Source organism: Coregonus lavaretus (genome assembly GCF_964263955.1).
Source record: "Coregonus lavaretus genome assembly, contig: HAP1_SCAFFOLD_47, whole genome shotgun sequence".
Classification (NCBI taxonomy): Eukaryota; Metazoa; Chordata; class Actinopteri; order Salmoniformes; family Salmonidae; genus Coregonus; species Coregonus lavaretus.
Window position 1 is genome coordinate 608,100 of NW_028161510.1, and position 72,089 is coordinate 680,188.

Genomic DNA, 72,089 nt, shown 5'->3' on the forward strand with positions numbered 1-72,089 from the left:
CCTTATTTACATAAGTATTCAGACCCTTTGCTATGAGACTCGAAATTTCAGCGGCATTGACATGATTGGTTGACGGTAGGTGGGGGCAGTACATCCTGTATAAACACAAACCCACATCCTCCACAACAGCTCCGGATGCCCTGACTTCTGCAGAGGCCGTTTCACCGTAAATGATGCATGGTAAATGCAGACGTCGGATTGTCCATGCAGCGTCCAGATAGATACACAACGCCCTTCTCTCTCCAGAATGCACTCTCTCCCGCCAATTTGTGCACATTCATTGTTTCATAACTTCATTGTGTGAATTGTTTGCGTTTGATTGCTAGTGTCTATCAATTCCCCAAAGTATGAATGGATGCCTTCTGCAGAGGCCGTATCATCGGATGCCCTGACTATTTTTACATAGTTGGCAATGGAAGTTACTTTTTAGGTTTGTATCATTTTCCATTAGATTTGGATAGAATTTTGATCAACCACATGACAACGATTTAGAGATATGAAACTGGCACGCAGATCGGTAGAAATGGTAAGATAAATATGCATTCCACATGAGAAAGGTTGCAGACTCCTCGTTTAGCCTATTACCGGGCAACTTCAGGAGAGCAACGGCATAATCTGTGAAAGCCAGCAGGACAGGGAGGAGAATGGTTGGGTCAGGTTAAAACATCTTCTGGGTAGGACCCTTCATCTCAATTTCCGCCTAAAATGACCCAAATCTAACTGCCTGTAACTCAGGACCTAAAGCAAGGATATGCATATTCTTGATACTATTTTAAAGGAAACACTTTTAAAGTTTGTGGAGATGTGAAATTCATGTAGGAGAATATAACACATCTGGTAAAAGAAAAAAAACAACAAAAAAACATGCATTTTCTATTTTTATTGCGTAATCTTTCAAATGCAAAAGAAAGGCCATACATTGAGACAGGAAGCTGGGGGTCATTTAGATGTTGTCCACAACAGGGCAACTGTGTGTGCAAAGATTCAGACAGATTCATTCATGAATGAGAGAGCTACATGATATTTAGCATGGAGAGCTACATGATATTTAGCATGGAGAGCTACATGATATTTAGCATGGAGAGCTACATGATATTTAGCATGGAGAGCTACATGATATTTAGCATGGAGAGCTACATGATATTTAGCAAATGTACCCAAGTGGCCGAATTGGTCAATTTTCAAGTACATAACTATAGAGAACATAACAAAAATGCTATGGTAATAAAACATTTAAAAAGTTCACACACTCCCAGGAATGTCATACATGATGCATCATTAGCTTCCCTACGTAAAAGGAACTAACAGGAGACGAGAACCCCTGATCCAAAGCCTCCCAACACAGAAGGGAACTATTTAAGATAAGGACCAGGTAGCAGCACAACACTGAACACAACACAAACCACACACACAGTGGAGAGAAAGAAAAAAAAACTATTTACACACTATTTACAATTTAGAGTACGAAGAACTACCCACAGTCCTCTACACAAGACTGAGCTCCTGATGCCAAGTCCCATAGCAGTCTCTTTCCGCTGTGAAGCAGAGGGTAACGGCACAAGTTGTGCAGGTGATGGGAGATTTCCTGTGGCACAGAATACAACGACGCCTCCCCGCTGTGCTCTTTTGGCCCTGAGGCACATTCAGGTCTGCACTTCTGTATTTCGGCAGGTGAACACCACCGGTGGCAGGAGCAGAGGGGACAGAAGGTGCCGCCGCGGTGGACTTTGTGCCGTAGTCAGCAAGCTCCTGGACGAGCAGCTCTCTGAAGGCCAGCTGTGTTATGGGGGTCTGTCCGCAGCTCTTAGCCATTTCCTTCTGGAGGATGAATGCATTCACCACAGCAATGTCGATGAAGTGATAGAACAATGTCTTGTACCATTTCATTTTCTTGTGTAGAACGTTGTTGTAGCCTATCAGCGTGTCTGACAGGTCCACACCTCCCATGCTCTTGTTGTAATCCTTTACAGCAGCTGGAACGGGGACATTTTTCTTGATCCATGCCCCATTAGCGTCCTTCACGCGCCTGCTGACGTGATCGCCACTGTACGATTTGTGGATACTGGAGCACATGACCACCTCTCTGGTATCCATCCACTTTACAAAGAGCAGGTCATCTTTACGAATCCATCGCATGGCACCCCTACCAGCCCTCTTAGGCATGTCGTTTACTTTTGTTTTGGGAAAACCCACTCTGTTGGGACCAATGGCGCCACAAGACCATACATTCAGTTTCCTCAGGTCTGTAAACAGGGTAGGGCTTGTGTAAAAGTTGTCCACAAACAGTTTGTAGCCTGTCCCCAGCAGTGGAAAATCCAATAATTCCATAACGGAATCATAACTAAGTCCCTTACCGGTGGCCGAGACGGATTTCCCCTCGTAAACAAAACAATTCCAAGTGTAGGCACACACAGAATCGGCCAAAACAAACAGTTTGTAAGCACATTTTGTTGGCTTGTTTCGCATATGTTGTTTGAGGTTAATTATATCCTTTGAGGCTACCATCCTCTCATCTATGGACAGGTTCTGGGCGGGGTGAAAATGGGTCTTGCAGGCCTCAACAATGCTGGAGTACAGAGGTTTGATTTTGCAGAGCCTGTCAAAGCTCGCTGTGCCCCTCTTCTTCTCATTGTCGTCGTCAGCTTGTGGGTCACTGATATGAAGCGCCCGCCAGATAGTCAGAAACCTGGTACAAGACATGACAGAGGTGGGGAAAGGCAGTTGGTGGAGTCTTGAGCTTCTCCAGTAGTCCTTCACGTTTTTCAACTTCACAAGCCCCATGTAAATGACCAGTGAGATGTAACAGTAGAGGTCTTGGATGGAAATGGGCTTCCATGCCTCTTTCTTCCCTGCTTGCTTCTTAGCCCCATACGTGTTGGTGTTAGACACCAGCGAATCAAGAACGGACAAGGAGAAAAACATCTGGAAAAGATGAAGGGGGCTGTACTTCCCAGTCATGTCCAGCTGAGGTCCTGGCTGCCTTTTAGGTCGAAATGTTGGTGGAAGTGGCTCCACATCATCCTCTAGCACAGTGTGCCAACGTTCCTCTCCCTCTGTGGTAGTTGCAGCTGGTGCACTGGCCCTCATCCGCTTCTGGGCTGGCCTTTTCACACCTGTAGATGGCCGGGCGGTGGTGGGTGTGGAGCCAGAGACAGCAGCAGGGGTCAGACTGGAGGATTCAGTTCCTACGTTTGAATGAGTGGGGGATGGAGGACTTGAAAGTGGTCTCTTTGGAGTTGGCTCCCAGAGGTCATCTGAGTCAGAGTCTCTCCAACTATTGAGGATTAAAAAAAAATTCAGTTAGATTTCAAGTTTACAATTACTTATTTTATTTAACCTTTATTTTAGTAGGGGGTGAGCTCTGTATTAATACTTTTACGGATGAGCCCTGCATCAATACATCAAATACACAACATATCTATAAACATATATATCATATAGAAGATGGGTAACACAATCAATTTAACAAAATATGTGGACCAATAGGCAATAAGACGCTCAAAAACCACAGAATGTCATAGCCAACAGAAGATACACATAGGCTATGCTAATACATTGTATGCCTCAGGTCTATATACACATATATATATATACACACACACACACACACACACATATATACACAGTTGAAGTCGGAAGTTTACATACACCTTAGCCAAATACATTTAAACTCAGTTTTTCACAATTCCTGACATTTAATCCTAGTAAAAATGCCCTGTCTTAGGTCAGTTAGGATCACCACTTATTTTAAGAATGTGAAATGTCCGAAAAGTAGTAGAGAGAATTATTTATTTCAGCTTTTATTTCTTTCATCACATTCCCAGTGGGTCAGAAGTTTACATACACTCAATTAGTATTTGGTAGCATTGCCTTTAAATTGTTTAACTTGGGTCAAACGTTTCAGGTAGCCTTCCACAAGCTTCCCACAATAAATTGGGTGAATTTTGGCCCATTCCTCCTGACAGAGCTGGAGTAACTGAGTCAGGTTTGTAGGCCTCCTTGCTCGCACACGCCTTTTCAGTTCTGCCCACATATTTTCTATAGGATTGAGGTCAGGGCTTTGTGATGGCCAATCCAATACCTTGACTTTGTTGTCCTTAAGCCATAACTTTGGAAGTATGCTTGGGGTCATTGTCCATTTGGAAGATCAATTTGCGACCAAGCTTTAACTTCCTGACTGATGTCTTGAGATGTTGCTTCAATATATCCACACAATTTTCCTTCCTCATGGTGCCATCTATTTTGTGAAGTGCACCAGTCCCTCCTGCAGCAAAGCACCCCCACAGCATGATGCTGCCACCCCCGTGCTTCACGGTTGGGATGGTGTTCTTCGGTTTGCAAGCTATCCCCTTTTTCCTCCAAACATAACAATGGTCATTATGGCCAAACAGTTCTATTTTTGTTTCATCAGACCAGAGGACATTTCTCCAAAAAGTACGACCTTTGTCCCCATGTGCAGTTGCAAACCGTAGTCTGGCATTTTTATGGCGGTTTTGGAGCAGTGGCTTCTTCCTTGCTGAGCGGCCTTTCAGGTTATGTCGATATAGGACTTGTTTTACTGTGGATATAGATACTTTTGTACTTGTTTCCTCCAGCATCTTCACAAGGTCCTTTGCTGTTGTTCTGGGATTGAGTTGCACTTTTCGCATCAATGTACGTTCGTCTCTAGGAGACAGAACGCGTCTCCTTCCTGAGCAGTATGACGGCTGCGTGATCCCATGGTGTTTATATTTGCGTACTATTGTTTGTGCAGATGAACGTGGTACCTTCAGGCATTTGGAAATTGCTCCCAAGGATGAACCAGACTTGTGGAGGTCTACCATTTTTTTTCTGATGTCTTGGCTGATTTCTTTTGATTTCCCATGATGTCAAGCAAAGAGGCACTGAGTTTGAAGGTAGGCCTTGAAATATATCCACAGGTACACCTCCAATTGGCTCAAATGATGTCAATTAGCCTATCAGAAGCTTCTAAAGCCATGACATCGTTTTCTGTAATTTTCCAAGCTGTTTAAAGGCACAGTTAACTTAGTGTATGTAAACTTCTGACCCACTGGAATTGTGACACAGTGAATTATAAGTGAAATAATCTGTTTGTAAACAATTGTTGGAAAAATTACTTGTGTCAGGCACAAAGTAGATGTCCTAACCGACTTGCCAAAACTATAGTTTGTTAATAAGAAATTTGTGGAGTGGTTGAAAAATGATTTAATGACTCCAACCTAAGTGTATGTAAACTTCCGACTTCAACTGTGTGTGTGTGTGTGTGTAATATATATATATATATATATATATATATATATATATATATATATATATATATATATATATATATATATATATATATATATATATATATATATATATATATATATATATATATATATATATACATATACACACACATATATATATACATATACACACACACATACACATACATAAATATATACACATAAATATATACATATATAAACATACATACGTATACACATACATACGTATCCGTATACATATGTATACACATACATACATATGTATACATACATACATACACACACATACATACATACATACATACATACACATACTTATACATATATCTAAATCTAATACATGATAGTTTGCAAGCCCTGCCACATCCGATGAGCATCAGAGCTGGCGTAGTAGGATTCGATCTTAGTACTGTATTAAATGTATGCACTCACTAAATGTAAGTCGCTCTGGATAAGAGCGTCTGCTAAATGACTAAAATCTAAATAAATATATATATATATATATATATATATATATATATATATATATATATATATATATATATATATATATATATATATATACACATATACACACACATATACACACACACACACACACATATATACACATACATATATACACACACACAATACCAGTCAAAAGTTTGGACACCTACTCATTCAAGGCTTTTTCTTCATTTTTACATTTTAGAATAATAGCGAAGACATCAAAACTATGAAATAACACATGGAATCATGTAGTGACCCAAAAACTTTTAAACAGATTCTTCAAATAGCCACCATTTGCATTGATGACAGCTTTGCACACTCTTGGCATTCTCTCAACCAGCTTCGTAAGGTAGTCACCTGGAATGCATTTCAATTAACAGGTGTGCCTTGTTAAAAGTTAATTTGTGGAATTTCTTTCCTTCTTAATGCGTTTGAGCCAATCAGTTGTGTGGTGACAAGGTAGGGGGGTATACAGAAGATAGCCCTATTTGGTAAAAGACCAAGTCCATATTATGGCAAGAACAGCTCAAATAAGCAAAGAGAAACGACAGTCCATTATTACTTTAAAGACATGAAGGTCAGTCAATCGCAAAAAACATCAAGAGCTATGATGAAGCTGGCTCTAATGAGGCCCACCACAGGAAATAAATAGTTACCTCTGCTGCAGAGGATAATTTCATTAGAGTCACCAGCCTCAGAAATTGCAGCCCAAATAAATGCTTCACAGAGTTCAAGTAACACACACATCTCAACATCAACTGTTCAGAGGAGGCTGTGTGAATCAGGCCTTCATGGTCGAATTGCTGCAAAGAAACCACTACTAAAGGACACCAATAAGCAGAAGAGACCCCCACCCACCCCATCTTTTTACGCTGCTGCTACTCTGTTAATTATTTATGCAGTCACTTTAACTCTGCCCACATGTACATATTACTTCAACTAGCCGGTGCCCCCGCACATTGACTCTGCACCGGTACCCCCCTGTATATATAGCCTCCCTACTGTTATTTTATTTTACTTCTGTTCTTTTTTTCTCAACACTTTTTTTGTTGTTGTTTTACTTTACTTTTTTTATTAAAAATAAATGCACTGTTGGTTAAGGGCTGTAAGTAAGCATTTCACTGTAATGTCTGCACCTGTTGTATTCGGCGCATGTGGCCAATAAAATTTGATTTGATTTGGACTTGCTTGGGCCAAGAAACACGAGCAATGGACATTAGACCGGTGGAAATCTGTCCTTTGGTCTGATGAGTCCAAATGTGAGATTTTTAGTTCCAACCGCTGTGTCTTTGTGAAACAGAGTAGGAGAACGGATGATCGCTGCATGGGTGGTTCCCACCTTGAAGCATGGAGGAGGTGGTGTGAATGTGCTTTGCTGGTGAAACTGTCTGTGATTTATTTAGAATTCAAGGCACACTTAACAAGCATGGCTACCATCGCATTCTGCAGCGATACGCCATCTCATTTGGTTTGGAATTAGTGGGACAAAAATTTGTTTTTCAACAGGACAATGACCCAACACACCTCCAGTCTGTGTGGGCTATTTGACCAATAAGGAAAGTGATGGAGTGCTGCATCAGTCACGCCATCACTTTCCACAATCACTCCACCTCAACCCAATTGAGATGGTTTGGGATAATTTGACCACAGAGTGAAGGAAAAGCAGCCAACAAGTGCTCAGCATATGTGGGAACTCCTTCAAGACTGTTGGAAAAGCATTCCAGGTGAAGCTGGTTGAGAGAATGCCAAGAGTGTGCAAAGCTGTCATCAAGGCAAAGGGTGGCTAAAATATATTTTGATTTGTTTAACACTTTTTTGGTTATTACATGATTCCATGTGTTATTTCATAGTTTTGATGTCTTCACTATTATTATACAATGTAGAAAATAGTAAAAATAAAGAAAAACCCTTGAATGAGTTGGTGTGTCCAAATTTTTGACTGGTACTGCATATACAGTGAGGGAAAAAAGTATTTGATCCCCTGCTGATTTTGTATGTTTGCCCACTGACAAAGACATGATCAGTGTATAATTTTAATGGTAGGTTTATTTGAACAGTGAGAGACAGAATAACAACAACAAAAATCCAGAAAAACGCATGTCAAAAATGTTATAAATTTATTTGCATTTTAATGAGGGAAAAAAGTATTTGACCCCTCTGCAAAACATGACTTAGTACTTGGTGGCAAAACCCTTGTTGGCAATCGCAGAGGTCAGACGTTTCTTGTAGTTGGCCACCAGGTTTGCACACATCTCAGGAGGGATTTTGTCCCACTCCTCTTTGCAGATCTTCTCCAAGTCATTAAGGTTTCGAGGCTGACATTTGGCAACTCGAACCTTCAGCTCCCTCCACAGATTTTCTATGGGATTAAGGTCTGGAGACTGGCTAGGCCACTCCAGGACCTTAATGTGCTTCTTCTTGAGCCACTCCTTTGTTGCCTTGGCCGTGTGTTTTGGGTCATTGTCATGCTGGAATACCCATCCACGACCCATTTTAAATGCCCTGGCTGAGGGAAGGAAGTTCTCACCCAAGATTTGACGGTACATGGCCCTGTCCATTGTCCCTTTGATGCAGTGAAGTTGTCCTGTCCCCTTAGCAGAAAAACACCCCCAAAGCATAATGTTTCCACCTCCATGTTTGACGGTGGGGATGGTGTTCTTGGGGTCATAGGCAGCATTCCTCCTCCTCCAAACACGGCGAGTTGAGTTGATGCCAAAGAGCTCGATTTTGGTCTCATCTGACCACAACACTTTCACCCAGTTCTCTTCTGAATCATTCAGATGTTCATTGGCAAACTTCAGACGGGCCTGTATATGTGCTTTCTTGAGCAGGAGGACCTTGCGGGCGCTGCAGGATTTCAGTCCTTCACGGCGTAGTGTGTTAACAATTGTTTTCTTGGTGACTATGGTCCCAGCTGCCTTGAGATCATTGACAAGATCCTCCCGTGTAGTTCTGGGCTGATTCCTCACCGTTCTCATGATCATTGCAACTCCACGAGGTGAGATCTTGCATGGAGCCCCAGGCCGAGGGAGATTGACAGTTATTTTGTGTTTCTTCCATTTGCGAATAATCGCACCAACTTGTGTAGGTCTACAATCTCCCTTTAAGAGTGTGCTCCTAATCTCAGCTCGTTACCTGTATAAAAGACACCTGGGAGCCAGAAATCTTTCTGATTGAGAGGGGGTCAAATACTTATTTCCCTCATTAAAATGCAAATCAATTTATAACATTTTTGACATGCGCTTTTCTGTATTTTTTTGTTGTTATTCTGTCTCTCACTGTTCAAATAAACTTACCATTAAAATTATAGACTGATCATGTCTTGGTCAGTGGGCAAACGTACAAAATCAGCAGGGGATCAAATACTTTTCCCCCCCCACTGTGTGTGTGTATATATATATATATATGTAAAAATCTAATAAAAATATCTCAAATGAATATGCAACCATTTAAACAACTGCATTAGCATGAGAAGCAAAAACGTATTTTACTTACTGATCTAAACGTGGATCTTTTCCTTCCAAAAACGTTTCTTCTGCGCTGGAATCAAAACTGTGCTCACTTACAGAGTCCTCATATATTTGTTCTGTGTCACTCTCCCAGTCAAAACTGTGCTCACTCAACGAGTCCTCATCCATTCGTTCTGTGTCACTCTCCCGCTGGAATCTAAACTGTGCTCCCTCAGAGTCCTCATCCATTCGTTCTGTGTCACTCTCCCAGTCAATTTCTGCAAACAAAATTTGTCAACATTTGTATACTTGGACTTCGATTTAGCTTTTCCACTCTTAGTAGCCATGTTTTACTTTTTCAGTTTTGAGAAAAGTTTGAAGAATAGAACGAACCGCTGCGTAACGTAAACTACCGTGCTTCCTGTTTCCTTTCACCAGATAATGAACCGCTGCATAACGTAAACTAGTGCTTCCTGTTTCCTTTCACCAGAGAATGAACACTGCTGCGCACAGCTCTAGATTGATGGCTGTTTGTCGTGCAAAGGGTGTTCACATACTGCTGGAAAGCCCAGCTCATTGGCTATCTGGCTAGGTTTCAAAACGATAGGAGGTCATTGGACCAAGACACTGTCAATCAAGTGAACACTGCTCGTCTCATTGGTGAGTAATGATGGCTGACCTTCATAGGCTAATTGACATGTTGTGTAGCAAATACGTAATGTAGAATGCTGAAACAAGTTTGGTTGCCTTCTAGAGTGTCTGAGGATTGCACAGAAACCGAACTTGACCGGGTTAAACAACGTTTTGCCAATTAGATTTAATAAAATTGTTTTGTTGCAAGTTGAAAGAGTTGGAATTCATGCAAAACGCTGTATACAACATGGATCGTATTAGGATATAAAATTGGATTTTATCAAACAAAACTATGCTACATTTTATCTCTGGGACCTCAGGATGACAAATCAGAGCAAGATTACTGAATGTCTGCAGCACTTACTTTGATTAGTAAAATCTGCTCCTTTCTTCTCTTCTCCTCCTCTCACAGTTCCACTCAGCCCCGTTGTTTTCCTGCAGTCCACCAGCCGCACAGACAACCCCTTCAGACCCAGCAGTAAGGTGCTACTGGGAGAGGTACGACACGGGGACTCTGGGAGGGAGGAAGGGCTAGCGTTGTCCTGGTAACCATATAGAGGGGACACAGACACATATCATTATGGATGCTGATGTCACTGTTGTCATATGGTACTTTACAGAAACCCAGCCCAGACCCCGACAGAGCAAGACGTATGCTAGACCAGACCAAGCTGTACCATCTGGTGTTCTGATCTGGAGAGACTCTTCTCTGCCTCGTCAGTATCAGGATGTTGTTGAGGCTCGCCAGAGGATCCATGATAGTCATGTCTCTCTCCTGTGTGAACGAGAACATCAAACAGATGGTAAACTTATGATCTATTACAATCATAGAGTCTTAAAATAGGCATTAATATATCTAAGCAGGGCCTAAAATGGCCACGTTCAACATGATTTTATAAAATATTGTTTGTGATGCAAATGTAAAAGGGTCGTTCTCTAAATGGGTGCCCTTTGATATTTTAAGTAGAAATTAAGCACCAATATTGAATTTTAATAGCCAGTTACATTAGATGAGGTGCACTTTAATGTAGACCACATGGAGAATTCAATTTAAAAGTCCCAAAAATAGATGTACCAACGGCAGATTGCCCCTTAAACAATTCCTACAGTACTGAACAACATATTGAAGTATATAACTTCAGTAGAATGCCCCTTTAAAACCACACATTAGTTCAAGAACTGCATAGTTTGTGCCCCTGTTTTTAAGACAATACTCACTGGTGTTAATCTGATCTGCTGTCTCCTCCTCTTCTTCTTCTACTTTCACGACAATGTTCAGCCCCGGAGCTTCTTTCTCCGTCCAACAGACCTCCTCTTCTTTAGCAGGGGAGGAGTAGTTTAGTGAGCTCATGGTCAGGGATGTTAGCTAGTTAGTTAGCATTAGCGACTAGCCTAGTGCTAGGCTCAGTATCAACTTTAACAAGTTTGCAAATTGAACAAGCAAAGTAAGTTAAAGTTAACCAGTAGATACGTCAACAGAAAGGTGTTTAAAACACTGAGATTAGCTAATGTACATAAATATGGTCTAAATATAAATATATGGCGTCAATATTTCGGTTTTATGTTGGCTACCGAGGTGGTTGCTGAAGAAGAGTCCCGCCCAGTCCATTATACGTCACGCAAGAATCATCACCTGAGAGACGCACATCGCCATCTGCTGACTGGAGTGGGTAACGCAGTTTGGAAACAATATTTACTACATCGTTCGTATTGGCAAAGAATGTCGTAATAATTGAACAATAAGCTGATATATTTTCTCTTACGTCTTACAAAGAATACTTTCCTGTACACAGACGTAGAAGCTTAATATGAATATGTAGATTAATAAATACTTCTATGAATAGGCAGTGTGTTAATACACATTCTCTGTTCATTTTTCACATTCGTTTTTATCTAGATGTGACCATACTATTCCCTTAAAGCCACGCTCTATAAAATACAAATCATCCTGTAAACAATAGAGCAAATGCATCACATGCAAATAGCACTTGATTATCTGTAGCGTTTTCCTTGATGGCCCAAAAGCTCAATTTTAGTCTCATCTGACCAGAGTACCTTCTTCCATATGTTTGGGGAGTCTCCCACATGCCTTTTGGCGAATACCAAACGTGTTTGCTTATTTATTTTTTAAAGCAATGGCTTTTTGCTGGCCACTCTTCCGTAAAGCCCAGCTCTGTGGAGTGTATGGCTTAAAGTGGTCCTATGGACAGATACTCCAATCTCCGCTGTTGAGCTTTGCAGCTCCTTCAGGGTTATCTTTGGTCTCTTTGTTGCCTTTCTGATTAATGCCCTCATTGCCTGGTCCGTGAGTTTTGTTGGGCGGCCCTCTCATGTCAGGTTTGTTGTGGTGCCATATTTTTAAAAATTTTAAATAATGGATTTAATGGTGCTCCGTGGGATGTTAAAAGTTTTTGATATTTTTTTATAACCCAACCCTGATCTGTACTTCTCCACAACTTTGTCCCTGACCTGTTTGGAGAGCTCCTTCGTCTTCATGGTGCCGCTTGCTTGGTGGTGCCCCTTGCTTGTTGGTGTTACAGACTCTGGGGCCTTTCAGAAAAGGTGTATATACACTGAGATCATGTGACACTTAGATTGCACACAGGTGGACTTTATTTATCTAATTATGTGACTTCTGAAGGTAATTGGTTGCACCAGATCTTATTTAGGGGCTTCATAGCAAAGGGGGTGAATACATATGCACGCACCACTTTTCCGTTATTTACAGTGGGGTAAATACAAATCCCTTAGGCAGATTTAACGTCGACTTGCAGTGGGTTGAGAACAAATCTGACCAAAAAATGATGTAAATTGTACCACCCAAAACGGCACTTTAGAGACTGGAAGGGCAAAGGGGCATGCGGTCTACACAGGTAGAGCCCTGTCTGTCCACGTTGCCTTTGGCAAAGGGGGCACTGCTTCATGTGGCGGCTCAGTTAAAAGGGTGAGAAACGTTTTATTGTTTTTGGGCAGGATTATGTGAGGTGTTATTTTTTATTTTTTTGCGATGCGTCTTGGTCGATTTAGCTCGGAATATGCCACCATCTGCAATCTGTCGCCTAATCCTGCGTAATGGGCAGGTCAGCCCTGGAGGAAAGTGTTGTCTGTAAGAAGAGAGAACATACATTTTACATTTTAGTCATTTAGCAGACGTTCTTATCCAGAGCGACTTACAGTTAGTGATTGCATACATTTTCATACTGGCCCCCCGTGGGAAACGAACCGACAACCCTAGCGTTGCAAGCACCATGCTCTACCAACTGAGCTACAGGGGTGTACCTTTCAGAGGATATTCCTCCTATTCGTCTCTCAGCCTATGCATAGCATCTGATTGTTTTTAAATGACTTCTTATGACATTGTTTGCCAGAATAAACGATGAAATAAAGATTTTTCCAATCTGTGTTACCTACTCCACTCAGCAGATGGCGATGTGAGTCTTTCAGGTGATGCTTCTTACGTGACGTATAATCTAGTGGACGGGAGTCTTCTTCAACAGCGACAAAATACTACTGATTCAACCACCTCGGTAGCTTGCTAGCGAACATAAAACCTTTAGACCAATCTTGTGTATATTAATGTCAGTGATTTTAAACATAATTCTGTTTACGTATTTACTAGTTAACAAAACTTAATTTGCTTGTCAATTGAAGTTGGCTAATTTGTTAAATTGATAACGTTACTGTACTAGGCTAATTGCTAATGCTAACTAACTAGCTAGCTAACATCCACGACCATGAGCTCACTAAGCTATACGGAGAAAGAAGTTATGGGGCTGAACATCATCGTAAAAGAAGAAGAAGAAGAGGAGGATATTACATTTAAAGGAGAGGAAGAATATTTTGGAGTAAAAGAGGAAGAGGAGGCTATTACAATAAAAGAGAAGGAGGAAGACGTTTTGGGAGTGAAAGAGGAAGAGGAAGGAATGGAGGAGGAGAATGAAGGTCCTGTTAACACCAGTGATTATTGTCTTAAAAGCATTTGCACAAACTATGCAGTTGTTGAGCTAGGCTAATGTGTGGTTTTAAAGGGGCATTCTACTTTAGTTCTACACTTTAATATGTTCTTCAGTACTGTATAAGTTGTTTAAGGGGCAATCCACCATTGGTTCATGCATTTTTGGGACTTTTAAATGTATGGATTTAATGAATTCTCCATGTGGTCTATATTAAAGTGCACCTCATCTAATATAACAGGCTTTTAAAATTCAATATTGGTGCATAATTTCTACTTAAAATATCAAAGGGACGCAAAAGGCACCCATTTAGTGGAACGACCCTTTTACATTTGCATCACAAACAATATTTGATAAAATCATGTTGAATGTGGCCGTTTTAGGCCCTGCTTAGATATATTAATGCCTCTTGTAAGACCCTATGATTGCAATAGAAGATCATAAGTTTACAATCTGTTTGATGTTCTCGTTCACACAGGAGAGAGACATGACTATCATGGATCCTCTGGGGAGCCTCAACAACATCCTGATGCTGACGAGGCAGAGAAGAGTCTCTCCAGATCAGAACACCAGATGGTACAGCTTGGTCTGGTCTAGCATACAGCTTGGTCTGTCGGGGTCTGGGCTGGGTTTCTGTAAAGCACTTTATGACAACAGTGACATCAGCATCCATAATGATATGTGTCTGTGTCCCCTCTATATGGTTACCAGGACAACGCTAGCCCTTCCGCCCTCCCAGAGTCCCCGTGTCGTACCTCTCCCAGTAGCACCTTACTGCTGGATCTGAAGAGGTTGTCTGTGCGGCTGGTGGACTGCAGGAAAACAACAGGGCTGAGTGGCACTGTGAGAGGAGGAGAAGAGATAGCATGAGATTTTAGAGGGAAAGTGGGGAAATGTCATTTCCACCACAGTCATTTCCACCACGGTGTTCATTGTGGTGGTAAAGACAGGTTGTGGTGGAAATGACATTGTTCGTGCTAAACAGCAAATTATTTGGGCTATAATACTGATACTAAATTCAAAAACAGTTTTAACAATATTACAATATTGTTGGTAAATAAGAGAACAATAGATAAGTAGGTTTGACATGATGTCTTGGCTCTTTCTTTAAGATGGCAAGCAATACCACAGCACAGAGGTCAAGATCATACAGAGAAAGAATAAAATCAGATCCACTTAAATATGCAGAGTCCCTCAAGAAGGACAGAGAAAGATACCTGAAGAAAAAGCAACAAGGTGTTGTTAAATCTGTGACAGAAATGCCGAAAAGAGAACAACGAAAAATGAGAAGACAGTGGCGAATTTCTCAACGAAACAGACGTAGGAAATGGAAAATGGTCTCAGCAGTGAATAGTTTCATGGCACATACAACACCACCACCATCACCAGACAACATGAGTGTTAATGCAGAAGACATCCCTGAAACACCTCAGCTGTGTGAGCCTACACCAGAGAGAACTCCACAGAGGAAAAGAGGGAGAAAAAAGGTGTACAGAGATCTTAATGACATTAAACAAAAGCTTGAGGATGCCCTCAGAAAAGTTGAAAAATACAAAAAAAGAAGTAATCGACTGAAGAAGAACCTGGGGATCCTAGAGTCACCTAAAATGAAAACAAAGCAACAGATGCAGCAAGAAAGCAAGCAATTAAAGAAGACACTCCTATTCCATAACACCATTATGTCAGAAATAAGAAAAAAGTATCAGAATGTTGACAATCGTAAAGCTCGGCAACTGATCTCCAAACTTGTGGCTGGCAAGATCTTAAAAAAATACCGCCTGGTCACCATGGCCAAGAAGGAGTTTGGATTCTCTACAAAACTAATCAGGACAAACATGACAAGGGCCGACAAACTCAAATACACCCGCAAAACACAACGAAACAGAGTCAGCCAAGAAGTGAAGGAAAAGATAACAAAGTTTTTAGAACGCGACGATAACAGTAGGGCCACTACTGGAAAGAAAGAGACAATTACAAAGATGAAAAATAAAATGCAAAAGCGCTTCCTGGTGGATTCTATGCAGACACTGCACCTGAAGTTTAGACACGAGAATCCCGAAGTCAGACTCTCCTATGCAGAGTTTTGCAAAAAGCGACCCTTTTGGATTGTTAAACCAACGATCAAAGACAGAGACACATGTCTGTGTAAGCTACACTCAAACATACAGTTCATGGCAAACAAACTGTTCTTTCACAAAGTCATTAAAACGTCCAAAGTCACCGATCTCATGTATTCAGTTACATGCAAAAATGTGACAAAAGAATGCATGTACAGGGAGTGTCTGGATTGTAAAGACCATGAACTCCAAACCTCTGCCTTCGATGCTGGGGAGCAAACCTGGTGGTTTGAATGGAGAAGCTCTGTGGAGGACAGAGAAAAAAAGAAAAAAGACGGCTCCAAAGAAATGATTAAAGTTCACCACACAACGAAGGAAAAAGTATATGGGACTTTGAAGACACTTTTGGATGACTTTTCTGACCAACTGAAAAAAAAGATGGGAAAGCACATTCACAACATAAAACACCAATATCTGTCTTTGAGAGCACTAAAAGAAAAGATTGACGAAGACAGTATTGTTCTACAAATTGACTTCGCAGAAAATTACATGTGCAAATTTTCCAATGAAATCCAAGCGGTCCATTTTGGCGATTCCCACCAGCAGGTAAGCCTCCATACTGGTGTGGCTCACACGAAGAATGGTGTTGTGTCTGTTTGCACCATTAGTTCCTCAATGCGCCATGACCCATCTGCAATCTGGGCTCACCTCAAAAAAGTGCTTCCCTACCTCAAACAACAAAACACAGCTGCAACCACCCTGCATGTCATAAGTGATGGCCCAACCACTCAGTATAGGTCAAAAAAGAACTTTTTTTTCCTGAGCAAAGTACCATATGAGCTAGGATTCAAAAAGGTGACCTGGAATTTTCTGGAGTCCGGACATGGGAAGGGCCCAGCTGATGGAATTGGTGCGGCTGTTAAGCACCAAGCAGACTCGCTTGTGGCCAAGGGCATTGACCTTCCAACTGGAAAAGTATTGTATGAACAACTGCTTAACCAGCCATCAACTGTCAAGTTAATGTACATCACTGAGGGGGAAATTGAAGAGATGGATAGTCTCCTTCCTGATGACCTGCTGACCATCAAAGGAACCATGCAGATACATCAGGTATGTCACTTTTAACATTTTTCAATTTATATCTCCACAGTATTCAAATGCACTTTGTTCTTTTAGATTGTCTCTACAAGACCGGAGGAGATTTCTTGGCGAGTTCTCAGCTGCTTTTGTGCAGATCCCCATCCTTGCCAGTGTTTTGGTCTCAAAAAAGTCAACATACTGGGAGCACAGAACATGGAGACTGCATTGGGATCACCAAGTTCAAGCACACTTACAGCACATCTCAACCCATCATAGACCTGCATGAGGGACTGATTGGAAGTTGGTGTGTGGTACGGTATGATGGGGATCCTTACCCTGGCATTATACAGGATGTGGACCCTGAGGGTTGTGCTCTGGTGAGAACCATGAGTCATATTGGCAAAAACAAGTTCTTCTGGCCTATGAGAGACGATGTTATTTGGTACCGGCCAGAAGATGTGATCAGGCTGGTCCCAGAGCCTCAACCAGTAACAAAGAGGCATGTGATGGTGGAGCCAACCGTTTGGAAAGAAATATGCTCTGTTCTTGACCATGAAACATAACTGAACCTCTGGCCCATATGCAAGTTTGACAGATACAGTATTTAGCAAATACAATGTCTATTTAGTCAGATTCAACTTGTTATTCCACATGATTACGTTTGACAGTACATGGATTTACGATATAACACACATGACAGTAATGTTTAAGTACAGAGTGTTTGCTCTGGTTCAGCATAGGCATATAAGTTTTCAATTTCAAAATATATTGCCTATTTTATCTGTTATTCAACTGGTTATATTAAGGTTATGTTAAGGTAATGATGACATAAAGGGTTTGCTCTAGTTTGTACTAGTTTGCTCTAGTTCAGCATGTAGAAAACAGTGAAGAAATGATTTGCTGATTTTTAACACAAATTCATGTTTTTTCATTTTTTGGATTGTTTTTAATTTAAAAATATTGGTGATATGTTTTTGTTCACAAATGCTGTTGCTTATTGATTTGCTCTGGTTCACCACATAGAGCAGTAGAAAAATTGTTTTTAATTGGAAGTTGCCTATCTGTCATTTCCGCCACACACTGTCTCTTCCGCCACGCCATGTCATTTCCACCACAACACATATTTTAAAGTAAAACATATAAAAAAAACATACAATCAAACCAACTATATTCAGTGGTGTTGATAATTGTGCAGTTAGGGCTAAGATTTGTGTATACACTTTGAGGAATATATGATTTTGAGCTATGATAAGAAAATGAAATGTTCCATTGACCTAGTTTTAGGTGTTTTTTAGTGTAAACATTGTAAAATCTTTACAGTTACATTTCTGAAAAAAATAATAAATTACAAATTTGAACAGATATGTGTGTGCTATTTAATCAAATATATTTATAACAGAAGATATTTCATTATTTTCTCTTAAAAATACATGTTTTGTTATGTGATGGAAATGACCGTTTTCTTGGACTGTCAGATAAAAATGGCAAAAAATATATATTAGTAAATACAAATCATCACAGCCAACTTCAGGGAAGGTTTCCAGACAGATTGAGAAACCAACTGATACTAAAAAATTGTTTGTAGAAATGTTTTTATTTTCTGAAACTGTCTAGCTCAAAGAGTACCATAGTTGAAGAATTACCCACATACACAATCCACGTCTCATTTGTCACAAGGCTTAAACATCCTTTTTGAACCGGTCTCCTCCCCTTCATCTACACTGATTGAAGTGGATTTAACAGTGACATCAATAAGGGATCATAGCTTTCAACTGGATTCACCTAGTCAGTCTATGTCATGGAAAGAGAAGGTATTCTTAATGTTTTGTATACTCAGTGTATATCACTACAGATTTTCAAGTGCTATTTGCATGTGATGCATTTGCTCTATTGTTTACAGGATGATTTGTATCTTATAGAGTGTGGCTTTAAGGGAATAGTATGGTCAATTTTAGCACACACCACCACTTCCCCCACTGCTTCACACTCCTTTGTCTCATGTCCTTCTGAACACTTACATTTTAGTCATTTAGCAGACGCTCTTATCCAGAGCGACTTACAGTTAGTGCATATATTATTATTTATTTTTTCATACCCCCCGTGGGAATCGAACCCACTACCCTGGCGTTGCAAACGCCATGCTCTACCAACTGAGCTACATCCCTGCCGGCCATTCCCTCCCCTACCCCGGACGACGCTGGGCCAATTGTGCACCGCCCCATGGATCTCCCAGTCGCGGCCGGCTACGACAGAGCCTGGATTCGAACCAGGATCACTAGTGGCACAGCTAGCACTGCGATGCAGTGCCTTAGACCACTGTACCACACCTTGGAATCTCCCTCCTACACACTGCTGCCACATGCCCATAAGTTTGACACCTGTAACATCTTAAGGTATTCGGCACATATGCTCTCACTGGATAACTTATATATCCTAACCTCACTTTCTCAGGCAAAGACTCAACTTCAAAACTCAAAAGAACAGACAATGACTTTTCTGTTTCCCCACTCTCGCCACCCTGTTTACGTTGCACCAAACGACGAGCATCACACACACCGGGAATCATCTCCTTCAATTGGTCAACTTTTACATTCACTACTACTCCAGTAATCACTCCTCTCAATGGCACACTTTTCTTAAGAGCGAAACAATTCACAATTCTTTCCCCCATTTGTTTAACTCTGAGCGCCTTCTCCCTCTGCCCAACAGAAACTCAAACAATTATCACTAGACCACTTCTGGTTACCCTCACCGATTCTACTATACCCAACGCTCTTTTCACCCATCTTGAAACCACAATTGGATCAGCCAAAAGGCAAGGATCCATTTTCCCCACAAACTTCACTCCTACTGTCACAGACACATCTTTATTCTGACCCGCTGTGTAATCCTCGGGCTCCGAGTACTTCATCACACCTTCCACCTCCGATACATCACCCTCATTCTCTTCCATTTCTCCTCCTGTCTTCAGCTCACTTTGCTTACATTTCCTACCACTCTTCTTTAACAAACCTTCTCCCTTTTTCCTGCCATTTTCAACTGACTCAAACTCAGTCTTCCTCCATCTCTCTCTCTCTTAGACCTCCTCTGCCTCTCTTTTTCCCTCCATTCCTCCTCATTCATCCAAGTATACGTCTCCTTATGATAATAATGCATTTCTCCAAACCTATATCTGTTTCTTGCCTTCTCTAAGGACTCCATTTTCCTCCTCCTTTCCCTTCCGGCGTCTATTCTATTTTATCCTCGGCCTTGACCTCTTCATTGCTCTCCTCTTCTGATCCGCTGTCCTCCTCTCCTGAATTACCATCGTCTTCCGATCCCTCATCGGAGCTGTTATCCTCACTATCATCTGGACTTTTTTTTGAAAAAAAATGTTTATTTCACCTTTATTTAACCAGGTAAGCCAGTTGAGAACAAGTTCTCATTTACAACTGCGACCTGGCCAAGATAAAGCAAAGCAGTGCGATAAAAACAACAACACAGAGTTACATATGGGGTAAAAAAAACAAAGTAAAAAAATACAACAGAAAATATATATACAGTGTGTGCAAATGTAGCAAGTTATGGAGGTAAGGCAATAAATAGGCTATAGTGCAAAATAATTACAATTAGTATTAACACTGGAATGCTAGATGTGCAAGAGATTATGTGCAAATAGAGATACTGGGGTGCAAAAGAGCAAAATAAATAACAATATAGGGATGAGGTAGTTGGGTGGGCTAATTTCAGATGGGCTGTGTACAGGTGCACTGATCGGTAAGGTGCTCTGACAACTGATGCTTACAGGTGCTCTGACAACTTACTCCCTTTCCAATTGCTCGTCTTTTCGCTTAAGACGCCATGCTCCCCAACTCAAACTGGCTAGCTACCAAACCAGAGATACACCAAGCTGTCTGAACAATCGTTGTAAGGCCACCCACCTCGACATTATTTGCCAATACCAAGAATGTAGTAAATATTGTTTCCAAACTGCGTTACCCACTCCAGTCAGCAGATGGCGATGTGCGTCTTTCAGGTGATGATTATTGCGTGACGTATAATGGACTGGACGGGACTCTTCTTCAACAACAACCACACGGCTACTCTTTCAACCACCTCGGTAGCTTGCTAGCCAACATAAAACCGAAAGATTGAGGCTTTAGACCATGTTTATGTACATTAGCTAATCTCAGTGTTTTAAACACATTTCTGTTGACGTAACATTATCTACTGGGTAACTTTAACCTAATTTGCAAACTTGTTAAAGTTGATACTGAGCCTAGCACTAGGCTAGTCGCTAATGCTAACTAGCTAGCTAACTAGCTAACATCCCCGACCATGAGCTCACTAAACTACTCCTCCCCTGCTAAAGAAGAGGAGGTCTGTTGGACGGAGAAAGAAGCTCCGGGGCTGAAAGAAGAAGTCGTGAAAGAAGAAGATGAGAATATTACAGTTAAAGGAGAGGAAGAAGCTTTCAAAACGATAAAGGAGGAAGAGGAATATATTACATTGAAAGAAGAGAAGGAGGATGTTACAGTGAAAGAAGAGAAAGATCCGTTTGGAGTGAAAGAGGAAGAGGGGATAGAGGCTGTCACAGTGGAAGAGGAGGAGGTAGAAGCTTTCAGAATGAAAAAGGAGGAAGAGGATATCACATTGAAAGAAGAAGAGGATGCTATCTCAATGAAGGTGAAGGAGGAAGACGTTTTAGGGGTGAAAGAAGAGGAGACAGAATATCAGATTAACACCAGTGAGTATTGTCTTAAAAACAGGGGCACAAACTATGCAGTTCTTGAACTAATGTGTGTTTTTAAAGGGGCATTCTACTGAAGTTATATACTTCAATATGTTGGTCTGTACTGTATAAGTCGTCTGCCATTGGTACAGATACTTTTTCGACTTTTAAATTAGATTTTTTGAATTATTTAATGTTCTACATTAAAGTGCACTTAATCTAATATAACAGGCTTTTGAAATTCAATATTGGTGCTTAATTTCTGCTTAAAATATCAAAGGGACGCAAAAGGCACCCAATTCCTGGAACTACCTTTTGACATTTGCATCACAAACAATATTTTATAAAGTCATGATGAACGTGGCCATTTTAGGAACTGCTTAGATATATTAATGCCTCTTGTAAGACCCTATGATCGTAATAGACGGTCATAAGTTTACCATCTGTTTGATGTTCTCGTTCACACAGGAGAGAGACATGACTATCATGGATCCTCTGGGGAGCCTCAACAACATCCTGATGCTGACGAGGCAGAGAAGATTCTCTCCAGATCAGAACACCAGATGGTACAGCTTGGTCTGGTCTAGCATACAGCTTGCTCTATCGGGGGCTGGGTTTCTGTAAAGCACTTTATGACAACAGTGACATCAGCATCCATAATGATATGTGTCTGTGTCCCCTCTATATGGTTACCAGGACAACGCTAGCCCTTCCTCCCTCCCAGAGTCCCTGTGTCGTACCTCTCCCAGTAGCACCTTACTGCTGGGTCTGAAGAGGTTGTCTGTGCGGCTGGTGGACTGCAGGAAAACAACGGGGCTGAGTGGAACTGTGAGAGGAGGAGAAGAGAAGAAAGGAGCAGATTTGACTCATCAAAGTAAGCGCTGTAGTTTAGTTTTAACAAATAAAATTGATCTGCCCACTGGTAACTGTTACCAGGACAACCAGCAGAGTTATGTTAGTTGACATGAAGATAGACTGGTATCTGTTACCAGGACAACCAGCAGAGTTATGTTAGTTGACATGAAGATACACTGGTATCTGTTACCAGGACAACCAGCAGAGTTCTGTTAGTTGACATGAAGATAGACTGGTATATTTCCACCACAGTAGACAGTTCTGTTAGTTGACAGGAAGATAGACTGGTGGATATGGATGTTATGAATATTATAACACTGAAAAAGGATTCTGCCAATGAAAAGAGAGAAACCAATAGACTATATAAAACCTTGATGAAAGTTAGATTTAGTATGATCTGATGTATGGTGCATGTTTTACAAAAACTTTTCCTAAAAACATTATGGATGTTACATTGCCTGTCCCAGTCAACCCCCTATCTTTACAATACTCTAGAACAAATCAAAATGTATTTGTCACGTGCGCCGAATACAACAGGTGTAGACCTTACAGTGAAATGCTTACTTACAAGCCCTTAACCAACAATTCAGTGTTAAGAAAGAAAAAAGAAATATAGCAAATAATTAAGGAGCAACAATTCAATAACAGTAGCGAGGCAGTATACAGGAGGTTCCTGTACAGAGTCAATGTGCGGGGGCACCGGTTAGTCGAGGTAATGGAGGTAATATGTAGAGGTAAAGTGACTATGCATGGATAATAAACAGAGTAGCAGCAGCGTAAAAATGGGGGAGCCATTTGATTAACTGTTCAAGAGTCTTATGGCTTGGGGGTAGAAGCTGTTAAGAAGCCTTTTTGACCTAGACTTGGCGCTCCGGTACCGCTTGCCGTGCGGTAGCAGAGAGAACAGTCTGACTAGGGTTGCTGGAGTCCCTGGCAATGTTTTGGGCCTTCCTCTGACACCTCCTGGTATAGAAGTCCTGGATGGCAGGAAGCTTGGCCTCTGTCAGACCCTTGCTGTTAGAGGACACAAGTACATCCTGGTTGTTGTAGATTACGCTACCAAGTTCCTGAAGGCCGTACCCCTTCGCAACGTGTCGTCAAAGGGAATCGCCAAGGAATTGTTCATGCTGTTTTCCCGGGTGGGCCTTCCGAAGACGATACTGATCGACCATAATACCATTTCGAGGGATCCTCGACTTAGCCAAGGAGACCTGGGAGGCCCAATACTTCCCGTTCCGGTCGACGACAGAACATGTCACCCTGATGCGGGACCGACTGTCGGCAATCTGGCCCATAGTAAAGGAGCATATGGAGAAGACGCAACAGACTCAAGTCCGAGCGTACGATGACACCCAGGGAGTTCGCCATCGGAGAGAAAGGGATGGTACTCGTGCCCACAGCCGAACACCGCTTGCTGGCGTAGTGGAGGGGGGGCCCTACGAGGGAACGGAGAGGGTCTTACCGGTCAATTACCGCATCAAGCAACCCGACAGGAGGAAGAAGGACCAACTCTATCATGTCAACCTGCTGAAGAAGTACCATGAAAGAGAGTAGAGTGTGGCTTTGATGGCAGTGGAGCAGTCGAGACAGCTAGACAAGCTGATTATGCAAGTCGGCAGGTTATTCTCCTCCTCCCCTGGACAAATAGAGGTCCTGTTTCAGCATATCCACACTGAGCCAGGCAAAAAGGTGCATATCCGGCCATACCGGATACCCGAGGTCCGCCGAGCCATCGCTAAGAACGAGGTAAGTGAGATGCTGAGGGTGATCGAGCCGTCTACGAGCGAGTGGTCTAGTCCCACAGTCCTGGTCCCCAAACCCGACGGTAGTGTGAGGCTCTGCACCGACTTTAGGGGCTTAAACGCCATCTCTAGGTTCGTCGCGTATCCGCGTGGATGAACTCTTGGAGCGCTTGGGAAAGGCCAAGTTCATCACCACCCTGGATCTGACGAAGGGATATTGGCAAGTGCCGGTGGTTCCAGACGAAGAGGGATGTCCGCGCCTTCTTGGGAATAACGGGATATTATCGTAGTTTCATCCCTAGATATGCCACCATTGCCAACCCCCTCACAAATCTCATCAAGAAAAACCTGCCAAACCGTGTAGCGTGGAAGGAGGAGACGGAAAACGCCTTCCAGTTGCTAAAAGATAGCCTGTGCTCTGATCCCGTCCTGCAGAGAGCCTGTGCTCTGATCCCGTCCTGCAGGCTCCCATCTTCTCTCAAGAGTTCATTGTACAGGTAGACGCCTCGGATACGGGGCTCAGGGCCGTCCTGGCTCAGGGTGAAGGCGAAGCAGAGAGGCCTATTATCTTCAGTAGGAATAGGCCTCTCTGTAGCAAGCTCAGTAGGAAGCAGGAAGCTCAGTGACCGGGATCAGAGATATGCTACCGTAGAGAAAGAGGCCCTAGCCATTAAGTGGGCCCTCGATTATCTCCGGTACTACCTACTCGGGCGTAGGTTGGCCCTCGTTACCACGCTCCCTTCACTTGGATGGCCAGTAAGAGAAACAATAACAACAGAATAGCCAGGTGGTTTCTTGCATTACCACCATTCTCTTTCCGTGTCATCCACAGGGCCGGATCGAGGAACGGGAATGCGGACGTGCTGTCCCGATGCGACCAAGACAGTGCGTCTGGCGCCCGGCCCTCCAGTCCGGTCCTGAGGTGGGAGGTATGTGCCCACTGCTAGTAGTAGCCTATTCGTGGGTCTGTTAACATGACTGTGCAGGGGCACAGCCATTGGTGGGCCTGGGAGGGCATAAACCCACCCACTTGGGAGCCAGGCCCATCCACTGGAAAGCCCATCCAATCAGAATTAGTTTTTCCCCACAAAAGGGCTTTATTACAGAGAGAAATACTCCTCAGTTTCATCAGCAGTCCGGATGGCTGGTCTCAGACGATGTGGAGATCCTGGGCTGGTGTTGTTATACGTGGTCTGCGGTTGTGAGACCGGTTGGATGTACTGCCAAATTTTCTAAAATGATGTTGGAGGCGGCTTATGGTAGAGAAGTTAACATTCAATTCTCTGGTAACGGCTCCAGTGGATATTCCTGCAGTCAGTATGCCAATTGCACCCTCCCTCAAAACTTGAGACTTCCATGTTGCGTTTTTTAAAATGTTTAGGAAAAAAATATTTCACATTCTTTTTTACTTTACCCAAAAATATCATGACATTAGTGATAGTCAAAATGTAAAAAATGTGTGAATGTCTAAATCAGAAAAATTGCCATTTAATCAGCAGTGTTGGACCCTTTTGACAACGGTGAGATGTTACTGATGTACTTTGTGTCTGTCTCCAATGTAAAGAAAAAAGTTTGGGACTTCCACACAAAATTACTTCTTTACTTATTTTAGGTTGAAGGAAATGTGTAGGTCTCATTCTGTATCATACAGCTATTAAGGTTATACATTTACAACCACCTGCACGATAGGAATCCAGAGATGTCTGTGTCTTGAGTGTCCTAGAACTGTCTAGTTTTTTGTGTTCTGACTTATAAAACAGAATGTTTTAAAACTGTCCTCAGGTCATTGAGGCTTATAAAACAGAATGAAATGTTTGAAAACTGTCCTCAGGTCATTGAGGGATCTGATAAAATGTCATAGCAAGGCGGTTTTATCAAGTGGAGGTTTCATTCAGGTCTCTCTTTGAATCAACACTTTCTTTGGCAGGAGAAAAACCAAAGTCGGAGGAACCAGAGACGTCCAAACCAGCAAAACGACACCTCTGCTCCCAGATTGGAAAGAGTTTTACCAAGTTAGGAAGACTGAAAAGACATGAGAGGGGACACACGGGAGAGAAGCCATACCATTGCTCCCAGTGTGGAAAGAGTTTTAACCGGTTAGGAAACATGAAATCTCATGTGCGAGTACACACAGGGGAGAAGCCTTACCACTGCTCATTGTGTGGAACTAGGTTTGCCAAGTTAGGAGCCCTGAAATCTCATCAGCAAATACACACAGGGGAGAAGCCTTACCACTGCTCCCATTGTGGAAAGCGTCTTAACAGGTTAGACACCCTGAAAAGACATGAGAAGGCACACACAGGAGCGAAGCCACACCATTGCGCCCAGTGTGGAAAGAGTTTTAACCGGTTAGGAAACATGAAATCTCATGTGCGAGTACACACAGGGGAGAAGCCTTACCACTGCTCATTGTGTGGAACTAGGTTTGCCAAGTTAGGAGCCCTGAAATCTCATGAGCGAATACACACAGGGGAGAAGCCTTTCCATTGCTCCCACTGTGGAAAGAATTTTAAACGGTTAGACACCCTGAAAAGTCATGAGATAATCCACACAGGGGAGAAGCCTTACCACTGCTCCCAGTGTGGAAAGAGTTTTAGCCATTTAGGAAACCTGACAGCTCATGTGCGAATCCACACGGGGGAGAAGCCTTACCACTGCTCCCAGTGTGGAAAGCATTTTAGCCAGTTAAGAAAGCTGAAACAACACATGAGACTGCACACAGGGGAGAAGCCTCACAAACTCTCAGTCTGAGGGAAGACATATTACTCATCACAGTCACTTAAAAGTAATGCGAGAATCCACATAGGAGAGAATAATTACTTCTAGTGTGTAAATTGATATTTCACATCACAAAGTTCATGAGAACATACACAGTGCTCCCATTGTGTTATATTGTTGACATGAGAATGTATTTACTTGTTTATTCCATATGACATTTAATTATACTAAGTATACTTAAAAATATATTTGTATGATTTTATTAGAAAACATGAATTGAATATGGAGTGTGTCAGTTTGAATACACAGTAGATCAGATTCCATGTGTTTAAATGGTCCTTTTTTAAACTCTGACTGTGTGTTTATCTGGGTGTGTCATTCCTCCAGCATTACAGATAATCAAGTGATATTTGGATGTGATGCATTTGCTCCATGGCATTGTTGGCCCACTGATGATTTAATGAAATAAATGTTCCCTGACTCTGTAATGGAACATTTTAATTGTATGTGTCCACATATCTGAGTTACATATGGAGTATATCTTGCTACATTTGCACAAACTGTATATATATTTTCTGTTGTATTTTTGACTTTATGTTTTGTTTTACCCCATATGTAACTCTGTGTTGTTGTTTTTATCGCACTGCTTTGCTTTATCTTGGCCAGGTCGCAGTTGTAAATGAGAACTTGTTCTCAACTGGCTTACCTGGTTAAATAAAGGTAAAATAAAAATGTTTGACTAACCTTGTGAAACTGTCCTATTATAATATCCTGTTCTTGGGAGTATCATCCTGTGTTGCAAACCAGCATGCCCCCAAGTCCTTGTATAAATAAAGTCCGGCCCAGGAACAGGAAACTTTAAAGAAATGTGCTCATCACCCAATGCTTTGGAATTCATACTGTCTACACTGCACTGTGTAACTCAGTTATTCTCTCTGAGCTCAGAAATAAAGAATCTTGGTTTGACTTAGACTCCAGCAGATCCTTATTTTATAATATCCACCACAACTCACCCACGGATTGCTGTTTCATAATTGTCTCAATGAAGAGTTCCTCGTTGGACTTTGCCACTGGTTGAATAATTATTGTTTCCATGTCATTTCAACAAAACAAATCCATGTGATGATGTTAGATCAATGTGGAAAATGGATTGGATTTGTAAAAAGCCATCAACATAAGGTATTTTTATTTATTTTTCACTGACCTAAATCCAATGACAGTTGACATTTTGTGTTGATTTCATGTTGAATTCACTTTAGTTGACTCAATTAAATGTAAATAGAAACTAGATGTTGAACTGACGTCTGTGCCCAGTGGGCTGGTTTGAATAAGCGGCAGGTGTTGGATCAATATCCACGCAATTTGCCACAGATTTTCATGTGAATATTCTAAAATCTGCATAAAACAACAAACACATTTTCCCAACAGAAATGTTTCCATCAAACAGACTTATTGCGGATAAAAGGCTTTGCGTGACGTAATGCACAAAAAAATTACTTTTGCTGTTAAATTGTCATGTACCGTTGTGTATGGGTGGTCCTCTGTAGCTCAGCTGGTAGAGCACGGCGCTTGTAACGCCAAGGTAGTGGGTTCGATCCCCGGGACCACCCATACACAAAAATGTATGCACGCATGACTGTAAGTCGCTTTGGATAAAAGCGTCTGCTAAATGGCATATTATTATTATTATTATTACCGAATGAAAAATACAAGTTAAATGGGTTAAATAAGTCCAATAAGGACCACACAACATATCATCGCGTGACTCCAAGTTAACTTCGATTTGATGGTTATTATATCAATATTTGCGAATAAAGGAGTTTCCACCGCCATTTCTCGCTTATACATTTTTACAGACACATAAAGACCCCACCATGTAAAACGACCGAACAAATTGTCTGTCGGCATTTATACAATTGTACCCGCATATCCTGTTTCCATCAGCCCCGTCATTACTTTTGAAATGGTTGGATCAACATCCACCTTCATGATATGGATGAAGCCTGATTTGGAATGTCTCAGTAGTTCTATCTGGCTTCGTAGTATACCCCTCTGATAATCAAGTGATATTTACATGTGATGCATTTGCTCCATTGTTTACATTTAAGTTGGTGGACCCACTCTGATGATTTATATCTTACAGAGCTAGGCTTTAAAGGAATAGTATGGTGACATCTTAGTGTGGCTTGAAATAAATAGGATTATTAATCAAAAACTTCTATAGCAACAATACACTGCGGCTTTGACATCAAGAAGAGAACTGGCTGATGGGTGGTGGTGCTACTCTATAGGTAAGGCTGTCCAGTCCAATATGAATGTTCAATACACACAATAGGTTGATCGGTAGCCAGTTAACTAGCTGTACAGGCCAATATGAATGTTCAATACACACAATAGGTTGACTGTGGAGGTGATTTCCCACAGTCAAATTCCTGCAATGAGAGCTAAGACTAATATTTGTGTAAACTATACATCTGTGGTTGTCACTGAGTTGGTTGATATCCCATTTCATGGGGTCACACTCTATAGTTAAGGCTGTCCCTATAGAAAGTCTACACCCCTTTGAACTTTTTTTTCACATTTCGCTGCCTTACAATTAAATCTAAAAGGGATTAAATTAGATTTTATAGAACAATTATAATTGGATAAGTCCGTCCCCCACCCGAGTTAATACTAAGTGGACGCCATTACAGTTGTGAATAATTTTCATTAAGATTCTACCAACTTTGCGCAAAATACTTCCAGTTGATGTCAAAATTGCTCATTGGATGGACAGCGATATTTAAACCTGAGTTTCTCTGATCTTTTCAGCAGATTTAAGTCAGGACTGAGAACAGACCACTTAGGAACACTCAACAAGTCTTTGAAAGCCATTCTGGTGTGTCTTTTGCATAAACATTTGTGTAATTGCAAGAAAAATAAAACCCTATCCCAGGGTTTTCAGAAGACTGAGGTGGGTTTTCTTCTGCCGGTGACAAGCATACCCATAACATGATGCTTCCACCACAATACTTATTGTGTGGTTAATGTGTGGTCTATCTCAGGTCATCAGACTGTTGAATAGTCACCACTAGCCGTCCTCTGCCCTGAACTTTAGTCACTGTTACTAGCTGTCTACCACCCAGTACTCAACCCTGTATTCTAGTCAAGGCTCATCCTATATAAAAACTGCTGTACACACCTTTTTCTATTCATATACGGTCCATAATGTCTATGCACACCATCATATACATTGTAAACAAACTGTATATATTTATATACCAGACTCTGACATTGCTCATTCTATTATTTCTATATTTCTTCATCCTTAAAATAAATTGTGGGGATTTGCGTGTATTGTTAGATATTCCTGCACTGTTTCAGTACACCTGAACATCTGAAATATGCGTATGGCTGTGGGAATGAAGATCAGACAGTGAAGAGACTCCAGGGATGGTGATGAAGGCTGTGGGAATGAAGATCAGACAGTGAAGAGACTCCAGGGATGGTGATGAAGGCTGTAGGAATGAAGATCAGACAATGAAGATACTCCAGGGACGGAGATAAAGGCTGTGGGAATGAAAATCAGACAGTGAAGAGACTCCAGGGACGGAGATCAGACAGCAGTGCTGGTCATGTGGGGGAGTGGTCGAGCCATCCAATGATTGGGAGGAAGCATGTGAGGAACAGGCTCCTTTCTACTGCCAATCTGGTGTCTGGATACATGCCAACAAAGACTACAACTGCTTCACACAATGGGAGTGGCTACCATTGACCGCTACACTTCCTTTCATCACCAGGAAGCCCATGTTGAGCCAGCAGTGTTCTCACTATGGAAGAGGGAGCAGGCAGCCGTCATCCAGTCTCTCAGAAGCCCATGTCGAGCCAGCAGTGTTCTCACTATGGAAGAGGGAGTAGGCAGCCGTCATCCAGTCTCTCAGAAGCCCATGTCGAGCCAGCAGTGTTCTCACTATGGAAGAGGGAGCAGGCAGCCGTCATCCAGTCTCTCAGAAGCCCATGTCGAGCCAGCAGTGTTCTCACTATGGAAGAGGGAGCAGGCAGCCGTCATCCAGTCTCTCAGAAGCCCATGTCGAGCCAGCAGTGTTCTCACTATGGAAGAGGGAGTAGGCAGCCGTCATCCAGTCTCTCAGAAGCCCATGTCGAGCCAGCAGTGTTCTCACTATGGAAGAGGGAGCAGGCAGTCGTCATCCAGTCTCTCAAGGACAAAGGTGGAGCGCTGGTGTTGGAACCTAACGGCAGGAGTGACAGCGCTAGACACACAGCAAAGTTTGACACAGTCAAATGTTGAGCAGGGAATCAACCAGATTATCCATGTCCAAGTTATTCAGGTACATAATACATTTTATTTGTTTAATTCTGTTTTATTCAATTAGAAAATGTACTCTAAATGAGAACAAGCACATCTGTGAACATATGCATTATAACATCGATTGACTAAACGATGATGCTGACAGCTTTGTAGAAAAACCAGGGTTGAGTTCCAGTCAATTCAGAAAGTAAACCAAATTCCAATTCCGCATTTTCCTCATTGAAAACCATAAAGATAATTGGAAATTCAGTTTACTTCCTGAATTTACTGGATTTTTAATGGAATTGACCCCAACCCTGACTAAAACTGAATATTAGTTCTGCCTGTCTCCAATAACTAAACGGTTTGTATTCGACCATATTCCCAGTCACCTTGCCATGGTTAAATGCAGTGGTTCGCACTTTCAGTTTTGTGGCGAATGCTATCCACGGTTTCTGGTTTAGGTAGGTTTTAATAGTCACCGTGGGCACAACATCCCCTATACACTTCCTGATGAACTCAATCACCGTGTCCGTGTGTATGTCTATGTTATTCTCAGAGGCTACCCGGAACATATCCCAGTCCGCGTGATCAAAACAATCTTGAAGCATGAGGCCGATTAGTCAGACCAGTGTTTAATAGACCTCAGCACGGGTACTTCCTGTTCGAGTTTCTGCCTATAGGAAGGGAGGAGAAAAATGGAGTCGTGATCTGATTTGCCGAAGGGAGGGCGGGGGAAGGGCTTGTAGGCATTCCGGAAGGGGGAGTAGCCATGATCGAGTGTTTTAGCAGCGCGAGAACTACAGTAATAATAATAATAATAATAATATGCCATTTAGCAGATGCTTTTATCCAAAGCGACTTACAGTCATGCGTGCATACATTTTTGTGTATGGGTGGTCCCGGGGATCGAACCCACTACCCTGGCGTTATAAGCGCTGTGCTCTACCAGCTGAGCTACAGAGGACTACAGTCAATGTGTTGATAGAACTTCGGTTGCATTTTCCTCAAATTTGCTTTGTTAAAATCCCCAGCTACAATAAATGCAGCCTCAGTTCCTGTACGTTATCACAATCACACCATGAGTAGTTAATTATGAAACATACAACACCGCCTTTCTTCTTCCCAGAGAGTTCTTTATTCCTGTCTGCGCGATGTACTGAGAACCTGATAAAGAAATGTGTGAGTAAGATATGACTAAAATGTCACACCCTCAGTTAAACTAATAAGATATGACTATTAGAAGACTAGAGCTTAGAGAGTTAATCATATGTGCTTATATAAGATGCATATTTGCCCAGCAACAGAGTATTTGTGTCTTGTGAAACCAGTAAAGGAAGTCTGTGTATGTGTGACCTGATAATCAAGAAAACAGAAGATAACCACATGAGCTAAACCCAGGTGTGAAACAGCTACAAGAGGAAACAAAAGGCTGTTGTGTGAGCTTGCAAGAAGAATATGATAAAGACTGATATGTGTACAGTGGAAAAATACAGCCCGCCTAAAGCGGGGTGGGATTTTTCATCTGATGTGTGAGTATAAAAAGACTGTGCGCCCATTTTGGGGCAGAGCGCTCTCTGAATAAAGATCAGATAATTGTACGCTGGGAGACTCTGTCTGTTTATTAGAGATGTACAACCTCTGGGAAACAGATTGAGCAATATAAGTGTTCCGTTTGAAACATTGAGATAGAAATTCTCGTGACAGAATCCAGCTGGCTGTATGGACAGGGACAGTATATCCGGAGAAAGCCAAGATTCCGTGAAACAGAGTATGTTACAGTCCCTGATGTCACCCTGAGCTCGTCTACTTTATTGTCCAGAGACAGAACATTAGCGAGTAATATACTCAGAAGCGGTGGATGGTGTGCATGTCTTCTGAGTCGGACTAGAAGTCCACTCAGAATACCTCTTCTCTGCCGGCGGCATCTTGGAGCAGCCTCTGGGATATGTTCAATTGCCCTAGGGGGTACGAACAAAGGATCCATTTCGGGAAAGTGGTATTCCTAGTCATAATGCTGGTATCCAAAAGTTATTTCCGGCTGTATGTAATAACACAAAAAACGTTCAGGGCTAATAATGTAAGAAATAACAAACACAACAAAAAAAAACACTGCAAAGTTGCTTAGGAGCTAGAAGCAGAATTTAGAATATGTCTCTTGGGAATATTGAAAGTGCATTCGTAAAGTATTCAGACCCCTTGACTTTTTCCACATTTTGTTAACTTACAGCCTTATTCTAAAATGGATTAAATTGTTTTCCCCCCTCATCAATCTACACACAATACCCCATAATGACAAAGCGAAAACAGGTTAGCAGAAATTTTTGCAAATTTAGAAAAAAATTAATGAACTGAAATACCTTATTTACATAAGTATTCAGACCCTTTGCTATGAGACTCGAAATTTCAGCGGCATTGACATGATTGGTTGACGGTAGGTGGGGGCAGTACATCCTGTATAAACACAAACCCACATCCTCCACAACAGCTCCGGATGCCCTGACTTCTGCAGAGGCCGTTTCACCGCAAATGATGCATGGTAAATGCAGACGTCGGATTGTCCATGCAGCGTCCAGATGGATACACAACGCCCTTCTCTCTCCAGAATGCACTCTCTCCCGCCAATTTGTGCACATTCATTGTTTCATAACTTCATTGTGTGAATTGTTTGCGTTTGATTGCTAGTGTCTATCAATTCCCCAAAGTATGAATGGATGCCTTCTGCAGAGGCCGTATCATCGGATGCCCTGACTATTTTTACATAGTTGGCAATGGAAGTTACTTTTTAGGTTTGTATCATTTTCCATTAGATTTGGATAGAATTTTGATCAACCACATGACAACGATTTAGAGATATGAACACGTTATTATAAATGAAATGAAAATGTTCCACGAAAATGTGCATATGAAAACCATAACTGGCACGCAGATCGGTAGAAATGGTAAGATAAATATGCATTCCACATGAGAAAGGTTGCAGACTCCTCGTTTAGCCTATTACCGGGCAACTTCAGGAGAGCAACGGCATAATCTGTGAAAGCCAGCAGGACAGGGAGGAGAATGGTTGGGTCAGGTTAAAACATCTTCTGGGTAGGACCCTTCATCTCAATTTCCGCCTAAAATGACCCAAATCTAACTGCCTGTAACTCAGGACCTAAAGCAAGGATATGCATATTCTTGATACTATTTTAAAGGAAACACTTTTAAAGTTTGTGGAGATGTGAAATTCATGTAGGAGAATATAACACATCTGGTAAAAGAAAAAAAACAAAAAAAAAACATGCATTTTCTATTTTTATTGCGTAATCTTTCAAATGCAAAAGAAAGGCCATACATTGAGACAGGAAGCTGGGGGTCATTTAGATGTTGTCCACAACAGGGCAACTGTGTGTGCAAAGATTCAGACAGATTCATTCATGAATGAGAGAGCTACATGATATTTAGCATGGAGAGCTACATGATATTTAGCATGGAGAGGTACATGATATTTAGCATGGAGAGCTACATGATATTTAGCATGGAGAGCTACATGATATTTAGCATGGAGAGCTACATGATATTTAGCAAATGTACCCAAGTGGCCGAATTGGTCAATTTTCAAGTACATAACTATAGAGAACATAACAAAAATGCTATGGTAATAAAACATTTAAAAAGTTCACACACTCCCAGGAATGTCATACATGATGCATCATTAGCTTCCCTACGTAAAAGGAACTAACAGGAGACGAGAACCCCTGATCCAAAGCCTCCCAACACAGAAGGGAACTATTTAAGATAAGGACCAGGTAGCAGCACAACACTGAACACAACACAAACCACACACACAGTGGAGAGAAAGAAAAAAAAACTATTTACACACTATTTACAATTTAGAGTACGAAGAACTACCCACAGTCCTCTACACAAGACTGAGCTCCTGATGCCAAGTCCCATAGCAGTCTCTTTCCGCTGTGAAGCAGAGGGTAACGGCACAAGTTGTGCAGGTGATGGGAGATTTCCTGTGGCACAGAATACAACGACGCCTCCCCGCTGTGCTCTTTTGGCCCTGAGGCACATTCAGGTCTGCACTTCTGTATTTCGGCAGGTGAACACCACCGGTGGCAGGAGCAGAGGGGACAGAAGGTGCCGCCGCGGTGGACTTTGTGCCGTAGTCAGCAAGCTCCTGGACGAGCAGCTCTCTGAAGGCCAGCTGTGTTATGGGGGTCTGTCCGCAGCTCTTAGCCATTTCCTTCTGGAGGATGAATGCATTCACCACAGCAATGTCGATGAAGTGATAGAACAATGTCTTGTACCATTTCATTTTCTTGTGTAGAACGTTGTTGTAGCCTATCAGCGTGTCTGACAGGTCCACACCTCCCATGCTCTTGTTGTAATCCTTTACAGCAGCTGGAACGGGGACATTTTTCTTGATCCATGCCCCATTAGCGTCCTTCACGCGCCTGCTGACGTGATCGCCACTGTACGATTTGTGGATACTGGAGCACATGACCACCTCTCTGGTATCCATCCACTTTACAAAGAGCAGGTCATCTTTACGAATCCATCGCATGGCACCCCTACCAGCCCTCTTAGGCATGTCGTTTACTTTTGTTTTGGGAAAACCCACTCTGTTGGGACCAATGGCGCCACAAGACCATACATTCAGTTTCCTCAGGTCTGTAAACAGGGTAGGGCTTGTGTAAAAGTTGTCCACAAACAGTTTGTAGCCTGTCCCCAGCAGTGGAAAATCCAATAATTCCATAACGGAATCATAACTAAGTCCCTTACCGGTGGCCGAGACGGATTTCCCCTCGTAAACAAAACAATTCCAAGTGTAGGCACACACAGAATCGGCCAAAACAAACAGTTTGTAAGCACATTTTGTTGGCTTGTTTCGCATATGTTGTTTGAGGTTAATTATATCCTTTGAGGCTACCATCCTCTCATCTATGGACAGGTTCTGGGCGGGGTGAAAATGGGTCTTGCAGGCCTCAACAATGCTGGAGTACAGAGGTTTGATTTTGCAGAGCCTGTCAAAGCTCGCTGTGCCCCTCTTCTTCTCATTGTCGTCGTCAGCTTGTGGGTCACTGATATGAAGCGCCCGCCAGATAGTCAGAAACCTGGTACAAGACATGACAGAGGTGGGGAAAGGCAGTTGGTGGAGTCTTGAGCTTCTCCAGTAGTCCTTCACGTTTTTCAACTTCACAAGCCCCATGTAAATGACCAGTGAGATGTAACAGTAGAGGTCTTGGATGGAAATGGGCTTCCATGCCTCTTTCTTCCCTGCTTGCTTCTTAGCCCCATACGTGTTGGTGTTAGACACCAGCGAATCAAGAACGGACAAGGAGAAAAACATCTGGAAAAGATGAAGGGGGCTGTACTTCCCAGTCATGTCCAGCTGAGGTCCTGGCTGCCTTTTAGGTCGAAATGTTGGTGGAAGTGGCTCCACATCATCCTCTAGCACAGTGTGCCAACGTTCCTCTCCCTCTGTGGTAGTTGCAGCTGGTGCACTGGCCCTCATCCGCTTCTGGGCTGGCCTTTTCACACCTGTAGATTGCCGGGCGGTGGTGGGTGTGGAGCCAGAGACAGCAGCAGGGGTCAGACTGGAGGAACCAATTCCTACGTTTGAATGAGTGGGGGATGGAGGACTTGAAAGTGGTCTCTTTGGAGTTGGCTCCCAGAGGTCATCTGAGTCAGAGTCTCTCCAACTATTGAGGATTTTTAAAAAAATCAGTTAGATTTCAAGTTTACTATTACTTATTTTATCTAACCTTTATTTTAGTAGGAGCTCTGAATTAATACTTTTACGGATGAGCCCTGCATCAATACATCAAATACACAACACATATCTATAAACATATATCATATAGAAGATGGGGAACACAATCAATATAACAAAATATGTGGACCAATAGGCAATAAGACACTCAAAAACCACAGAATGTCATAGCCAACAGAAGATACACATAGGCTATGCTAATACATTGTATGCCTCAGGTCTATATATATATATATATATATACACATACACACACACACACACACACACATACATACAGTGGGGGAAAAAAGTATTTAGTCAGCCACCAATTGTGCAAGTTCTCCCACTTAAAAAGATGAGAGAGGCCTGTAATTTTCATCATAGGTACACGTCAACTATGACAGACAAATTGAGAGAAAAAAATTCCAGAAAATCACATTGTAGGATTTTTAATGAATTTATTTGCAAATTATGCTGGAAAATAAGTATTTGGTCACCTACAAACAAGCAAGATTTCTGGCTCTCACAGACCTGTAACTTCTTCTTTAAGAGGCTCCTCTGTCCTCCACTCGTTACCTGTATTAATGGCACCTGTTTGAACTTGTTATCAGTATAAAAGACACCTGTCCACAACCTCAAACAGTCACACTCCAAACTCCACTATGGCCAAGACCAAAGAGCTGTCAAAGGACACCAGAAACAAAATTGTAGACCTGCACCAGGCTGGGAAGATTGAATCTGCAATAGGTAAGCAGCTTGGTTTGAAGAAATCAACTGTGGGAGCAATTATTAGGAAATGGAAGACATACAAGACCACTGATAATCTCCCTCGATCTGGGGCTCCACGCAAGATCTCACCCCGTGGGGTCAAAATGATCACAAGAACGGTGAGCAAAAATCCCAGAACCACACGGGGGGACCTAGTGAATGACCTGCAGAGAGCTGGGACCAAATTAACAAAGCCTACCATCAGTAACATACTACGCCGCCAGGGACTCAAATCCTGCAGTGCCAGATGTGTCCCCCTGCTTAAGCCAGTACATGTCCAGGCCCGTCTGAAGTTTGCTAGAGTGTATTTGGATGATCCAGAAGAGGATTGGGAGAATGTCATATGGTCAGATGAAACCAAAATAGAACTTTCTGGTAAAAACTCAACTCGTCGTGTTTGGAGGACAAAGAATGCTGAGTTGCATCCAAAGAACACCATACCTACTGTGTAGCATGGGGGTGGAAACATCATGCTTTGGGGCTGTTTTTCTGCAAAGGGACCAGGACGACTGATCCGTGTAAAGGAAAGAATGAATGGGGCCATGTATCGTGAGATTTTGAGTGAAAACCTCCTTCCATCAGCAAGGGCATTGAAGATGAAACGTGGCTGGGTCTTTCAGCATGACAATGATCCCAAACACACCGCCCGGGCAACGAAGGAGTGGCTTCGTAAGAAGCATTTCAAGGTCCTGGAGTGACCTAGCCAGTCTCCAGATCTCAACCCCATAGAAAATCTTTGGAGGGAGTTGAAAGTCCGTGTTGCCCAGTGACAGCCCCAAAACATCACTGCTCTAGAGGAGATCTGCATGGAGGAATGGGCCCAAATACCAGCAACAGTGTGTGAAAACCTTGTGAAGACTTACAGAAAATGTTTGACCTGTGTCATTGCCAACAAAGGGTATATAACAAAGTATTGAGAAACTTTTGTTATTGACCAAATACTTATTTTCCACCATAATTTGCAAATAAATTCATTAAAAATCCTACAATGTGATTTTCTGGATTTTCTTTTCTCAATTTGTCTGTCAAAGTTGACGTGTACCTATGATGAAAATTACAGGCCTCTCTCATCTTTTTAAGTGGGATAACTTGCACAATTGGTGGCTGACTAAATACTTTTTTCCCCCACTGTATTTCCCTCATTAAAATGCAAATCAATTTATAACATTTTTGACATGCGTTTTTCTGGATTTTTTTGTTGTTATTCTGTCTCTCACTGTTCAAATAAACTTACCATTAAAATTATAGACTGATCATGTCTTTGTCAGTGGGCAAACGTACAAAATCAGCAGGGGATCAAAAACTTTTTTCCCCCCACTGTGTGTGTGTGTGTGTATATATATATATATATATATATAAAATCAAATAAAAATATCTCAAATGAATATGCAACCATTTAAACAACTGCATTAGCATGAGAAGCAAAAATGTATTTTACTTACTGATCTAAACGTGGATCTTTTCCTTCCAAAAATGTTTCTTCTGCGCTGGAATCAAAACTGTGCTCACTTACAGAGTCCTCATCTATTTGTTCTGTGTCACTCTCCCAGTCAAAACTGTGCTCACTCAACAAGTCCTCATCCATTCGTTCTGTGTCACTCTCCCGCTGGAATCTAAACTGTGCTCCCTCAGAGTCCTCATCCATTCATTCTGTGTCACTCTCCCAGTCAATTTCTGCAAACAAAATTCGTCAACATTTGTATACTTGGACATCGATTTAGCTTTTCCACTCTTAGTAGCCATGTTTTACTTTTTCAGTTTTGAGAAATATTTGAAGAATAGAACGAATCGCTGCGTAACGTAAACTACCGTGCTTCCTGTTTCCTTTCACCAGAGAACGAACCGCTGGGTAACGTAAACTACCGTGCTTCCTGTTTCCTTTCACCAGAGAATGAACCGCTGGGTAACGTAAACTACCGTGCTTCCTGTTTCCTTTCACCAGAGAATGAACCGCTGCGTAACATAAACTACCGTGCTTCCTGTTTCCTTTCACCAGAGAACGAACACTGCTGCGCACAGCTCTAGATTGATGGCTGGTTGTCGTACAAAGGGTGTTCACATACTGCTGGAAAGCCCAGCTCATTGGCTATCTGGCTAGGTTTCAAAACGATAGGAGGTCATTGGACCAAGACACTGTCAATCAAGTGAACACTGCTCGTCTCATTGGTGAGTAATGATGGCTGACCTTCATGGGCTAATTGACATGTTGTGTAGCAAATACGTAATGTAGAATGCTGAAACAAGTTTGGTTGCCTTCTAGAGTGTCTGAGGATTGCACAGAAACCGAACTTGACCGGGTTAAACAACGTTTTGCCAATTAGATTTAATAAAATTGTTTTGTTGCAAGTTGAAAGAGTTGGAATTCATGCAAAACGCTGTATACAACATGGATCGTATTAGGATATAAAATTGGATTTTATCAAACAAAACTATGCTACATTTTATCTCTGGGACCTCAGGATGACAAATCAGAGCAAGATTACTGAATGTCTGCAGCACTTACTTTGATTAGTAAAATCTGCTCCTTTCTTCTCTTCTCCTCCTCTCACAGTTCCACTCAGCCCCGTTGTTTTCCTGCAGTCCACCAGCCGCACAGACAACCTCTTCAGACCCAGCAGTAAGGTGCTACTGGGAGAGGTACGACACGGGGACTCTGGGAGGGAGGAAGGGCTAGCGTTGTCCTGGTAACCATATAGAGGGGACACAGACACATATCATTATGGATGCTGATGTCACTGTTGTCATATGGTACTTTACAGAAACCCAGCCCAGACCCTGACAGAGCAAGACGTATGCTAGACCAGACCAAGCTGTACCATCTGGTGTTCTGATCTGGAGAGACTCTTCTCTGCCTCGTCAGTATCAGGATGTTGTTGAGGCTCGCCAGAGGATCCATGATAGTCATGTCTCTCTCCTGTGTGAACGAGAACATCAAACAGATGGTAAACTTATGATCTATTACAATCATAGAGTCTTAAAAGAGGCATTAATATATCTAAGCAGGGCCTAAAATGGCCACGTTCAACATGATTTTATAAAATATTGTTTGTGATGCAAATGTAAGGGTCGTTCTCTAAATGGGTGCCCTTTGATATTTTAAGTAGAAATTAAGCACCAATATTGAATTTTAATAGCCAGTTACATTAGATGAGGTGCACTTTAATGTAGACCACATGGAGAATTCAATTTAAAAGTCCCAAAAATAGATGTACCAACGGCAGATTGCCCCTTAAACAATTCCTACAGTACTGAACAACATATTGAAGTATATAACTTCAGTAGAATGCCCCTTTAAAACCACACATTAGTTCAAGAACTGCATAGTTTGTGCCCCTGTTTTTAAGACAATACTCACTGGTGTTAATCTGATCTGCTGTCTCCTCCTCCTCTTCTTCTTCTACTTTCACGACAATGTTCAGCGCCAGGGCTTCTTTCTCCATACAGCAGACCTCCTCTTCTTTAGCAGGGGAGGAGTAGTTTAGTGAGCTCATGGTCAGGGATGTTAGCTAGTTAGTTAGCATTAGCGACTAGCCTAGTGCTAGGCTCAGTATCAACTTTAACAAGTTTGCAAATTGAACAAGCAAAGTAAATTAAAGTTAACCAGTAGATACGTCAACAGAAAGGTGTTTAAAACACTGAGATTAGCTAATGTACATAAACATGGTCTAAATATAAATATATGGCGTCAATATTTCGGTTTTATGTTGGCTACCGAGGTGGTTGCTGAAGAAGAGTCCCGTCCAGTCCATTATACGTCACGCAAGAATCATCACCTGAGAGACGCACATCGCCATCTGCTGACTGGAGTGGGTAACGCAGTTTGGAAACAATATTTACTACATCGTTCGTATTGGCAAAGAATGTCGTAATAATTGAACAATAAGCTGATATATTTTCTCTTACGTCTTACAAAGAATACTTTCCTGTACACAGACGTAGAAGCTTAATATGAATATGTAGATTAATAAATACTTCTATGAATAGGCAGTGTGTTAATACACATTCTCTGTTCATTTTTCACATTCGTTTTTATCTAGATGTGACCATACTATTCCCTTAAAGCCACGCTCTATAAAATACAAATCATCCTGTAAACAATAGAGCAAATGCATCACATGCAAATAGCACTTGATTATCTGTAGCGTTTTCCTTGATGGCCCAAAAGCTCAATTTTAGTCTCATCTGACCAGAGTACCTTCTTCCATATGTTTGGGGAGTCTCCCACATGCCTTTTGGCGAATACCAAACGTGTTTGCTTATTTATTTTTTAAAGCAATGGCTTTTTGCTGGCCACTCTTCCGTAAAGCCCAGCTCTGTGGAGTGTATGGCTTAAAGTGGTCCTATGGACAGATACTCCAATCTCCGCTGTTGAGCTTTGCAGCTCCTTCAGGGTTATCTTTGGTCTCTTTGTTGCCTTTCTGATTAATGCCCTCATTGCCTGGTCCGTGAGTTTTGTTGGGCGGCCCTCTCATGTCAGGTTTGTTGTGGTGCCATATTTTTAAAAATTTTAAATAATGGATTTAATGGTGCTCCGTGGGATGTTAAAAGTTTTTGATATTTTTTTATAACCCAACCCTGATCTGTACTTCTCCACAACTTTGTCCCTGACCTGTTTGGAGAGCTCCTTCGTCTTCATGGTGCCGCTTGCTTGGTGGTGCCCCTTGCTTGTTGGTGTTACAGACTCTGGGGCCTTTCAGAAAAGGTGTATATACACTGAGATCATGTGACACTTAGATTGCACACAGGTGGACTTTATTTATCTAATTATGTGACTTCTGAAGGTAATTGGTTGCACCAGATCTTATTTAGGGGCTTCATATGCTGGATCTGAAGAGGTTGTCTGTGCGGCTGGTGGACTGCAGGAAAACAACAGGGCTGAGTGGCACTGTGAGAGGAGGAGAAGAGATAGCATGAGATTTTAGAGGGAAAGTGGGGAAATGTCATTTCCACCACAGTCATTTCCACCACGGTGTTCATTGTGGTGGTAAAGACAGGTTGTGGTGGAAATGACATTGTTCGTGCTAAACAGCAAATTATTTGGGCTATAATACTGATACTAAATTCAAAAACAGTTTTAACAATATTACAATATTGTTGGTAAATAAGAGAACAATAGATAAGTAGGTTTGACATGATGTCTTGGCTCTTTCTTTAAGATGGCAAGCAATACCACAGCACAGAGGTCAAGATCATACAGAGAAAGAATAAAATCAGATCCACTTAAATATGCAGAGTCCCTCAAGAAGGACAGAGAAAGATACCTGAAGAAAAAGCAACAAGGTGTTGTTAAATCTGTGACAGAAATGCCGAAAAGAGAACAACGAAAAATGAGAAGACAGTGGCGAATTTCTCAACGAAACAGACGTAGGAAATGGAAAATGGTCTCAGCAGTGAATAGTTTCATGGCACATACAACACCACCACCATCACCAGACAACATGAGTGTTAATGCAGAAGACATCCCTGAAACACCTCAGCTGTGTGAGCCTACACCAGAGAGAACTCCACAGAGGAAAAGAGGGAGAAAAAAGGTGTACAGAGATCTTAATGACATTAAACAAAAGCTTGAGGATGCCCTCAGAAAAGTTGAAAAATACAAAAAAAGAAGTAATCGACTGAAGAAGAACCTGGGGATCCTAGAGTCACCTAAAATGAAAACAAAGCAACAGATGCAGCAAGAAAGCAAGCAATTAAAGAAGACACTCCTATTCCATAACACCATTATGTCAGAAATAAGAAAAAAGTATCAGAATGTTGACAATCGTAAAGCTCGGCAACTGATCTCCAAACTTGTGGCTGGCAAGATCTTAAAAAAATACCGCCTGGTCACCATGGCCAAGAAGGAGTTTGGATTCTCTACAAAACTAATCAGGACAAACATGACAAGGGCCGACAAACTCAAATACACCCGCAAAACACAACGAAACAGAGTCAGCCAAGAAGTGAAGGAAAAGATAACAAAGTTTTTAGAACGCGACGATAACAGTAGGGCCACTACTGGAAAGAAAGAGACAATTACAAAGATGAAAAATAAAATGCAAAAGCGCTTCCTGGTGGATTCTATGCAGACACTGCACCTGAAGTTTAGACACGAGAATCCCGAAGTCAGACTCTCCTATGCAGAGTTTTGCAAAAAGCGACCCTTTTGGATTGTTAAACCAACGATCAAAGACAGAGACACATGTCTGTGTAAGCTACACTCAAACATACAGTTCATGGCAAACAAACTGTTCTTTCACAAAGTCATTAAAACGTCCAAAGTCACCGATCTCATGTATTCAGTTACATGCAAAAATGTGACAAAAGAATGCATGTACAGGGAGTGTCTGGATTGTAAAGACCATGAACTCCAAACCTCTGCCTTCGATGCTGGGGAGCAAACCTGGTGGTTTGAATGGAGAAGCTCTGTGGAGGACAGAGAAAAAAAGAAAAAAGACGGCTCCAAAGAAATGATTAAAGTTCACCACACAACGAAGGAAAAAGTATATGGGACTTTGAAGACACTTTTGGATGACTTTTCTGACCAACTGAAAAAAAAGATGGGAAAGCACATTCACAACATAAAACACCAATATCTGTCTTTGAGAGCACTAAAAGAAAAGATTGACGAAGACAGTATTGTTCTACAAATTGACTTCGCAGAAAATTACATGTGCAAATTTTCCAATGAAATCCAAGCGGTCCATTTTGGCGATTCCCACCAGCAGGTAAGCCTCCATACTGGTGTGGCTCACACGAAGAATGGTGTTGTGTCTGTTTGCACCATTAGTTCCTCAATGCGCCATGACCCATCTGCAATCTGGGCTCACCTCAAAAAAGTGCTTCCCTACCTCAAACAACAAAACACAGCTGCAACCACCCTGCATGTCATAAGTGATGGCCCAACCACTCAGTATAGGTCAAAAAAGAACTTTTTTTTCCTGAGCAAAGTACCATATGAGCTAGGATTCAAAAAGGTGACCTGGAATTTTCTGGAGTCCGGACATGGGAAGGGCCCAGCTGATGGAATTGGTGCGGCTGTTAAGCACCAAGCAGACTCGCTTGTGGCCAAGGGCATTGACCTTCCAACTGGAAAAGTATTGTATGAACAACTGCTTAACCAGCCATCAACTGTCAAGTTAATGTACATCACTGAGGGGGAAATTGAAGAGATGGATAGTCTCCTTCCTGATGACCTGCTGACCATCAAAGGAACCATGCAGATACATCAGGTATGTCACTTTTAACATTTTTCAATTTATATCTCCACAGTATTCAAATGCACTTTGTTCTTTTAGATTGTCTCTACAAGACCGGAGGAGATTTCTTGGCGAGTTCTCAGCTGCTTTTGTGCAGATCCCCATCCTTGCCAGTGTTTTGGTCTCAAAAAAGTCAACATACTGGGAGCACAGAACATGGAGACTGCATTGGGATCACCAAGTTCAAGCACACTTACAGCACATCTCAACCCATCATAGACCTGCATGAGGGACTGATTGGAAGTTGGTGTGTGGTACGGTATGATGGGGATCCTTACCCTGGCATTATACAGGATGTGGACCCTGAGGGTTGTGCTCTGGTGAGAACCATGAGTCATATTGGCAAAAACAAGTTCTTCTGGCCTATGAGAGACGATGTTATTTGGTACCGGCCAGAAGATGTGATCAGGCTGGTCCCAGAGCCTCAACCAGTAACAAAGAGGCATGTGATGGTGGAGCCAACCGTTTGGAAAGAAATATGCTCTGTTCTTGACCATGAAACATAACTGAACCTCTGGCCCATATGCAAGTTTGACAGATACAGTATTTAGCAAATACAATGTCTATTTAGTCAGATTCAACTTGTTATTCCACATGATTACGTTTGACAGTACATGGATTTACGATATAACACACATGACAGTAATGTTTAAGTACAGAGTGTTTGCTCTGGTTCAGCATAGGCATATAAGTTTTCAATTTCAAAATATATTGCCTATTTTATCTGTTATTCAACTGGTTATATTAAGGTTATGTTAAGGTAATGATGACATAAAGGGTTTGCTCTAGTTTGTACTAGTTTGCTCTAGTTCAGCATGTAGAAAACAGTGAAGAAATGATTTGCTGATTTTTAACACAAATTCATGTTTTTTCATTTTTTGGATTGTTTTTAATTTAAAAATATTGGTGATATGTTTTTGTTCACAAATGCTGTTGCTTATTGATTTGCTCTGGTTCACCACATAGAGCAGTAGAAAAATTGTTTTTAATTGGAAGTTGCCTATCTGTCATTTCCGCCACACACTGTCTCTTCCGCCACGCCATGTCATTTCCACCACAACACATATTTTAAAGTAAAACATATAAAAAACATACAATCAAACCAACTATATTCAGTGGTGTTGATAATTGTGCAGTTAGGGCTAAGATTTGTGTATACACTTTGAGAAATATATGATTTTGAGCTATGATAAGAAAATGAAATGTTCCATTGACCTAGTTTTAGGTGTTTTTTAGTGTAAACATTGTAAAATCTTTACAGTTACATTTCTGAAAAAAATAATAAATTACAAATTTGAACAGATATGTGTGTGCTATTTAATCAAATATATTTATAACAGAAGATATTTCATTATTTTCTCTTAAAAATAAATGTTTTGTTATGTGATGGAAATGACCGTTTTCTTGGACTGTCAGATAAAAATGGCAAAAAATATATATTAGTAAATACAAATCATCACAGCCAACTTCAGGGAAGGTTTCCAGACAGATTGAGAAACCAACTGATACTAAAAAATTGTTTGTAGAAATGTTTTTATTTTCTGAAACTGTCTAGCTCAAAGAGTACCATAGTTGAAGAATTAACCACATACACAATCCACGTCTCATTTGTCTCAAGGCTTAAACATCCTTTTTGAACCGGTCTCCTCCCCTTCATCTACACTGATTGAAGTGGATTTAACAGTGACATCAATAAGGGATCATAGCTTTCAACTGGATTCACCTAGTCAGTCTATGTCATGGAAGGAGAAGGTATTCTTAATGTTTTGTATACTCAGTGTATATCACTACAGATAATCAAGTGCTATTTGCATGTGATGCATTTGCTCTATTGTTTACAGGATGATTTGTATCTTATAGAGTGTGGCTTTAAGGGAATAGTATGGTCAATTTTAGCACACACCACCACTTCCCCCACTGCTTCACACTCCTTTGTCTCATGTCCTTCTGAACACTTACATTTTAGTCATTTAGCAGACGCTCTTATCCAGAGCGACTTACAGTTAGTGCATATATTATTATTTATTTTTTCATACCCCCCGTGGGAATCGAACCCACTACCCTGGCGTTGCAAACGCCATGCTCTACCAACTGAGCTACATCCCTGCCGGCCATTCCCTCCCCTACCCCGGACGACGCTGGGCCAATTGTGCACCGCCCCATGGATCTCCCAGTCGCGGCCGGCTACGACAGAGCCTGGATTCGAACCAGGATCACTAGTGGCACAGCTAGCACTGCGATGCAGTGCCTTAGACCACTGTACCACACCTTGGAATCTCCCTCCTACACACACTGCTGCCACATGCCCATAAGTTTGACACCTGTAACATCTTAAGGTATTCGGCACATATGCTCTCACTGGATAACTTATATATCCTAACCTCACTTTCTCAGGCAAAGACTCAACTTCAAAACTCAAAAGAACAGACAATGACTTTTCTGTTTCCCCACTCTCGCCACCCTGTTTACGTTGCACCAAACGACGAGCATCACACACACCGGGAATCATCTCCTTCAATTGGTCAACTTTTACATTCACTGCTACTCCAGTAATCACTCCTCTCAATGGCGCACTTTTCTTAAGAGCGAAACAATTCACAATTCTTTCCCCCATTTGTTTAACTCTGAGTGCCTTCTCCCTCTGCCCAACAGAAACTCAAACAATTATCACTAGACCACTTCTGGTTACCCTCATCGATTCTACTATACCCAACGCTCTTTTCACCCATCTTGAAACCACAATTGGATCAGCCAAAAGGCAAGGATCCATTTTTCCCACAAACTTCACTCCTACTGTCACAGACACATCTTTATTCTGACCCGCTGTGTAATCCTCGGGCTCCGAGTACTTCATCATACCTTCCACCTCCGATACATCACCCTCATTCTCTTCCATTTCTACTCCTGTCTTCAGCTCACTTTGCTTACATTTCCTACCACTCTTCTTTAACAAACCTTCTCCCTTTTTCCCGCCATTTTCAACTGACTCAAACTCAGTCTTCCTCCATCTCTCTCTTAGACCTCCTCTGCCTCTCTTTTTCCCTCCATTCCTCCTCATTCATCCAAGTATACGTCTCCTTATGATAATAATGCATTTCTCCAAACCTATATCTGTTTCTTGCCTTCTCTAAGGACTCCATTTCCCCCCTCCTCTCCCTTCCGGCGTCTATTCTATTCTATCCTCGGCCTTGACCTCTTCATTGCTCTCCTCTTCTGATCCGCTGTCCTCCTCTCCTGAATTACCATCGTCTTCCGATCCCTCATCGGAGCTGTTATCCTCACTATCATCAGGACTTTTTTTGAACAAAATTTTTATTTCACCTTTATTTAACCAGGTAAGCCAGTTGAGAACAAGTTCTCATTTACAACTGCGACCTGGCCAAGATAAAGCAAAGCAGTGCGATAAAAACAACAACACAGAGTTACATATGGGGTAAAAAAAACATAAAGTAAAAAAATACAACAGAAAATATATATACAGTGTGTGCAAATGTAGCAAGTTATGGAGGTAAGGCAATAAATAGGCTATAGTGCAAAATAATTACAATTAGTATTAACACTGTAATGCTAGATGTGCAAGAGATTATGTGCAAATAGAGATACTGGGGTGCAAAAGAGCAAAATAAATAACAATATAGGGATGAGGTAGTTGGATGGGCTAATTTCAGATGAGCTGTGATCGGTAAGGTGCTCTGACAACTGATGCTTACAGGTGCTCTGACAACTTACTCCCTTTCCAATTGCTCGTCTTTTCGCTTAAGACGCCATGCTCCCCAACTCAAACTGGCTAGCTACCAAACCAGAGATACACCAAGCTGTCTGAACAATCGTTGTAAGGCCATCCACCTCGACATTATTTGCCAATACCAAGAATGTAGTGTCCTCCCGAGTGGCGCAGTGGTCTAAGGCACTGCATTGCAGTGCTAGCTGTGCCACTAGAGATCCTGGTTCGAATCCAGGCTCTGTCGTAGCCGGCCGCGACCGGGAGACCCATGGGGCGGCGCACAATTGGCCCAGTGTCGTCCAGGGTAGGGGAGGGAATGGCCGGCAGGGATGTAGCTCAGTTGGTAGAGCATGGCATTTGCAACGCCAGGGTTGTGGGTTCGATTCCCACGGGGGGCCAGTATAAAAAAATATGTATTCACTAACTGTAAGTCGCTCTGGATAAGAGCGTCTGCTAAATGACGTAAATGTACGTAAATGTAAATGTAAATGTAGTAAATATTGTTTCCAAACTGCGTTACCCACTCCAGTCAGCAGATGGCGATGTGCGTCTTTCAGGTGATGATTATTGCGTGACGTATAATGGACTGGACGGGACTCTTCTTCAGCAACAACCACACGGCTACTCTTTCAACCACCTCGGTAGCATGCTAGCCAACATAAAACCGAAAGAGTGAGGCTTTAGACCATGTTTATGTACATTAGCTAATCTCAGTGTTTTAAACACATTTCTGTTGACGTAACATTATCTACTGGGTAACTTTAACCTAATTTGCAAATTTGTTAAAGGTTGATACTGAGCCTACCACTAGGATAGTCGCTAATGCTAACTAACTAGCTTACATCCCCGACCATGAGCTCACTAAACTACTCCTCCCCTGCTAAAGAAGAGGAGGTCTGCTGGACGGAGAAAGAAGCTCCGGGGCTGAACATTGTCGTGAAAGAAGAAGATGAGAATATTACAGTTAAAGGAGAGGAAGAAGCTTTCAAAACGATAGAGGAGGATATTACATTGAAAGAAGAGGAGGAGGATGTTACAGTGAAAGGAGAGAAAGTTCCGTTTGGAGAGGAAGAGGGGATAGAGGCTGTCACAGTGGAAGATAAAGAGGATGTTATCGTGAAGGAAGAAGAGGATGGTATCTCAATGAAGGTGAAGGAGGAAGACGTTTTAGGGGTGAAAGAAGAGGAGACAGAAGATCAGATTAACACCAGTAAGTATTGTCTTAAAAACAGGGGCACAAGCTATGCAGTTGTTTAACTAATGTGTGGTTTTTTAGGGGCGTTCTACTGAAGTTATATACTTCAATATGTTGTTCAGTCCTGTAGGAGTTGTTAAAGGGTCAATCTTTTTTTTGAATTCTTTAATGTTCTACATTAAAGTGCACTTCATCTAATATAACAGGCTTTTGAAATTCAATATTGGTGCTTAATTTCTGCTTAAAATATCAAAGGGACGCAAAAGGCACCCAATTCGTGGAACTACCTTTTCACATTTGCATCACAAACAATATTTTATAAAATAATGATGAACGTGGCCATTTTAGGCCCTGCTTAGATATATTAATGCCTTTTGTAAGACCCTATGATTGCAATAGACGGTCATACGTTTACCATCTGTTTGATGTTCTCGTTCACACAGGAGAGAGACATGACTATCGTGAATCCTCTGGGGAGTCTCAACAACATCCTGATGCTGATGTTTCCAGATCAGAACACCAGATGGTACATCTTGGTCTGGTCTAGCATACAGCTTGTTTTATTGGGCTCTGGTCTGCGTTTCTGTAAAGCACTTTATGACAACAGTGACATCTGCATCCATAATGATATGTGTCTGTGTCCCCTTTATATGGTTACCAGGACAACACTAGCCCTTCCACCCTCCCAGAGTCCCCGTGTCGTACCTCTCCCAGTAGCACCTTACTGCTGGGTCTGAAGAGGTTGTCTGTGCGGCTGGTGGACTGCAGGAAAACAACGGGGCTGAGTGGAACTGTGAGAGGAGGAGGAGAAGAGAAGAAAGGAGCAGATTTGACTCATCAAAGTAAGTGCTGTAGTTTAGTTTAAACAAATGAAATAGATCTGCCCACTGGTATCTGTTACCAGGACAACCAGCAGAGTTCTGTTAGTTGACATGAAGATAGACTGGTGGATATGGATGTTATGAATATCATTACACTGAAAAAGCAGGAGGAGAAGAGAAGAAAGGAGCAGATCTGATTCATCAAAGTAAGTGCTGTAGTTTAGTTTGAACAAATAAAATAGTATATTTCCACCACAGTAGACAGTTCTGTTAGTTGACATGAAGATAGACTGGTATATTTCCACCACAGTAGACAGTTATGTTAGTTGACATGAAGATAGACTGGTGGATATGGATGTTATGAATATCATAACACTGAAAAAAGATTCTGCCAATGAAAAGAGAGAAACCAATAGACTATATAAAACCTTGATGAAAGTTAGATTTAGTATGATCTGATGTATGGTGCATGTTTTACAAAAACTTTTCCTAAAAACATTATGGATGTTACATTGCCTGTCCCAGTCAACCCCCTATCTTTACAATACTCTAGAACAAATCAAATGTTATTTGTCACATGCGCCGAATAAAACAGGTGTAGACCTTACAGTGAAATGCTTACAAGCCCTTAACCAACAATGCAGTTTAAAAAAAGAAATATAGCAAATAATTAAGGAGCAACAATAAAATAACAGCAGCGAGGCAATATACAGGGGGTTCCTGTACAGAGTCAATGTGCGGGGGCACCGGTTAGTCGAGGTAATTGAGGTAATATGTACATGTAGGTAGAGGTAAAGTGACTATGCATGGATAATAAACAGAGTAGCAGCAGCGTAAAAATGGGGGTGGGGTGGGAACAATGCAAATAGTCCGGGTAGCAATTTGATTAACTGTTCAGGAGTCTTATGGCTTGGCGGTATAAGCTGTTAAGACACCTTTTTTTACCTAGACTTGGCGCTCTGGTACCAATGCTGTGCGGTAGCAGAGAGAACAGTCTATGACTAGGGAGGCTGGAGTCCTTTGCAATGTTTTGGGCCTTCCTGTGACACCGCCTGGTATAGCGGTCCTGGATGGCAGGAAGCTTGGCCTCAGTGATGTACTGGGTCAAACGCACTACCCTCTGTAGTGCCTTGCAGTCGGAGGCCGAGCTGTTGCCGTACCAGGCGGTGATGCAACCAGTCAGGTTGCTCTCAATGGTGCAGCTGGATAACCTTTTGAGGATCTGGGGACACATGCCAAATCTTTTCAGTCTCTTGAGGGGGAGTAGGCGTTGTCGTGCCCTCTTCACGACTGTCTTGGTGTGTTTGTACCATGATAGTTTGTTGGTGATGTGGACACCAAGGAACTTGAAGCTCTCAACCTGCTCCACTACAGCCCCGTCGACGAGAATGGGGGTGTGCTCAGTCCTCCTTTTTCTGTAGTCCACAATCATCTCCTTTGTCTTGGTCACGTTGAGGGAGAGGTTGTTATCCTGGCACCACACTGGCAGGTCTCTGACCTCCTCCCTATAGGCTGTCTCATTGTTGTCAGTGATCAGGCCTACCACTGTTGTGTTGTCGGCAAACTTAATGATGGTGTTGAAGTCGTGCTTGGCCATGCAGTCATGGGTGAACAGGGAGTACAGGAGAAGACTGAGCACGCACCCCTGAAGGGGTCCTTGTGTTGAGGATCAGCATGGCAGATGTGTTGTTACCTACCTTTACCACCTGGGGGCGGCCCGTCAGGAAGTCCAGGATCCAGTTGCAGAGGGAGGTGTTTAGTCCCAGGGTCCTTAGCTTAGTGATGAGCTTTGAGGGCACTATGGTGTTGAACGGTAAGCTGTAGTTAATGAATAGCATTCTCACGTAGGTGTTCCTTTTGTCCAGGTGGGAAAGGACAGTGTGGAGTGCAATAGAGATTGCACCATCTGTGGATGTCAGTGAAGACACTTGCCAGTTGGTCAGCGCATGCTCGGAGTATATGTCCTGGTAATCCATCTGGCCCTGCGGTCGTGTGAATGTTGACCTGTTTAAATGTCTTACTCACATCGGCTACGGGGAGCGTGATCACACAATCGTCCGGAACAGCTGATGCTCTCATGCATGCTTCAGTGTTGCTTGCCTCGAAGTGAGCTTATAAGTCATTTAGCTCGTCTGATAGGCTCGTGTCACTGGGCAGCTCGCGGCTGTGCTTCCTTTTGTAATCCGTAATAGTTTGCAAGCCCTGCCACATCCGACGAGCATCGAAGCCGGGGTTAGAGTCCTGCTCCTTGAAAGCGGCAGCTCTACCCTTTAGCTCAGTGCGAATGTTGCCTGTAATCCATTGCTTCTGGTTGGGGTGCGTATGGTCTCTGTTGGGACGACGTAATCGATGCACTTATTGATGAAGCCAGTGACTGATGTGGTGTACTCCTCAATGCTATCGGAAGAATCCCCGAACATATTCCAGTCTGTGCTAGCAAAACAGTCCTGTAGCTTAGCATCTGCGTCCTCTGACCACTTCCTTATTGAGCGAGTCACTGGTACTTCCTGCTTTAGTTTTTGCTTGTAAGCAGGAATCAGGAGGATGGAGTTATGGTCAGATTTGCCAAATGGAGGGCGAGGGAGTGCTTTGTACGCGTCTCTGTGTGTGGAGTAAAGGTGGTCTAGAGTTTTTTTTCCCTCTGGTTGCACAGTTTCCCTGCATTAAAGTCCCCGGCCACTAGGAGCACCGCCTCCTTATGGCCCTATACAGGTTGTTGAGTGCCGTCTTAGTGCCAGCATCGGTTTGTGGTGGTAAACAGACATCTACGAAAAATATAGATGAAAACACTCTTGATAAATAGTGTGGTCTACAGGCAAACAAAACTCAAGAAAGTTCAATTTTGAGTCTTAAAGGAGGACTGTAATAATAATAATATGGCTAAATACAGTGCCTTCGGAAAGTATTCAGACCCCTTGACCTTTTACATATTTTGTTACTTTACAGCCAGATTCTAAAATTGATAAAAATAAATGTTTCCCTCATCAATCTACACACAATACCCCTGAAGTGACAAAGCGAAAACAGTTAAAAAAAATAAATAAATGCAAATCTATTAAAAATAAAACCTTATTTACATAAGTATTCAGACCCTTTGCAGTGTTTCCATTGATCATCCTTGATGTTTCTACAACTTACCTGTGGTAAATTCAATTGATTGGACATGATGATTTGGAAAGGCACACACCTGTCTATATAAGGTCCCACAGTTGACAGTGCATGTCAGAGCAAGAACCAAGCCATGAGGTCGAAGGAATGATCCTTACAGCTCCGAGATAGGATTGTGTCACGGCACAGATCTGGGGAAGTGTACCAAAACATTTCTGCAGCAGTGAAGGTCCCCAAGAACACAGTGGCCAACATCCTTGTTGTAAGGAAGACGTTTGGAACCACCAAGACTCTTCCTAGTGCTGGCCGTCCGGCCAAATTGAGCAATCGGGGAAGAAGGGCCTTGGTCAGGGAGGTGACCAAGAACCCAATGGTCACTCTGACAGAGCACCAGAGTTCCTCTGTGGAGATGTGAGAACCTTCCAGAAGGACAACCACCTCTGTAGCACTCCATCAATCAGGCCTTTATGGTAGAGGGGCCAGACGGAATCCACTCCTCAGAAAAAAGCACATGACAGCCCGCTTGGAGTTTGCCAAAAGGCACCTAAAGGATTCTCAGACCATGAGAAACAAGATTCTCTGATCTGATGAAACCAAGATTGAACTCTTTGCCTGAATGCCAAGCGTCACGTCTGGAGGAAACCTGTCATCATCCCTACGGTGAAGCATGGTGGTGGCAGCATCAAGCTGTGGGGATGTATTTCAGTGGCAGGGACTTGGAGACTAGTCAGGATCGAGGGAAAGATTAACAGAGAAAAGTACAGAGAGATCCTTGATGAAAACCTGCTCCAGAGTGCTCAGCACCTCACTGGGACAAAGGTTCACCTTCCAACAGGACAACGACCAAAAGCACAAAGCCAAGATAATGCAGGAGTGGCTTCGGGACCAGCCAGAGCCCGGACTTGAACCCGATCGATCATCTCTGGAGAGACCTGAAAATAGCTGTTAAAGGTGCTTCAAAAAATTTACTGATTAAAGGGTCTCAATATTTACGTAAATGTGACATTTAAAGTTTTCTTTTTGAATAAATGTGCAAAAATTCATACAAACCTGTTTTTGCTTTAACGTTATGGGGTATTGTGTATAGATTGATGAGGGGGAAATTAAAAATAAAAAATGAATCAATTTTAGAATAAGGCTGTAACGTAACAAAATGTGTAAAAAGACGACGGGTCTGAATACTTTCCGAATGCACACACCTACTATTCAAGTTTTTTTCTTTATTTTTCTTTACTGTTTTCTACATTGTAGAATAATAGTGAAGACATCAAAACTATGAAATAACACATGGAATCATGTAGTATCCTACAAAGTGTTAAACAAGTCAAAATATATTTTATATACGTTTCTTCAAAGTAGTCACCCTTTGCCTTGATGACAGCTTTGCACACTCTTGGCATTCTCTCAACCAGCTTCATGCGGTAGTCACCTGGAATGCTTTTCCAACAGTCTTGAAGGAGTTCCCACATATGCTGAGCACTTGTTGACTGCTTTTCCTTCACTCTGCGGTCCAACTCATCCCAAACCATCTCAATTGGGTTGAGGTTGGGGGATTGTGGAGGCCAGGTCATCTGATGCAGCACTCCATCCCTCTCCTTCTTGGTAAATTAGCCCTTACACAGCCTGGAGGTGTGTTGGGTCATTGTCCTGTTGAAAAACAAATGATAGTCCCATTAAGCCCAAACCAGATGGGATGGTGTATTGCTGCAGATTTCTATGGTAGCAATGCTGGTTAAGTGTGCCTTGAATTCTAAATAAATCACAGACAGTGTCACCAGCAAAGCACCCTCACCCGATAACACGTCCTCCATGCTTTATGGTGGGAAATACACATGCGGAGATCATCCGTTCACCCACACCGCGTCTCACAAAGACACGGCGGTTGGAACCAAAAATCTCAAATTTTACTCCAGACCAAAGGACAAATTTCCACCGGTCTAATGTCCATTGCTCGTGTTTCTTGGCCCAAGCAAGTCTCTTCTTATTGGTGTCCTTTAGTAGTGGTTTCTTTGCAGCAATTCGACCATGATGGCCTGATTCACACAGTCTCCTCTGAACAGTTGATGTTGAGATGTGTCTGTTACTTGAACTCTGTGAAGCATTTATTTGGGCTGCAATTTCTGAGGCTGGTAACTCTAATGAACTTATCCTCTGCAGCAGAAGTAACTCTGGGTCTTCCATTCCTGTGGCCGTCCTCATGAGAGCCAGTTTCATCATATCGCTTGATGGTCTTTGTGACTGCACTTGAAGAAACTTTCAAAGTTCTTGAAATGTTCCGTGTTGACTGACCTTCATGTCTTAAAGTAATGATGGACTGTTGTTTCTCTTTGCTTATTTGAGCTGTTCTTGCCGTAATATGGACTTGGTCTTTTACAAAATAGGGCTGTCTTCTGTATACCCCCACTTACCTTGTCACAACACAACTGATTGGCTCAAACGCATTAAGAAGGAAATCAATTGCACAAATTAACTTTTAAGAAGGCACACCTGTTAATTGAAATGCATTTGAACCTGGTCATGAACCTGGTTGAGAGAATGCCAAGTGTGTGCAAAGCTGTCATCAAGGCAAAGGGTGGCTCTTTGAAGAATCTCAAATATAAAATATATTTTGATTTGTTTAACACTTTTCTGGTTACTAACATGATTGTGATGTGTTATTTCATAGTTTTGATATATTCACTATCATTCTACAATGTAGAAAATAGTAAAAATAAAGAAAAACCCTTGAATGAGTAGGTTCTAAAACTTTTGACTGGTAGTGTATATTTATTAAACAAAAATATAAATGCAACATGCAACCATTTCAACGATTTACAGTTCATATAAGCCAGGGCTGCCCAACCCTCTTCCTGTAGGTTTTCAGTCCAACTCTAATTTAGCATATCTGATTCAGCTTGTTAAGGTCTTGTTGAGCAGCTAATAAGTAGAATCAGGTGTGTTAAATTAGAGCTGGACTGATAACCCACAGGACGGTACATCTCCAGGAAGAGGGGGGTTGGGCAACCCACTTGGGAGCCAGGCCAATGTGGAGGTCCTGGGTTGGCGTTGTTATACGTGGTCTGCGGTTGTGAGGCCGGTTGGATGTACTGCCAAATTCTCTAAAAAGACGTTGGAGTTGGCTTATGGTAGAGAAATTAACATTCAATTTTCCAGTGGATATTCCTGCATGGGACCAACACTTTACATATTTTTAGGAACAAAATATTTCACATTCTTTTTGACTTTACCCAAAATATCATGAAATTAGTGATTGTCAAAATGTTAAAAATGTGTGAATTTCTAAATCAGAAAAATTGCCATTTAAACAGCAGTGTCGAACTCTTTCGACAATGGGGAGATGTTACTGATGTGCTTTGTGCCTGTCTCCAATGCAAAAAAAAATCTTCCACTCAAAATTACTTCTTTACTTACTTTAGGTTGAAGGAAATGTGTAGGTCTCATTCTGTATCATACAGCTATTAAGGTTATACATTTACAACCACCTGCACGATATGAATCCAGAGATGTCTGTCTTGAGTGTCCTAGAACTGTCTAGTTTTTTGTGTTCTGACTTATAAAACAGAATGAATGAAAACTTATCAGTAATTACCAGAAGGCTCTAAAACATCATTTGTTTCGAAATCACACTATGATTGTTTTAATTGATGAAATGTTTGAAAACCGGCCTCAGGTTATTGAGGGATCTGATTTGGATTACATTTCATAGCAAGGCGGTTTTATTAAGTGGAGGTTTCATTCAGGTCTCTCTTTAAATAAACACTGTCTTTGACAGGAGAAAAACCAAAGTCGGAAGAACCAGAGACGTCCAAACCAGCAAGACGACACCTCTGCTCCCAGTGTGGAAGTAGGTTTGCCAAGTTAGGAAGCCTGAAAAGACATGAGAGGACACACCATTGTGCCCAGTGTGGAAAGAGTTTTAAGGCTTTAGGAAAGCTGGAAGCTCATGAGCGAACACACAAAGGAGAGAAGCCATACCATTGCTCCCAGTGTGGAAAGACTTTTAACCGGTTAAACAACCTGAAATCTCATCAGCAAATACACACTGTGGCGAAGCCTTACCACTGCTCCCATTGTGGAAAGAGTCTTAACCGGTTAGACACCCTGAAAAGACATGAGAGGGCACACACAGGAGCGAAGACATACCATTGTGCCCAGTGTGGAAAGAGTTTTATAGCGTTAGGAAAGCTGGAAGCTCATGAGCGAACACACAAAGGAGAGAAGCCATACTATTGCTCCCAGTGTGGAAAGACTTTTAACCGATTAAACAACCTGAAATCTCATCAGCAAATACACACAGTGACGAAGCCTTACCACTGCTCCCATTGTGGAAAGAGTCTTAACCGGTTAGACACCCTGAAAAGACATGAGAGGGCACACACAGGAGCGAAGCCACACCATTGCGCCCAGTGTGGAAAGTGTTTTAACCACTTAGGAAACATGAAAGCTCATGAGCGAATACACACAGGGGAGAAGCCTTTCCATTGCTCCAACTGTGGAAAGAGTTTTAACCGGTTAGACAACCTGAAAAGTCATGCGAGAATCCACACAGGGGAGAGGCCTTACCACTGCTCCCAGTGTGGAAATAGTTTTAGTCATTTAGGACACCTGAAAGCTCATGAGCGAATCCACAAAGGGGAGAAGCCTTACCACTGCTCCCAGTGTGGAAAGAGTTTTAACCGCTTAGGAAACATGAAAGCTCATCTGAGAATCCACACAGGAGAGAATAATTACTTATCCTAGTGTATAAATTGATATTTCACATCACATTGACTTAAAGTTCATCAGAGGACATACACAGTGCTCCCATTGTCTTATATTGTTGACTGAGATTGTGTTTACTTGTTTATACCATATGAAATGTGTTTATACAAAGTATACTTAAACATATATATATTTTTTAATTAGAAAACATTCATTGAACATAGTTAGTCAGTTTGAATATAGACTCGATCAGATTCCATGTGTTTAAATGGTCCTTTTTTAAACTTAATAATCAAATTATATTTGATGTGATGCATTTGACTTACATGTGATGCAATGTTTACATTTGCATTGTTGGCCCACTGATTATTTAATTAAATAAATGTTATCTGACTCTGTAATGGAACATTTTAATTGTATGGTGTCCACATAACTGAGTATGTGACTAACCTTGTGAAACTGTCCTATTATGATCTCCTGTTCTTGGGAGTATCATCCTGTGTAGCAAACCAGCTTGCACCTGCGTCCTTGTACAAATAAAGTCCTGTCCAGGAACAGGAAACTTTAAAGATATGTGCTCATCACCCAATGCTTTGGAATTCATACTGTCTACACTGCACTGTGTAACTCTGTTATTCTCTCTGAGCTCAGAAATAAAGAATCTTGGTTCGACTTAGACTCCAGCAGATCCTTATTTTATAATATCCACCACAACTCGTCCACAGATTGCTGTTTCATCATTGTCTCAATGAAGAGTTCCTCGTTCGACTTTCCTGTGGGCATTTACGAGCCTGGCACTGGTAGATTTTCATGTGAATATTCTAAAATCTGCATAAAACAATATACACATTTTCCCACCAGAAGTTTTTCCATCTAACAGACTTATTGCGGATCAAAGGCTTTGCGTGATGACATAGTGCACAAAAAATACTTTTGCTGCATTTTCAACTCTGCTGATGGTTTGAAAAAACTGTTGCGTTACATAGCAAACGTGCTCTTGGCACGTGCACTGTAGCCAACAGCTCACAGATACAGTGCGGGTAGGCTACCTACATGATGAGATTATTATGGAGAAGAGCGATATTATTTTATTTGTCAAATGGCAACCAAGCATCGATCATCATGACACCAGAATAAGACCATCAAAATGCATTGGAACGGAGCATCAAGCTCATCACGTGCACTTTCACCACCCTGTGAAGTTCATAACTTATTTCATCTGTAGCCTAATAAACTGCATGGGTTCCCAAGTCGTAGTGGGAGGACCACACAACATATCATCGCATGACTCCAAGTTAACTTCAATATGATGGTTATTATATAAATATTTGCCATTTCTCGCTTATACATTTTTACTGACACAAAAAGACCCCACCATGTAAAACGACCGAACAAATTGTCTGTCGGCATTTATACAATTGTACCCCCATATCCTGTTTCCATCAGCCCGGTCATTACTTTTGAAATGGTTGGATCAACATCCACCTTCATGATATGGATGAAGCCTGATTTGGAATGTCTCAGTAGTTCTATCTGGCTCCGTAGTACACCCCTCTGATAATCAAGTGATATTTACATGTGATGCATTTGCTCCATTGTTTACATTTACAGTGCTATGAAAAAGTATTTGCCCCCTTTCTAATTTTCTCTACTTTTGCATATTTGTGATACTGAATGGTATCAGATCTTCAACCAAAACCTAATATTAGATAAAGGGAACGTAAGTGGACAAATAACACAACAATTACATATTTATTTCATTTATTTCATAAACAAAGTTATGCAACACCCAATTCCCCTGTGTGAAAAAGTAATCACCCCCTTACACACAATAACTGGTTGTGCAACCTTTAGCTGCAATGACTCCAACCAAATGCTTCCTGTAGTTGTTGAACTGTCTCTCACGTCGCTGTGGAGGAATTTTGGCCCACTCTTCCATGCAGAACTGCTTTAACTCAGTGACGTGTGGGTTTTCAAGCTTGAACTGCTCGTTTCAAGTCCTGCCATAACATCTCAATTGGGATTAGGTCTGGACTTTGACTAGGCCATTCCAAAACGTCCAATTTGTTGCTTTTTAGCTATTTTCATGTAGACTTGATTTTGTGTTTTGGATCATTGTCTTGCTGCATGACCCAGCTGCGCTTCAGCTTCAGCTCACAGAAGGATGGTCTGACATTCTCTTGGTTGAAGATCTGATAACATTCAGTATCACAAATATGCAAAAGTAGAGAAAATTAGAAAGGGGGAAAATACTTTTTCATAGCACTGTAAGTTGGTGGCCCACTGATGATTTATAAGGAATAGTATGGTGACGTCTTAGTGTGGCTTGAAATAAATAGGATTATTAATCAAAAACTCCTATAGCAACAATACACTGTGGCTTTGACGTCAAGAAGAGAACTGGCTGATGGGTGGTGGTGCTACTCTATAGGTAAGGCTGTCCAGTCCAATATGAATGTTCAATACACACAATAGGTTGATCTGTAGCCAGTTAGCTAGCTGTCCAGTCCAATATGAATGTTCAATACACACAATAGGTTGATCGGTAGCCAGTTAGCTAGCTGTCCAGTCCAATATGAATGTTCAATACACACAATAGGTTGATATGTAGCCAGTTAGCTAGCTGTCCAGTCCAACATTTGTATTTATTGTGGATCCCCATTAGCTGCTGCCAAGGCAGCAGCTACTCTTCCTGGGGTCCAGCAAAGTTAAGGCAGTTATCCATTTTAAAAACATTACAATACATTCATAACAGATTTCATAACACATTAAGTGTATGCCCTCAGGCATCTACTCTACTACCACATATCTATAACACAAAATCCATGTGTACATTGCGTATGTTATCATGTGTTTGTGTGCATTTGTCTGTGTTTGTGTTGCTTCACAGTCCCCGGTGTTCCATGAAGTGTGTTTTTACCAGTTTTTTTTAATCTGATTCTACTGCTTGCATCAGTTACTTGATGTGGAATAGAGTTCCATGTAGTCATGGCTCTATGTAGTACTGTGCGCCTCCCATAGTCTGTTCTGGACTTGGGGACTGTGAAGAGACCTCTCGTGGCATGTCTTGTGGGGTTATGCATGGGTGTCCGAGCTGTGTGCCAGTATTCCAAACAGACAGCTCGGAACATTTAGCTTATCGACGACACCTCTTACAAAATAAGCAGGAGCCAGGAGAGACTGATATGCATGTCATTCATGTTAGCGCTCCGTGTACTTTTAAGGGCCAGCCGTGCTGCCCTGTTCTGAGCCAACTGCAATTTCCCCAAGTCCCTCTTTGTGGCACCTGACCACACTACGGAACAGTAGTCTAGGTGTGACAAAACTAGGGCCTGTAGGACCTGCCTTGTTGATAGTGTTGTTAAGAAGGCAGAGCAGCGCTTAATTATGGACATACTTCTCCCCATCTTAGCTACTGTTGTATCAATATGCTTTGACCATGACAGTCTACAATCCATATCAATATGCTTGACAATGACAGTCTACAATCCAGGGTTACTCCAAGCAGTTTAGTCACCTCAACTTGCTCAATTTCCACATTGTTCATTACGAGATGTAGTTGAGGTTGAGGGTTTAGTGAATGATTTGACCCAAATACAATGCTTTTAGTTTAGGAAATATTCAGGACTAACTTATTCCTTGCCACACATTCCGAAACTAACTGCAACTCTTTGTTAAGTGTTGTAAGACAGCTGCCCTGAGGAATTCTGTCGTGGATAATTATCACTATACTTGTTAAAAATCAAAAGTTCTTCCAGAGTTTTTGTAGAATGAAAATATACTTTTATTACACGACGCAATGAAAGCCGAGATGATCAGCAGAACATCAGACTCTCCTTTTATACAGACACAAATGCATAGTCATGCTTATACAGTGAGGGAAAATAGTATTTGATCCCCTGCTGATTTTGTACGTTTGCCCACTGACAAAGAAATGATCAGTCTATAATTTTAATGGTAGGTTTATTTGAACAGTGAGAGACAGAATAACAAAAAAATCCAGAAAAACGCATGTAAAAATTTTTATAAATTGATTTGCATTTTAATGAGGGAAATAAGTATTTGACCCCTCTGCAAAACATGACTTAGTACTTGGTGGCAAAACCCTTGTTGGCAATCACAGAGGTCAGACGTTTCTTGTAGTTGGCCACCAGGTTTGCACACATCTCAGGAGGGATTTTGTTCCACTCCACGGCCAAGGCAACAAAGGAGTGGCTCAAGAAGAAGCACATTAAGGTCCTGGAGTGGCCTAGCCAGTCTCCAGACCTTAATCCCATATAAAATCTGTGGAGGGAGCTGAAGGTTCGAGTTGCCAAACGTCAGCCTCGAAACCTTAATGAAACCTTAAAGACTTGCCTTGATAAGTTCCTTTCCTGAGGATGGCTCACCCCTCACAGTTCTGGGTGACTTTAACCTCCCTACGTCTACCTTTGACTCATTTCTCTCTGTCTCCTTCTTTCCACTCCTCTCCTCTTTTGACCTCACCCTCTCACCGCCCCCCCCTACTCACAAGGCAGGCAATACGCTTGACCTCATCTTTACTAGATGCTGTTCTTCTACTAATCTCACTGCAACTCCCCTCCAAGTCTCCGACCACTACTTTGTATCCTTTTCTCTCTCGCTCTCCTCCAACACTACTCACTCTGCCCCTACTCAGATGGTAATGTGCCGTCGTAACCTTCGCTCTCTCTCTCCCGCTACTCTCTCCTCTTCCATCCTATCATCTCTTCCCTCTGCTCAATCCTTCTCCCTCCAATCTCCTGATTCTGCCTCCTCAACCCTCCTATCCTCCCTTTCTGCATCTTTTGACTCTCTATGTCCCCTATCCTCCCGGCCGGCTCGGCCCTCCCCTCCTGCTCCGTGGCTTGACGACTCATTGCGAGCTCAGAGAACAGGGCTCCGGGCAGCCGAGCGGAAATGTTAAACCATGTCAGTAATGTTTTATTACTAAAGATCTTTATATAGATCATACATGTTATTATTACACAATACTACACATTACTACACAATATATTTTTTCTTTTTTTGGGAAAGTGTTTTTAATTCCTTTCTTAGAAAAAATGTATAATGAGCATGGCCCTTGTCTGCTTATAACCCCCACGAGTTGTCTGTGGTTTCTCTCTCTGGAGGTTTCTTCTCTCTCGTAGTGTTCACAGGACAAGCCCAAGACTTACTTATACTCAGGCAGACCTTCCCTGAAAGGACTTGTTCCTGTTCATTCTACAAGGAGTCACAAGCTCACGACACAGCAGTTCCACAAGTTCACTACAAAACCTACCAACTGTTCGAACAGTTCAAACTCAGGCCTTCAAACACATTTCTTTAAGTTCAACAAGGTCACTACAAAACGTACCAAACTGTTTGAACTGTTCGTTAATCACACACTAAATATGGTGAGAGCATCCAGAGAGGATGTCATTAACACAATTTCAGTCAAAATAGAATATTGTATGAAATACTATAGCTTACCATGACTATATCCAACCCTACTCCATGTGTTACCACGATCATGTATCCAACCATGACTATATCCAACCCTACTCCATGTGTTACCACGATCATGTATCCAACCATGACTATACAGTTGAAGTCGGAAGTTAACATACACTTAGGTTGGAGTCATTAAAACTCGTTTTTCAACCACTCCATACATTTCTTGTTAACAAACTATAGTTTTGGCAAGTCGGTTAGGACATCTACTTTGTGCATGACACAAGTAATTTTTCCAACAATTGTTTACAGACAGATTATTTCACTTATAATTCACTGTATCACAATTCCAGTGGGTCAGAAGTTTACATACACTAAGTTGACTGTGCCGTTAAAGAACATGGAAAAATTCCAGAAAATGACGTAATGGCTTTAGAAGCTTCTGATAGGCTAATTGACATAATTTGAGTCAATTGGAGGTGTACCTGTGGATATATTTCAAGGCCTACCTTCAAACTCAGTGCCTCTTTGCTTGACGTCATGGGAAAATCAAAAGAAATCAGCCCTCAGAAATAAAATTGTAGACCTCCACAAGTCTGGTTCATCCTTGAGAGCAATTTCCAAACGCCTGAAGGTACCACGTTCATCTGTATAAACAATAGTATGCAAGTATAAACACCATGGGACCACGCAGCCGTCATACCGCTCAGGAAGGAGATGCGTTCTGTCTCCTAGAGATGAACGTACTTTGGTGCGAAAAGTGCAAATCAATCTCAGAACAACAGCAAAGGACCTTGTGAAGATGCTTGAGAAAACAGGTACAAAAGTATCTAAATCCACAGTAAAACTAGTTCTATATTCACATAACCTGAAAGGCCGCTCAGCAAGGAAGAAGCAACTGCTCCAAAACCGCCATAAAAAAGCCAGACTACGATTTGCAACTGCACATGGGGACAAAGATCGTACTTTTTGGAGAAATGTCCTCTGGTCTGATGAAACAAAAATAGAACTGTTTGGCCATAATGACCATCGTTATGTTTGGAGGAAAAAGGGGGAAGCTTGCCAGCCGAAGAACACCATCACAACCGTGAAGTACGGGGGTGGCAGCATCATGCTGTGGGGGTGCTTTGCTGCAGGAGGGACTGGTGCACTTCACAAAATAGATGGCATCATGAGGAAAGAAAATGATGTGTATATATTGAAGCAACATCTCAAGACATCAGTCAGGAAGTTAAATCTTGGTCGCAAATGGTCTTCCAAATGGACAATGACCCCAAGCATACTTCCAAAGTTGTGGCAAAATGGCTTAAGGACAACAAAGTCAAGGTATTGGAGTGGCCATCACAAAGCCCTGACCTCAAACCTATAGAAAATGTGTGGGCAGAACTGAAAAAGCGTGTGCGAGCAAGGAGGCCTACAAACTTGACTCAGTTACACCAGCTCTGTCAGGAGGAATGGGCCAAAATTAACCCAACTTATTGTGGGAAGCTTGTGGAAGGCTACCCGAAACGTTTGACCCAAGTTAAACAATTTAAAGGCAATGCTACCAAATACTAATTGAGTGTATGTAAACTTCTGACCCACTGGGAATGTGATGAAATAAATAAAAGCTGAAATAAATCATTCTCTCTGCTATTATTCTGACATTTCACATTCTTAAAATAAAGTGGTGATCCTAACTGACCTAAGACAGGGAATTTTTACTAGGATTAAATGTCAGGAATTGTGAAAAACTGAGTTTAAATGTATTTGGCTAAGGTGTATGTAAACTTCCGACTTCAACTGTATATTTACATTTACATTTTAGTAATTTAGCAGACGCTCTTATCCAGAGCGACTTACAGTTAGTGAGTGCATACATCATTCTTTTTTTTATATATATTTTTTTTTACTGGCCCCCCGTGGGAATTGAACCCACTACCCTGGCGTTGCAAACGCCATGCTCAACCAACTGAGCTACATCCCTGCCGGCCATTCCCTCCCCTATCCTGGACGACGCTGGGCCAATTGTGCGCCGCCCCATGGGTCTCCCGGTCACGGCCAGCTACGACAGAGCCTGGAGGTGTATATCCAACCCAACTCCATGTGTTGCCACTATCATGTATCCTACCATGACTATATCCAACCCAGCTCCATGTGTTGCCACTATCATGTATCCTACCATGACTATATCCAACCCAACTCCATGTGTTGCCACTATCATGTATCCTACCATGACTATATCCAACCCAGCTCCATGTGTTGCCACTATCATGTATCCTACCATGACTATATCCAACTCAGCTCCATGTGTTGCCACTATCATGTATCCTACCATGACTATATCCAACCCAGCTCCATGTGTTGCCACTATCATGTATCCTACCATGACTATATCCAACCCAACTCCATGTGTTGCCACTATCATGTATCCTACCATGACTATATCCAACCCAGCTCCATGTGTTGCCACTATCATGTATCCTACCATGACTATATCCAACCCAGCTCCATGTGTTGCCACTATCATGTATCCTACCATGACTATATCCAACCCAGCTCCATGTGTTGCCACTATCATGTATCCTACCATGACTATATCCAACCCAACTCCATGTGTTGCCACTATCATGTATCCTACCATGACTATATCCAACCCAGCTCCATGTGTTGCCACTATCATGTATCCTACCTGGCTGAAGCTTTGATCCAGTGGAAGAAGTATTGAGGGGCAGGGAGGTTAAAGGTCAATGCAGGGATACAGCTGTTACTCTACACTATCCCTAGATAATCCAGTAATGAGAGAAAATGGATAGAATATTTAGGGCCCTATCAAATCTGTTAAATGTTTTACCTAATTACATTGTTTGTTTGTTTGAACGTTTTGTCCGTGTAGTTTTTCCAGGTTTCTGATTTGTCCCTGTTTTTCTGTTTTTCGTTCTCAAAATCACACTGTTAATAGAAGAAAGAAAAAACTGAGTCCACAACAATACTTAAACCACATCAGGAGACCACTTTTGACATTTTCATTTTTGGGTGTAGATACCCTTTAATTCAAGAGGCACCAGCAAGAGCCTTGCTTGGTTAGTGGTGTCTCTGTTGCACACGTGATTGCAGAGTTTATTGAACAAATCACAACTGGATTGATGCAAATAATCATGATATCGTTCTGCCAGGTAGGCATAGACTACTTTGTAGTTAACATTTAATTGACACGGTTTTTGGGAAAGCTTTTCCATCAACCAAAAGATGGTTGTCATTAGCATCATCGCTAACAGCTACACAGCTTGGAATAAGACACCCTCGTCAATCTGTCACCCAATCCTGCCTAATGGGCAGGTCAGCCCTGGAGGAAAGTATTGGCTGTAAGAAGTAACTGCCCTGGAGGAAAGTATTGGCTGTAAGAAGTAAGAGAAAACATAACATCTGGTTGTTTTTAAATTACTTTTCATGACATTGCTAGATTTATTTTCCCATCTGCGTTACCCACTCCAGTCAGCAGATGGCGATGTGAGACTTTCAGGTGATGCTTCTTGTGTGACGTATAATCTAGTGGACGGGACGGAGGGCTTCTTCAACAGCGACAAAAGGCTACTGATTTAACCGTCGTTAGATGCTAGCAAACATAAAACCGAAACATTGAAGCTCTTAAGACCAATCTTGTGTATATTCATTTTAGTGTTTTGAACAACCTCGGTAGCTTGCTAGCGAACATAAAACCGAAACATTGAAGCTCTTTAGACCAATCTTGTATATGTAATCTTAGTGTTTAGCACATAATTATGTTTACGTGTCTACTAGTTCATTTAAACGTAATTTGCTTGTTAAATTAGCAAATGTGTTAAATTTATACTGCACTAGGTTAATCGCCCGGAGCTTGAGCTCACTAAACTAGACGGAGAAAGAAGCTCTGGTGAAAGGAGAGGAAGAAGCTTTCAGAATGAAAAAGGAGGAAGAGGAGGTTGATATTACAGTGAAAGAGGAAGATGGAAAAGTGGTTGTCAGGGTGGAAGAGGAGGAGGTAAAACCTTTCAGAATGAAAAAGGAGGAAGAGGAGGTTGATATTACAGTGAAAGAGGAAGATGGAAAAGTGGTTGTCAGGGTGGAAGAGGAGGAGGTGAAACCTTTCAGAATCAAAAAGGAGGAAGATGCCATAACATTGAAAGAAGAGGAAGAACCTTTTGGAGTTAAAGAGGAAGAGGAGGCTATCTCAATAAAAGAGAAGCAGGAAGACGTTTTGGGAGTGAAAAAGGAGGAGGAGGAGACAGAATATCAGATTAACACCAGTGAGTATTGTCTTTAAAACAGGGGCACAAACTATGCAGTTCTTGAACTAATGTGTGTTTTTAAAGGGGCATTCTACTGAAGTTATATACTTCAATATGTTGTTCAGTACTGTAGGAATTGTTTAAGGGGCAATCTGCAATTGGTACATATATTTTTTGGACTTTTAAATTAGATTTATTGAATTATCCATGTGGTCTACATTAATGTGCACTTCATCTAATATAACAGGCTTTTAAAATTCAATATTTGTGCATAATTTCTATTTAAAATATCAAAGGGCATCCATTTTGTGGAAAGACCCTTTTACATCTGCATCAAACAATATTTTATAAAAGCACAATGAAAGTGGCAATTTAAGGCCCTGTTTAGATATATTAATGCCTCTTGTAAGACTATGATTGTAATAGATGGTCATAAGTTTATCATCTGTTTGATGTTCTTGTTTACACAGAGGAGACACACGACTCTCATGGATCCTCTGGGGAGCCTCAACAACATCCTGATGCTGACGAGGCAGAGAAGAGTCTTTCCAGATCAGAACACCAGATGGTACAGCTTGGTCTGGTCTAGCATACAGCTTGCTCTGTCGGGGTCTGGGCTGGGTTTCTGTAAAGCAGTTTATGACAACAGTGACATCAGCATCCATAATGATATGTGTCTGTGTCCCCTCTATATGGTTACCAGGACAACACTAGCCCTTCCGCCCTCCCAGAGTCCCTGTGTCGTACCTCTCCCAGTAGCACCTTACTGCTGGGTCTGAAGAGGTTGTCTGTGCGGCTGGTGGACTGCAGGAAAACAACGGGGCTGAGTGGAACTGTGAGAGGAGGAGAAGAGAAGAAAGGAGCAGATTTGACTCATCAAAGTAAGTGCTGTAGTTTAGTTTGAACAAATAAAATAGATATGCCCACTGGTATCTGTTACCAGGACAACCAGCAGAGTTCTATTAGTTGACATGAAAATAAACTGGTATATTTCCACCACAGTAGACAGTTCTGTTAGTTGACAGTAAGATAGACTGGTGGATATGGATGTTATGAATATCATAACACTGAAAAAGGATTCTGCCAATGAAAAGAGAGAAACCAATAGACTATATAAAACCTTGATGAAAGTTAGATTTAGTATGATCTGATGTATGGTGCATGTTTTACAAAAACCTTTCCTAAAAACATTATGGACATGAAATATAGCAAAGAATTAAAGAGCAACAATAAAAAACAGTAGCGAGGCAATATACAGGGGGTTCCTGTACAGAGTCAATGTGCGGGGGCACCGGTTAGTCGAGGTAATTGAGGTAATATGTACATGTAGGTAGAGGTAAAGTGACTATGCATGGATAATAAACAGAGTAGCATCAGCATAAAAATGGGGGTGGGGTGGGAGCAATGCAAATAGTCCAGGTAGCAATTTGATTAACTGTTCAAGAGTCTTATGGCTTGGGGGTAGAAGCTGTTGAGAATACTTTTTTACCCAGACTTGGCGCTCCTGAACCGCTTGCCGTGCGGTAGCAGAGAGAACAGTGTATGACTAGGGTGGCTGGAGTCTTTGCCATTTTTTGGGCCTTCCTCTGACACCGCCTGGTATAGAGGTCCTGGATGGCAGGAAGCTTGGCCCCAGTGATGTACTGGGCCGTACGCACTATAGGCTGTCTCATTGTTGTCAGTGATCAGGCCTACAACTGTTGTGTTGTAAGTAAACTTAATGATGATGTTGAAGTCGTGCTTGGCCATGCAGTCATGGATGAATAGGGAGTACAGGAGGGGAATGAGCACGCACCCCTGTGGGGCCCCTGTGTTGAGGATCAGCGTGGCAGATGTGTTGTTATTTACCCTTAACACCTGGGGGCGGCCCGTCAGGAAGTCCAGGATCCAGTTGCAGAGGGAGGTGTTAGTCCCAGGTTCCTTAGCTTAGTGATGAGCTTTGAGGGCACTATGGTGTTGAACGGTAAGCTGTAGTCAATGAATAGCATTCTCACGTAGGTGTTCCTCTTGTCCAGGTGGGAAAGGACAGTGTTGAGTGCAATAGAGATTGCACCATCTGTGGATCTGTTGGGGCGGTATGAAAATTGGAGTGGGTCTAGGGTTTCTGGGATAATGGTGTTGATGTGAGCCATGACCAGTCTTTCAAAGCACTTTATGGCTACAGACGTGAGAGGTATGGGTCGGTAGTCATTTAGGCAGGTTACCTTGGCGTTCTTGGGCACAGGGACTATGGTGGTCTGCTTGAAACAACATGTTGGTATTACAGATACGGTCAGGGACAGGTTGAAGATATCAGTGAAGACACTTGCCAGTTGGTCAGCGCATGCTCGGAGTACACGTCCTGGTAATTTTCTGGCCCTGCGGTCTTGTGAATATTGACCTGTTTAAATGTCTTACTCACATCGGCTGCGGAGAACGTGATCAAACAATTGTCCGGAACAGCTGATGCTCTCATGCATGCTTCAGTGTTGCTTGCATCGAAGCGAGCTTATAAGTCATTCAGCTCATCTGGTAGGCTTGTGTCACTGGGCAGCTCGCGGCTGTGCTTCCCTTTGTAGTGTGTAATAGAGATACAAGCCCTGCCTCATCCGACGAGCATCGGAGCCGGTGTAGTATGATTCAATCTTAGTCCTGTATTGACACTTTGCCTGTTCCTTGATCCTTGAAAGCAGCAGCTCTACCGTTTAGCTCAGTGCGGATGTTGCCTGTAATCCATGGCTTCTGTTTGGGGTACGTACGGTCTCTGTGGGGATTACGTCAACGATGCACTTATTGATTGATAAAGCCAGTGACTGATGTGGTGTACTCCACAATGCTATCGGAATAATCCCCGAACATATTCCAGTCTGTGCTAGCAAAACAGTCCTGTAGCTTAGCATCTGCGTCATCTGACCACTTCCTTATTGAGCGAGTCACTGATACTTCCTGCTTTAGTTTTTGCTTGTAAGCCGGAATCAGGAGGATATAATTATGGTCAGATTTGCAAAATGGAGGGCAAGGGAGAGCTTTGTACGCGTCTCTGTGTGTGGGGCAAAGGTGTTCTAGAGTTTTTTTCCCTCTGGTTGCGCATGTGACATGCTTGTAGAAATGACATAAAACGGATGTAAGTTTCCCTGCATTAAAGTCCCCGGCCACTAGGAGTGCTGCCTCTGGATGAGTGTTTTCCTGTTTCCTTTTGGCCCTATACAGGTTGTTGAGTGCTGTCTTAGTGCCAGCATCGGTTTGTGGTGGTAAACAGACATCTACGAAAAATATAGATGAAAACGCTCTTGATAAATATTGTGGTCTACAGGCGAACAAAACTCAAGATAGTTCAATTTTGAGTCTTAAATGAGGACTGTAGCGTCTAATGATGAAACATTATGGAGTCTTAAAGGAGGACTGTAGCGTCTAATGATGAAACATTATGGAGTCTTAAAGGAGGACTGGGATGAAAATGGAAAGGAAAGGGGATATCTAGTCAGTCACAGCTGAATGCATTCACCCTAAATGTGTCTTCCTCATTAAACCCAACGCCTCTGAATCAGAGAGGTGCGGGGGCTGCCTTAATCGACGTTCCACGTCATCAGCGCCCGGGGAGCAGTTGTTGTTGGGGAATAACTGCTTTGCTCAAGTACAGAACGGCCTTTCCACCTTGCGGGCGTGGGGATTTGAACCAACGACATTTCGGTTACTGGCCCAACATTCATAATCCAAAATCCAGAAACTCTGAAGTGATTCCATACTATGAAACTAGTCGTACTTTATAATATGGCTATATAAAGTGCCTTCGGAAAGTATTCAGACCCCTTGACCTTTTCCATATTTTGTTACGTTACAGCCTGATTAAAAAATTGATTAAAAAATGTTTTCACTCATCAATC

The 72,089-nt window shown here is 42.0% G+C and overlaps 3 protein-coding genes across 3 annotated transcripts; 2 read left to right on the top strand and 1 right to left on the bottom strand.

The window, feature by feature from the left end:
• Positions 1–884: 884 nt before the first annotated feature.
• LOC311120591 (piggyBac transposable element-derived protein 3-like) lies at positions 885–11,454 on the bottom strand. The gene is made up of 5 exons (XM_084195178.1): positions 11,066–11,454; positions 10,525–10,622; positions 10,212–10,389; positions 9,261–9,492; positions 885–3,274 (listed from the first exon to the last, which is right to left on the bottom strand). Exons 1-5 carry the CDS (start codon positions 11,196–11,198, stop codon positions 1,486–1,488), a joined length of 2,430 nt encoding a protein of 809 aa, XP_084051304.1. The 5' UTR covers positions 11,199–11,454; the 3' UTR covers positions 885–1,485.
• Positions 11,455–21,022: 9,568 nt separating this feature from the next.
• Positions 21,023–24,057, top strand: LOC311120497 (uncharacterized protein; the record flags this gene model as incomplete). Its single annotated transcript, XM_084195083.1, has 3 exons — positions 21,023–21,663; positions 22,117–22,224; positions 23,705–24,057. Exons 1-3 carry the CDS (start codon positions 21,255–21,257, stop codon positions 24,055–24,057), a joined length of 870 nt encoding a protein of 289 aa, XP_084051209.1. The 5' UTR covers positions 21,023–21,254.
• Positions 24,058–49,576: 25,519 nt separating this feature from the next.
• On the top strand, positions 49,577–59,221 carry LOC311120498 (uncharacterized protein; the record flags this gene model as incomplete). Its single annotated transcript, XM_084195084.1, has 4 exons — positions 49,577–49,934; positions 50,363–50,445; positions 50,581–50,761; positions 57,621–59,221. The coding sequence occupies 4 exons, from the start codon at positions 49,577–49,579 to the stop codon at positions 58,586–58,588; spliced, it is 1,590 nt and encodes a 529-aa protein (XP_084051210.1). The 3' UTR covers positions 58,589–59,221.
• Between the last annotated feature and the right edge of the window lie 12,868 nt (positions 59,222–72,089).

What these genes read in the sequence shown, in the direction of transcription:
- LOC311120591 (XM_084195178.1), bottom strand. Translation starts at nt 11,198, where the DNA reads ATGAGCTCACTAAACTACTCCTCCCCTGCTAAAGAAGAGGAGGTCTGT. An exon ending in AGCAGATCAGATTAACACCA is followed by an intron (nt 10,623 to 11,065) that starts GTGAGTATTGTC and finishes TCGTTCACACAG; the next exon opens with GAGAGAGACATGACTATCAT. An exon ending in AAAGATCCACGTTTAGATCA is followed by an intron (nt 3,275 to 9,260) that starts GTAAGTAAAATA and finishes AATCCTCAATAG; the next exon opens with TTGGAGAGACTCTGACTCAG.